A 58,306-nucleotide genomic window follows, 5' to 3' on the forward strand; every position below is an offset into this window, starting at 1 on the left:
ACGACCATTTCGTAATGTTTTGGCCAGATTTGGCAAGCTGTCATTACAGTAAAGTCGTTCAAGAATGGTATGCAGAGAAAGGGTCCAGTTTGTTCCGAAAAACCTTAACCCACCCAACTGCCTTAATTCCGCTCTATTGAGAAATACTGAGCAATCATGAAGAGGAGACTCAAAGCAAAGGTTGTCAAAGACATCAATCAGATGGCGACCTGGTGGAATAAGATAACTAAAACGATGGACGAAGAAGGCGTGCGCCGCATAGTGAGCCGTGTTACAGGAAAAATTCGAGAATTCCTTTGAAACCGTGACGAATAATTTTATCCGTATTTTTTCTTAAAAGTATGAAGAAAACGCTACAGTTAACGAATTCCTCTGTGCGAAAATTCAAACTGCACCGAACGATGCGGTATTTTTACATGCATAACGTAAAACCTCCTCAAACCGACCGAAGCAGAACTGCTACTGAATGAAATGCCTGGTGTGAAGCAACGATCGAAACCGTCGGCCGTGTGAGAGATAAGATTAATAAACAGATGTTTATGCAAAAAAGTGTCATTTCTGTTGTCAGGAGGTGAGTTAAGCTTCGACTCAGGGATGAAGGATCGCTCATCGCTTACGTTCATAAACAATTGCTAAACCGAAGCTGAAAAAGAAAGGAAAAAACGACGCTGTAATGCGTTTGAAATGGAGGAATAAAATTACCAGCTAACGATGCTAACTCTTTGAAGAAACTTTTTCATATTCCTTTGAAAGTAGGGGCTATCGTTTTCAATTGAAACACAATTTTTAAACTGTCATTATAGGTACATTTTTATTTTCAATCAATGGAATATATTACACTCACTTGACAAATTATATAAAAAAGGGTGGTAATCACAAAAAAACGGTGCGATTTGTACAAAATCTTGACCTAGCAATTTAGGCAACCACCAATCGCAACGATGCTGAACATAAATGTTAGGATTGCTTGCATTGTGATTTTTTTTTTTTGGGTGAATAATCACTGACCAGAAGTACGTTTCTCATCAATTCGATTTTACTAACATACCAGGAATAAATTCATTATTGTTTTTTCATCGTTTGCTACTCTACAACAGCCGATCTTCTTTTTATCTTCGTAGAGGGTTCGTAGTCTATAGCATTACAGACAGAGGTGAGGCCCACGATATGTCCGAGGATCGGGGCGAGTTTCAGCTTAGAAAAAAAAGAGGGTGGTGGGGACATTACAAATTCCGATGGAAAGGGATTAGCTCTCTAAATTAAATGCCACCGTGTCATGTGGGGTCGTCAGTGTACAACTTTTACCGAGCGTGTGGAAAAAAAGTTACTGACGCCAAAATGTCGTAGAATGTCGAAAAACGGATAACTCGTTCGCACGGATGATGTGTAATTTCTGCCCTTCGGATGATGTGTAACTTATGTCGTTTTCGTTTTTAAATTGCACTACACTGGTGTAGCGAAAGCTGCACTGAAACCGTTCGTTTTTGCCAATTGCACTACACCAGTGCTACACTTTTTCTGCACCGATACCACTGGTGTAGCACTCATCAAAAGTTTGGTGTAGCTCTGTGCAATGTAATCATGTATTGTAGTCAATGGTTACTGTTTATGTTTTCGTCATTTTTGTTCGTTTATTCAAGCCTCAGTGTAGCACTGCACCGGTGTAGTGCAAGTTAAAAACGAAAACGCCATTAGATTGTTTGACAAATAAGCTCGCTAAAACAAACTACATTCCCGTTGTACACTTCTAACACATATCAATCATCGTAAATGTTAGTTAAAATTTCATTATTTTCAAGACTACACATAAATACAGAAAATTAATTTTTTTTAGGAGTCGGATTTTTTTCCTAGGATCCAGTTGATTAGTACGGATGAGGCGCTCTGTTGATTTTGCTGCTGCGGGGACGATTCCGACGTTTGAGCTGAGGGGAAATAAAGTTAGTTGATTGTCACACGAAAAATCGTTCAAAGCCCACACTTACAGATACTAGTTCCGGCAATTTTGGCGGCCGCCTCCAACGGCATATTGGCAAGATCTCGCTGGATCAATGTCAGCTGACGGTAGCGCTGGTCTCGTTCCTCCTGCAGCCGCTTATCCTTAGCATGACCGATGGAATGCAACTCCGACAGCTTGTTGGATAGTTCGGTGGCGTCGGACGGCACGGTGCCACCACTGATACCCGATTCCTGGACAATCTGCTGCAACGTTTTCTCCGGAGTGGTGGTTTTCGAAATGTCACTCGAATCACCAGATGCTTCTGTGGAAGGGATAAAAATTTATACTTGAGTCGGTAGCATCAGTCGGTGTTGAACAGTCGTTCGCACCGCACGCGTATAGCTCTTGGTTCCTGGATATTTTTTCTGGCTACCTAAAGTTTCATTGATTCAAGGCTTCAGTCTTTTTCAAGGCTACCTGAATCACTAACAGTCTTTTCAAAGCCTAAGAAATTAATCAGCCTTGTTTAAGCTATTCAAAGAACTATTCTTCGAACTAATCAGTCTTTATCAAGACTTTTCCAAACTAGGAGTCTAATCGAAGACTAATTTAGCTTAGTTAATTTAATTTCAAATTTCATTCATTTCAAAAGTGCCTGCGTCCAACCGAAAAGGCAACAAGCCTAAGGCTAAAATAATTTAATACGGAATAAATACGGAAACATTTTTCGACTAACATTCACGATCTTATAGAATCTGAATGTAAAAATAAAAGACAACGGACGGAATTCCCTTCCGTTGATTCTATGCCGTCTAACAATATTTACAAGATTCTACCTGAATCCGATTGTAGCGACATAGAAGAAAATTCTTCAAAAATTCCCAAAATGGACGCTTGTCGTTCTGGGAAGAAACATCAATCTATGCCACCAGTGACGGTGATGATTTCCGACTTCAAAGCATTCCGTATTGAGCTTTCTACTTTTCTCCCGGAAGTAAAAGTCTCATTTCAAATCGGACGAAGAGGAGAATGTCGAGTCTTGGTTGATGGATTGGAAGATTACGAACGTCTTATTCGATATTTGTCCGAGAAACCTCATAAATTTCATTCATATGATATAAAATCGGACAGACCCTTCAAGGCTGTCTTGAAAGGCTTATCAAATGATCAAAGTATTGATGAAATTAAAAATGAAATCAAAGAATTGCTTGGTTTTGCCCCTTCCCAAGTAATAAAGGGTGATTTTTTAAGAGCTTGAGAACTTTTTTAAACAATAAAACGCATAAAATTTGCAAAATCTCATCGGTTCTTTATTTTAAACGTTAGATTGGTACATGACATTTACTTTTTGAAGATAATTTCATTTAAATGTTGACCGCGGCTGCGTCTTAGGTGGTCCATTCGGAAAATCCGCTTTTTTATCGACAAATTTTGTTCAGCGATGAGGCTCATTTCTGGTTGAATGGCTACGTAAATAAGCAAAATTGCCGCATTTGGAGTGAAGAGCAACCAGAAGCCGTTCAAGAACTGCCCATGCATCCCGAAAAATGCACTGTTTGGTGTGGTTTGTACGCTGGTGGAATCATTGGACCGTATTTTTTCAAAGATGCTGTTGGACGCAACGTTACAGTGAATGGCGATCGCTATCGTTCGATGCTAACAAACTTTTTGTTGCCAAAAATGGAAGAACTGAACTTGGTTGACATGTGGTTTCAACAAGATGGCGCTACATTCCACACAGCTCGCGATTCTATGGCCATTTTGAGGGAAAACTTCGGAGAACAATTCATCTCAAGAAATGGACCGGTAAGTTGGCCACCAAGATCATGCGATTTGACGCCTTTAGACTATTTTTTGTGGGGCTACGTCAAGTCTAAAGTCTACAGAAATAAGCCAGTAACTATTCCAGCTTTGGAAGACAACATTTCCGAAGAAATTCGGGCTATTCCGGCCGAAATGCTCGAAAAAGTTGCCCAAAATTGGACTTTCCGAATGGACCACCTAAGACGCAGCCGCGGTCAACATTTAAATGAAATTATCTTCAAAAAGTAAATGTCATGTACCAATCTAACGTTTAAAATAAAGAACCGATGAGATTTTGCAAATTTTATGCGTTTTATTGTTTAAAAAAGTTCTCAAGCTCTTAAAAAATCACCCTTTACTTATGAGAAAAAGAGCGAATGGTACATCTAAACCACGCTCTGGAATTTCCCATGAACTTTACCTAATACACTTCAATCGAAGTGATGTAAACAATTTGAAAACTTTAGAAAAAGTACGTTTCATTTCCCACATTAAAATTCATTGGGAACATTATAAACGGCATAATCGTATTGTAAATTTAACGCAATGTCGTCGTTGCCAAGGCTTGAATTATGGTAAATCGCATTCGAAAGACGTTTGTCCAATGATAAATTTTCATGTTCAAATTGCGATGGAAATCATAAATCCAATTATTTGAAATGTCCTGTTTTAAACGCTCGGACGCTTAGACAACAACAAGTCAAATCAACGACCTTAAATTTACAGAACATACCTGAAAATTAAAAAAAAAAAAAAACGTTACAAATGCCTGCATAATTCTTCTAAGGCACTTATTTCTTCGAATTTAAAACAAAAAACAGATACGCCTTCCAATTCGTCTTCTAACGAAAACAATTTATCGACAGGTAGATCGACCTCGTCATCATCTTCTTCTAATGTCAGTTATGCTAGTATAACAGGTAGAAATCTACCACTTAATTTTTCTAATGTAAATAATCAAAACACAGGACCGCCTTGCAGTTCATCTTCTAACGAAAACAATTTATCAATAGGTAGATCGGCCAAATCATCTTCTTCTAATGGCAGTTCTAATGGCTACCAATATTCCTTCAATGCCAGTCGCTTCTTTAAACGAAGTCGATTTAGGTGATATAACTGAAAATAAAATGATCTACCTACAAGATCAACTTTTTCAAATGATCATCCAAATGAATTTGACTTCATCACTTTTTGAAGCATTTCAAATCGGATGGCAATTTGCAAATAATATTATAATGAATTTAAAATTTAACAGTGATGTTAAATAATTATTTGAATATTTTAAATTGGAATGCTCGATCTTTGAAATCGAGTGAAGATGAATTTTATAATTTTCTCAAAGTTCACAAAATTCATATTGTCATTGTGACAGAAAATTTTCTTAAACCAAATGTCAAATTGAAAAGCAATCCACATTATGTGGTTCATCGATTTGACAGGTTTACTGGAATGGGTGGTGGAGTTGCCATTTTTGTCCAACGGCAAATTAAACATCGAATTTTACCTTCTTCCAATACTAAAGTTATTGAAAGCTTGGGAATCGAAGTTGAAACCATTCATGGAATTTATTTCATCGCTGGAGCATATTTGCCATTCCAATGCACCGCCGAACAATTAAATTTCTTTAAATGCGATTTGCAAAAACTCACAAGATATCGACCGAAATTTTTCGTAATAGGGGACTTAAATGCTAAGCATGTCCAGTGGAATTGTAGGCAAAATAACAGTAATGGTAAAATACTTCATAATCAACTCTCAGCTGGTTACTTCACAGTTCTTCATCTCAGTAATCCTACTTGTTTCTCTTCCGTGAAAAACCCGTCTACAATTGATCTGGTTCTAACGGACCAAAGTCACATTTGTAGTGATCCGATTACACATGCTGACTTTGACTCAGATCATCTTCCTGTAACATTCAGACTTTCCAACGAAGCTATAATTAATCCAATTAGTTCTATATTCAACTATCATAGAGCTAATTGGTTGGATTACAGATCTCACATTGAAAATCATGTGGATCAAGAAACTATTTTAGAAAATTCCGCGGACATCGACACAGCAATTGATAATTTGAATCATTACATTATCGAAGCAAGAAATCTTTCAGTTCCCAAAGCTCAAACTAAATTAAATTCTCCTATCATTGATGACAATCTTCAACTGCTCATTCGGTTGAAGAATGTTCGTCGACGACAATATCAACGTTCTCGTGATCCTGCTATGAGAAACATAGTTAAGGATTTACAAAAAGAAATTAAACATAGATGTACTCTTTTGCGAAATGAAAATTTCGCTAAAGAAGTTGAACAAATTAAACCTTATTCTAAACCTTTCTGGAAACTTTCTAAGGTTCTTAAGAAACCTCAGAAACCAATTGCTGCTCTCAAGGAAGGAAATCAAATACTTCTTACAAATGGCGAAAAAGCTCAAAAACTTGCTCAGCAGTTCGAGAGTGTCCACAATTTTAATTTAAACGTTGTGAGTCCTATTGAAAATGAAGTCTCACTGAAATATGATCATATTTCAACCCAAGTGTTATCACACGATGACATTATTGAGACGAATTTTGATGAAATTAAATCAATTATTAGGAAACTCAAAAACATGAAGGCTCCTGGTAATGATGGAATTTTTAATATTCTTATTAAAAATTTTCCCGATGTTGCCTTGAGACTCCTGGTTAAAATTTTCCACAAGTATTTTTCATTAGCTTACTTCCCAAAAAGATGGAAAAACGCTAAAGTAATTCCTATCCTCAAACCTGATAAAAACCCAGCAGAAACATCAAGTTATCGACCAATTAGCTTACTTTCTTCTATTAGAAAACTTTTTGAAAAAATTATCTTGTTGAGAATGATGACTCATATAAATGAGAATTCAATTTTTTTACCAGAGCAGTTTGGATTTCGTCATGAACATTCAACTACTCATCAGCTTGTCAGAGTAACGAACATGCTAAAATCAAATAAATCTTCTGGGTTATCCACTGGAGTTGCTCTTCTAGACATAGAAAAAGCATTCGACAGTGTTTGACACAAAGGTTTAATAGCAAAAATGTCTGATTTACAGTTTCCTATTTATTTGATCAAAATGATTCAAAATTATTTAACTGATCGTACTTTTCAGATTAGCTATCAGAATTGTAAATCTGATGTACGAGCCGGTGTTCCGCAGGGTTCGAGTGTAGCTCCAATCTTGTATAATATTTTCACTTCCGATCTTCCAAATCTACCCGTTGGTTGTCAGAAATCGTTATTCTGTGACGACACAAGTCTGTTAGCCACAGGTAGAAATCTAAGAGTGATCTGCAGTCGCCTACAAAGAAGTTTAAATATTTTCAGTGATTATCTGTCAAAATGGAAAATTAAACCAAATGCAGCAAAAACGCAATTAATTATTTTTCCTCATAACAAAAAGAGCTTCTTTTCTTAAACCAAACAATAATCACATTCTCAAATTGAATGGCTTGGAATTGACATGGTCTGATCAAGCTAAATACTTAGGTTTAACGTATGACAAAAAACTTACTTTCAAGGATCCTATTGAAGGAATCCAGGCAAAGTGTAATAAATATAATAAATGTTTATATTCTCTTATAAACAGAAATTCTAAGCTCTGATGATGATGATGGTCCCACCTCATACCCCTACAAAGGTGTGAGCAGAACGAGTTATCTAAATGATAATTAATATTTTTGCACATATCTTAACCAGTAAACAAAGCAAAACGATCTGATTAATCTAGCAGGTATAGATTCTTCTTCAAAAGAACGACTGACCACAAAATAACATTCAAATATCTCGGATTTACTATCCAGGGTTAATCAAGAAAATTTCCAACCCGGGAAGATCCTTGATCACATCAGGAATCGAACCCGATATCTTTACCAGTATCAGACAGTAATTCACCTGGCCCTTCCCGCCGGACCAGTTCATCGCTACACACATCAGCTACGATGAAGTAACGAGACTGTCGATCCCAATTAGTTTCCCGAATCTATTCCTTAAATTATTATCCAACCTTGCGATCAAGGTCAAGAGCAAAGTTAACACACTGAATGCTAAGGCTTTTCGGCCAGTTCTGTTCGCTTTCCAAATAGTCACTACCTGCTTCGCGCGCGAGGCTCAAACGTTTGTAGACTGCTCATTATTTTTAACTCTCAAACAAACTAAAAATCCATCATCATCATACCGAACATAGTAACTTAATACGTCTCACAATAATATATGTAAACAAAAAAAAATACAATCTTCGTAATACGTAAAAAAATAAAAAATCTAAAAAAATTGAACTAACTAAATATTTGCTTACAAAGCGGACTTTATGTGTGAAATACATAACTTTTTGAACTCCACCAATGTCGCCGCGCGTTTGATCTCTCTTGGCATCGAATTGAAAAAAACTTATTCCCTTGTACAATAATGAGTTTTGCGATCTGGCTAACAAAAAGCTTGGTGTTCTAGCATCAGACGCGTTTCTAGTATTGTACCTATGCAAATCAGTTCCTCTTTCAACTCGATCACACAAATATCGAGGCAGCATGCCATTTAATATCTTGAAAATAAATACCATGGTTAAGTAGTAAATTCTCTGTTTCACTGAAAGCCATTGTAATGCGTTCAGTAGAAAATCTGAGGAGGTATATCTACTACATTTTAGAATTAATCGCATGATTTTATTTTGCAGTCGCTGTAATCTCAAGATTTGTGTGTTATTAGCAAGAAACATCTCCTTCTTCATATTACTAATGAGCGAAAGAACATCATCCTTTGGCATCATATTAGACACCGCGGCACCTTCCAAACAATCAGCACATTTAAACAAAAGCGCCGGTGTATCTGAAACCCAACCGGCCATGGCTCTCGTAAGCCCAGTACAGCGCTGGTGATAGCTATTCTCGCAAACTGAACATGTTATTCTAATATCTGATATGGTTATTTTTTCCTTACACTTCACACATTCACCCATCATTCATGCACAAACCAAACCGGCCCGACACACAGCTGGGGGAGAAATTAAAGCAAAGTGAACCATGCAAAAACAATAGACAATGCATTCAATATACCACGGTACGACGCCGCTTTGTTTGAGCGATCGCCGCACGGCGATTACTGACACAATTTACAGCACAAAATAGAAGTATTTACAAAACACTTTCTACTTATCTGTTTAAAGCACAATTAGTCACTTGCTTAGTCGAAAAAATTTTCGAAAAAAGCCACCTATTTCACACAAAATTTATCACAATTTGACTCAGCACTAAAGACGCACAAGTTACCATGTTCGCCATTCAATACAGATTGTCTAAAAAACAAATTGTTAATTTATAAACAAATTTTCAGACCAGCCAGGCTTTATGCAGTACCAATTTGGTCAAGTTGTTGTTCCACCAGGAAGAAAACGCTTCAAAGGATTCAGAATAAAATTCTGAAAATGATTTTGAAGCGTCCTCCCTGGTTTAGTACAAATGAGTTACACAGGCTCACAAATATAGAACCATTAGATGTAATGTCACATAATATTATAAGCAAATTCCGACAAAAATCGATGCAATCTTCAATTGAATCGATTCGCTCTCTGTATTAGTTAGTAGGTTAGTATATAAGTTCCTTTTCCCCATTACACAATACAAGTAGGTTTAGAATTTTCCCTACACAAAAATCTCAGAATTGCTGAAGCAAATGATGTCCTCATGGTAATAATCAAATCATGTAGGTCTGAAAAGCCACCACTTGTGACTGAACACCCAATTTAAATCTTAATAATTTAATTTTAACTCAAATTCTAATAAATAGTTATTTAAAAAAAAACTTGAGTATTGCATGAATGGGAATGAAAAAAAAATACTGGCACTTACCATCCGGATGTGTGACGACTAGTTTCCGCTTGAACTCCTCCTGCTGTCGGAGAGCGTTGGACAGCCGTAACTGCAGAGCATCACGTTCTTCCAGTAAATTGCGCAATTCCAGCTCCAACTCGTCGCACCGCATGTCACGCTGATAGATCATGTACAGTGCCAGTTCCAGCTCGGAACGAGGAACTTTATCGTCATCGGTCGGTTGAGATCGTGGCTCACTGGTAACCATCGAGGCTGCATGCTTCACGGCAAACGGGTCCACCTGAGCGGCAAGCCGTGCATACTCGGCACTTCGGATAGCGAGCTGTTCTTTCAGGGTAACAATTTCCACCTCTTGGCTTTCGAGGGCTTGTTTCATTTTCTGAACCATCTGGGAATCTTCTTCTTCTTCGGTGGTGGTGGTGGCTGGCTTGCCTTCCTGTAATCGCTGAATTTCCTCACGCAAACTTTTTTCCACTATGGAAAATTCTGCTTCTCGCATGTCGACGTGTTGCTTCCAACTTTCCGCAACCTGTGAACCACGTTCATCCACAACCTCCGCCCAGTGGGCGTCCCGCTGTTCCAGAGTGATGCGATAGTTTGCTTCCAAGTCGGCTCGTTCTCTGCTCAATGTTTCTATTTGCTTCCTGAGATCGACGTCGACGTCGACGTCGGTTTGAACCTTCTCCGGTGTGTTTTGACCGGCACCGGCGGCATTCGTTTGCTTCATCTGTTCCAGTGATGCTTTCAGGGCTTGTATTTCGATGTTCTTGGCATCCAAATCCAGAACGGTACTCTTCATACGATCTTCGAACTCGAGACTTCGAATTACCTGATCGTTCAGTATTTCCAATTCCTGTTCCATTTGTTTCCGCTCGTCCAGCAGATCTTTGTTGGCTCGCTCCAGTTCAGCTAAGCGAACGCACTGCTTGTCTTCCGGTCGAGTCGAGGCTAGCTCCTGGCTTATTTGAAGCGTAAGATTGTGTTCCAGTTCCTGTCGTTCGCCATCGAGTTGCTGAATGCGTGATTTGAGTGCTGTTATTTCCTGATTCTTACCGAGAATCTCCTGCACCAGTGATTCCGTTTGATCCTCAAGCGCCTGCTGCTGTATCCGTTCATTCAAATGAACTATTTCCGCCTCCTTGTACTGAAGCTGTGCGCTAAGCTGTTGTAACTGCTGTTGCAATTGTGCTTCCTGCTCGGACGAATGGAACATGCTTTCGGTGCGCATTTTCTCGATCTGATGCGTCAGATCGGTGTTTTTACTCATCAACTCGTTAAGCCGTTGACTTAAATCTACGGTTTCCTGTGACTTTTGCTGATTCAGACTTTCCAAGCTGGATTTGATCGTCCGAGAGTCCTGCGACAGACCGTCGATTTGATCCATTAGGGTTTGAATCTCGCTGTCTTTTTGCTGCACACGTTTCTCCAGTATCGCTACGTTGGCTTTCTCTTCGTCCAACAGGGCTTGCAGCTCTTCATTGTCTACCTTTAGATCGTTCAGTTCTCCGGTTAGTTCGTCTAACTGAGCCTTCAACTGACCGGTATCTTCCCCGGCGGAAGCACTTTCCAATGGTTGCTTCACCACTCGCTGTTCACTGGTTTCATCCCAATCCTCCAGCCGCTGCACTTTGGCATTCAACTCCCTTATCTTGGCCTGTTGCATTTCGAGCTGTACATCCTGGCGATCCTTCATCTCGGTGAAACGCTCGCTGGCAGCAACCAGCATATCATTTCGCTTCACCAACGAATCCTTTTCGGTCAGCATTTTCTCACGTTCCACCTGCATCTCACCCAGTTTAGTCTCCAGTGTTTTGATCCGCCCATTCAATTCTTCCTGAATTGCCAGATCCAGCTCGCTGGTTTCGACCGATGCTGACCGCCGCTCCAGACTGTCGCACTTCATCTTGTACTCTTTTGTCTTTTTCAGCAACTTTCCGGACTTCACTTTCAGTTCGATGATTTCCTGTTGCAGTCGTTCCTTCTCCAGTTCCAGCTGCCGTATGTAGTCATCCTTTTCGCTGACCTGTTGATGTTTCGCTTCCAGCATCGCTTCCTCCGTACCCCAGCAGCAGTCCTCGTCGATGTCCACCGTTGCCGGAGGAGGCGGTTGCATCACAAACGCTCGCTTAGACTGAACGATTTCCTCGAACACCGGTTCTCGCGGCTGTTCGGATGATCCAAACAAACTGCTTGCCACTTGCCGTGGTTTCTCCTCGGCGGCCACGGCTAACTGTTCCTCTAGTTGGACAATTTTCGTTTCCGCTTCCGTTAAGGTGTGACGGAATCGTTGAATTTTGTCGGATTTCTCCTGCACCTCGGCCAACAGTGAAGCATTGTTTATTCTCGAGATTTCCAATTCATCCACCAACAGCCGATAGGACTCATCGCTTTCTCGGAGCTCGGTTTGATTTTTTTGCGACTGGATCCGTAGTAGATCGAGTTCGGTTTGTTTTTCCGCCTGGATGACCGCAAGCTGCTGTTGATGTTCGGTTCGCAGATTATTCAACAGTTCCTGCTGTTGACTTTCTCGTTCCTCCATCGTCCGTTTCTGTTGTCGAATTTCGTCGAGCTGTTGTTGCAGTGAAGCACTTTGCTGTCGAACGGAGTTCAGCTCTTGTTCCAACTGCTCGACAGTCGCTGATTGTAGGTCCAGCTGCAACTTGAGTTGTTGATTCTGAGCGGATAATTCTAAGGTTCCATCGGCGGTTGTTGTAGGAACTGCAGCTTGCAGGGAGATATTGGACGACGCTACAACCGGCTCCGCAATCATTTCGTGATCCTGCGATTGACTTGGCGTGCAAAGATAAGTTCGCTTGGGAACGATGATGTCTTCGAAAACTGGCGGATTCAGTGCAGAAGAGGAATCATCGGTGTCGGTGAAGAATGATGCTACCGAAGATACGACGGCTGGAGCTTGCTGCCGTTTAATCTGTTCCTCCAGTTGGTCTACCTTCATCTGATCGCTTTGCAATTGCTGTGACACGTCTTTCAGTTTGGACGATTTCACTTCCAGTTCGTAGCTTAGGGAAGCATTTTGCGCTCGCAGAATGTCAATTTCATCCTTCAACTGATGTAGCTCATCATCACGATCGATAAATGCATTCAGTTGCGCGCGTAGTTGCTCGATTTCCCGAGTGGCAGTTTCGTTTTGCGTTTTCAGCTGAATGATTTCTTCGCGAAGACGATTTTCATCGTCATCATCAACATTTGGCTTTGTCGATTGCTGCATCGCGAAAGGTTCCGTCCAATCTCCGACAGCATCAAACAACGAAGCGGAACCGGATTGCGATGGAGATGCGAAGAGATGCGCGGTAGACGCAATGTGCTGTGGTTGCGAAACCGTTCCGAAAAGCTGTTTACTCATCGCTTCAAGCTGGGAGCTTTTTTCCGCGAGCTGAGCCTCCACGACTTCGTCTCGTTCGATGCGTGCCTGTAGCAAATGCAGTTGCTTTCGAAGTTCGTCCACACTGCCTTCCGCCAAATCTTTCTCGATCTGTAACTCCTGTATGCGGGAATCTTTCCACACTGCATCGTTCTCTAGCTCACGGATCTTTTCCTCCATGGCGATGGCCGATCGTTCCGACGATTCCTGTAGATTTCGGAACGGATCTCGTATTGCCGAAACTCCACCACTAGCAGCCGACATCTGCAGCTGCAAATTGGCCTGCACCAGCTTGCCAATTTCCGCTTCTTTCTGCTCCAAAAGATCCTTCAGTTTAATGATCTCATTCTGCACAAACACCTGATCGTCCGTTTGGTTCTGGCTCAGCTGTGTCCGGATGGCCTCCATGTCTGCAATCTGCTGACGCAACGCGTTGATTTCGCACTGATGGTTTTGTGCCAAAGTTTCATTCTGCGCTCGTAGATTTTCCAGTTCCGTCTGATCTTGCACGATTTGCATTCGAAGCTCCTGCAGTTCACTGCTGTCCTGCTGCAAACTTTCGTTTTGCATCTTCAGCCAGGTCACCTCTTTTTCCAGATCGGACCGGAACTGTTCCAACGAGTTTACACTTTCCTGCAGTCGAACGAGTTCATCCTGAAGATCGGTGTTTTTGTCGTGCGATCGTTCCAAGTTCTCCTGCAACTGTTTGCGTTCGTTTTCAATTTTCGCCAGTTGATTGGTGAGCTCGACTTCCAATTGATCGATTTCGGTGTCCTTCTCCGTCAGTTTCACCTCCAGATCGGAAACGGCACGTTTCAGATCGACTTGGAGACTGGTTAACGTCAGATTGAGATTGTAGTTTTCATTTTCCAATTCCGACGAACGTTGCGACGCTTGCTCATGAGCCACCATCTGGATCTCCAACTGTTCGGTCTTCCGTTGCAGTTGATCCCGCTGATGTTCAACTTCTCGCAGTTTACCACCCAAATCTACCAGCTCTTCCTCTCTCTCCCGTAGTTTCGCCTCAACTACCTCATCATGCTGTGAAAGATTGACCAATCGCTGCATAAGCTCATCCTCATGCTGACTAAACTCCTGGGACTTCTCCGTCAGTTCTTCGCCCAGCAGTTTCTTCTGTCGTTCCAAAGAATTTCTTCTCTGTTCCACCAGGGACAGGCCTTCTTCCAGTTTGGCAATTTGACCTCGTAACTTTCTGTTCTCTTCGTCCGTCAGCTCCAAATCTATCTCCAGCTTTCGGATCTTCTCCGACGTATCGATGGCTTCCCGTTCCAGTGACTTGTTACGATCCGATTCGGCCCTCAGCACACCATTCATCTCTTCCTTGTCCGTTTTCAATTTACCAATCAGCAGCGTCTGATTGTGAAAGTCTTCCAGTTTACTCTGAGACATTCGCAGTTCATCTTCCAGATAGGCCGTCTTCCGTTCGTACTCCTGCAGCCGCTGAATTTCCTTAATCTTCTCCTTGATAATTGCTTTACATTTTTCGATCTTCACATGCTTGGATCCAACATCCTCCTGCAGCGTGCCGAGTTCTTCGCCCATTTGTGCCAGTTTGCCTTCTACTGATTGTAGTTTCTGTTCCGCTACGCTCGCTCGTTCTACTTGAGCCGTAAGCTCATGTGCTATCGATTGCTTTTCCGATTCCAAAGTGTACTTTTGCTGCAGCAACTTGTGCAGTTCATTATTTAGGTGGTGTAATTTCTGAGCTAGCTCTTCGTTCTCCGATTTGAGCTCTTCTTCGCTGGACATCGCAGACGCAGACGAAGCTGCTGAACTACGCAACTCTTCCAGTTCTTGTTGATTGACGGTAAGCTTATCTTCCAACTCTTGACATTGGGCGTGTTTTTTCTTAAGATTTGCAGCAAATTTTCTCAACTTTTCCATTAGATCTTTATTCTTTCCGTCAAGTTCGCGATTGGATGCTTCCAGTTCTTCCAACCGGGAAACGTCAATCGCTGGTGGAATCGGAACGGCCAACGCTTCCTGCAGCTGTTTGTGCACGGCATCGAGAGAGGTCTGATTGGTGGTTAGTTTCGTCTGCAACATTTGAATTTCATCGTTTTTGGCATCCAACAGTTCCTGTAGGAATTGCACTTCATCTTCCTTCTCGATGATCCTAGTGGCGTTGTCTTCCATTGTCTTGTACAATTCTACGATTTGACCGTTCAAAGTATCAATCGTTTCCTGTTTGAGGTCAGCCTCGTTCTTCTGCTGCGTCACCAACGAATTCAACTCGGCCAGTTGCTCTTTGAGGTTATCCGAATAGCGTTCTGCATCCTGATTGGCATGCTGAATCATCCTATCGATTTCCTCCTGCATTTGCTTGACTCGATTTTCGTAGTTATGTATTTCTTTCATTTTACCTGCCAACTCATTTTCATGCTCCTGATACGAATCGATCAGCTGCTGTTTTTGTTCTGCCACCAATTCTTTCAGAATATCAATTTCCTTACTAGCCGCTCCCAGCCGAGATTGCAGGTCCTCAACCTCACAGGTTTTCTTCACGGCTAGCGTATCTAGTTCCTTCTTCAGTTCACGTATTTCGTCATTCCGGCTGTTCAGTTCAACCTTCAGCAGTTCCGGTTCCTCATCCGAAGACTTTTCCGCGTCTCTCAGTATTTCCATTTCATGCTTCAACTGTGAAATCAGCTCATTCTTCCTATCTATCTCATCTCTCAACTCGTCTATCTGTTCCACTTTGTCGATCTGCGCCCGTGTGATATCCATAATTTGAGCTTTCAGTGCTGCTACCTCTTCGAATTCCGGTTGCTCCTTAGCCTCCGGCAGCAAATGACACAACTTTTGCTTCAACTGTTCTATCTCGCCTCGCATCTCCTCGCAATCTTCCACACTCTTGCAGTACTCATCCAGTAAACCGTTGGCCATCTTTTGCAAATTTTTCGCATCCTGTGAGAGTTTCTTGGAGATTTGTAACTTTTTATTTTTATCTTTGTTCTTATTGTAGTTGCTAACTTCGTTGTCGACCGAACGGAGAGCCTGCTCGAACAAGCTTCGGTCTATTGGAATCCTGGCCGGTGAACTTTGGCTCGAGCTAGACTCGCTGGCCTCGACCTCCAGTTTCACCTTCAACTGCTTCGCTTCCCGAAGTTCTTCGACCAAAGCAGTCTTTTCATTCAACAGCTCGGTCATTTTTTGACGCAGATCTGCTTCACTTGCCATCAGCTCCCTGTGACGATCAGTCAACAGCCGATGTTCTTCGCGTAACTGTTCCAACTCATCCAGATGAGCTTGATTTTCGATTGTCACCGCTTCCAGTTTGCCCAGCACCTCTCGCCGCTCGTTGGTAAACAGTTCGATTCGGTGCATAAGTTCCGAGCTTTCTTCCCGCAGTTTCACCAGACTGTCATTCAAATCTTCTCCTTCTTCTTCTTCTTCGGCACCCTCGCCACCGTCGTCACCAGCTCGTAATTCCTGTGCCGTTTCACCGTCGTGTCGTCGCTTGGATCTGTGAAATAGAAAACACACACCAGGTAAGTATCGAAGGGTTACAAAGTTTGCAAACAATGTGAAAATGAAAATTCCCCAAAAGTACCCAAAGAGTTGCGCCGAAATGATGTGATGAACATCCTGAAAGTAGGGGGTACAGTTTAGCCACGATCCGACAGATAGTTCAGGGGGTGTTGGTTGCAGTAGATTTTGAAAATGTGGAAAATGGATTGATGTACGATTGAACTATACCTGTTTTATTTTGTTTAGCATATATTTGAATTACTGATAATTGCAACAACGAGATTGTAGAAATTAGTAAAATAACGATGATTTAAAGGTAATGCATGCTTCATTTGGAATTAGGGCAGTGCGCTGAAACGGCGAATAAAAACATGTGATATACTTAGTATTGCTGTGCCAGATCAGGTATTATAACAATGAATAACGCTATGATTTATGATTTTTGTTGATTTGACGTAAAATCGCCATAACTAGGTTCAAGTTTTAAATGACTGAGTGTAAACATATATTGGAGAAGCCAAATGAATGAGGAACTCAAAAGAGAGATGATTTTTTAGGAAAAAGATACGCTCAGAGACAGGATTTGAACCTGCGTTCTTATGCAATCCGTGCATACGCGTTTATCATTTTCGCTACCCTGAGCTGTGGTAGACTATTCTGACTTTAAATGTGAAGACAGAAATCTGTATCAGGCAATAGTTTCCACTGAATGTAACATAAACTTCCGAAAATTTATTCACATAATACTATTTAGACTCTTCACTATACGGGGCCGGGTGTCAATTAAAAGTTTCCAAACTAGTCCGTAACCTTTTTCTGTCATGATTTTGAAAATTGGTTTGAATCGACCTATTTTTTCACAAGCCAATCACAACATGCCATCACGATGTCATCCGTTTGATTTCTCTCGCACGGCCGATGGTTTCGATCGTTGCTTTACACCTTAAATTTCATTTAGTAGCAATTCTGCTTGGATCAATGTAGGGTGGATTTACGTCATGCAAGAAAAAGTATTGCATTGTATGTACCTTCACACCAAAAGAGAATCTATAAATATAAGCAATTTTACAATTTTAACTTTAGTCGGTGTTGATGAATTTGTCACATTTAACTTGTTTCGAAAACTTCAATATTGCACACTTCAAAATGGATTGGTTTGTCGACGGGCCGTAAGCAAACTGAAATGTCCACTGACAAATTTAATTTAAATATAGCGGTTTCGAAAGCACCTAAAGAAGCGGTCGAAAATTTTGAAAATAAAATATCACATCGATTTCTTAGAGACAGCTAAACCGGTTTTAAAAATTAGTTCCGTTAAATATATTATGGAGGAATATCACGAGATGATAAACAGCATTAGAAGACATTCATTTGCTCTAAACAAAGAAGTTAGTTTTTATGAAGCAAGAATCAACGAGTTGTATGCAATAATTAAGCAGCTCGAAGAAAAGTTTTCCATTGAAGGTATGACAAGGGCTGAACAATTTCAATTCTTAACTGTACTGCCTAAGTCATGGACAGCCGAGAAAATAAAGAAAACATTTAGTACGACAATATATACGGCAACGGAGGCAAAAAGTTTACTGAATGAGAGTGGTGTGCATTCTACTATTGGATCGAGGGCAGCCATAGCAGGTTATACAATTTTACGAGGATGATGTAATCAGCCGACCAATGTCTGGTCACCGTGATTGTGTAACAATTAGGAAGAACGGAAAACGCTGTTCAAAAAAGGCTAATGATCACTACATTGCGAAACTCTCTTAATATTCTCAAAGACGGCTGACTCGGTTTTCTAAAATTTAAACTCAAATACAAGGGTCTACGTCTATGAAACAACAGGGTGAGAGAGCAAACGAAAAATTCCTGTTAACTTGGGTTAAAACTGTTAAAAAATGAAAAGGTTATGCTAGTGTAAGGAGTGTATCGAAAAGTAGTTAGCAACATTGATTATTGAATAAAAAAGCAAAAAAAAACATATTTTGACATCAGTTTTCGATATATTGTAGAAAAATTACATTTTTATGCATTTCACTGATTATATTGAAGAAAATCCTAGTTTCTGTGAAACGCTCGCACTTTGGACTTGACATTCTTCATTAAATTCTGCACAGTTACTTTTGTGACTTTCCTGGTGGCAGCTGTCCAGTTTTTTTTGCACTCCTGCATGTTTTGGGACACTGTACCTTCCTTCCGAAAGTCCCGCTTGACAATTGCCCAATACCTTTCAATTGGCCGAAGATCCGGGCAGTTCAGTGGGTTGATGTCCTTTCCCACGAATTGTACATTATTTTTTGACAACCACTGTAGAACGGAGTTGGCGTAGTGGGCTGAAGCAAAATCCTGCCAGAAGAAAGGAGGAGCCTTATGCTTTCTGTACAGTGGCAGCATTCTCTTCTTCAAACATGCTTCCTCGTACACCTTGGCGTTAATTGTGCCCTTCGTGAAGAAAATCGACGACCGCAAACCACAGGTACAAATTGCTTGCCAGACCAACACCTTCTGTCCAAACTTTTCCATCGCCACCGTCGTCCAGGTTCTGGTACACCGATTTCGTATAATATTGCGGTCCGTGCAGCGCTCGAGAGTCTTCCTTGGCGTAGGTTTCGTCGTCGATCAGGATGCATCCGTCTTTATTCTGTAGAATCCGGTTATACAGTTTTCGCGCTCTTGTTTTGGCCTGAACTTGCTGTACCAGGGACTTTTTCGGCACCTTCTGTTTCTTGTACGTTTTCAGGGAGTTCCGAACTTTGATCCGTTAAATCATCCCGATGCTGGTGTTGAACTGCTTGGCCAAATCCCGCGTCGACGCCGATGGGTTTTTTCTGATGTACTCAACCACTTTTAAGTCCCGACCGGACTGGCTGGGACCCGTTTTCCTACCGGATCGGGGCAAATCCTTCATGGAAAGGGTCTTACCGAACTTCTCGATAATATTTTTGACACTGGTGTGGTGCACTTTCATTCGTTTTGCAATTTCGTTGTAATTTCTGAGCACCAAGTGTGCAGAATTTTCTTTCGCGTTTCCTGATCAATTCGACTCATCATTGAAACGATAAACCGTACCGAAACCAATCGATTGCGCATCTGTTATTGACATGTAAACAAACATGTCACCGCAAAACACACTGCAAAAAATTAAGCCATTTCAGAGTAATAACTGTTTGAATGTTGCTAAGTATTTATCGATACACTCCTTACGACCAGACAAACTTTGTTGTTTTTATTCAATATTCAAAGAATACTCTAAAGAATCTTCTAGTAATACTAATGAAATAATGAGTGTTGCAGCCAACCAAACGGCAATATTGGGTACACTGCTATTATGCTCTCGAGTGACAGTTATGCTGCCACTGCGTTGACGCATATGTTGCTGTCATTGGATTTCCACCAGTCCAGCTAGAGAGAGATTCAGAACGGTTGTCTAATAGAACAGACAACTTCTTTTATTGTGTCTTGTGTAGTATGTCTTTATTAAGTATTAAAGTATAGTAGTTCAGTTATAAAATGTGTCTGTTTATTACTTGTCTGTAAGGACACGCAAATACTGTTCTCTGCTGTCCAACCACACACCACACACACAAGATACAACAGTGGCGACGAGTCCAGTGGAAAAGTGATAAAAGCTAACCTCACTTTCCAATCACCCACGTGCAACAAAACAAAAGGATGAGTATCCCGAATGGACACACTTACGAAGGCAGAGCAGAACTACAGTCAACCGGATCGTGAAGGTCTAGCTATCATCTTTGCCGTCACCAAGTTTCACTAAAATGATCTTCGGACGGCGCTTCTTGCTGCAGACTGAACACGCTCCGCTGCTCCGAATCTTCGGGTCCAAGAAGGGCATACCGGTATACACAGCCAACCGGTTACAGCGCTTTGCCCTCACTCTACTGCTGTACGATTTCACCATCGAGTACGTTCCCACTGATAAGTTCGGTAACGCCGACGTGCTGTCCCGGTTGATAAACCGACACGCGCGACCAGATGAAGACTACGTCATCGCCAGCATAATTCTCGAGCAGGATGTTAGGTCAGTAGCAGTTGATACAGTAGATGCGTTGCCTCTTACTTTCAGAAACGTCGCTCGAAGTACCCAAGCTGATCCAGTTCTCCGGAAGGTCTATCGTTTTATAACCGATGGTTGGCCTCAAACGAAAGCAATCGATCCGGAGGTAAAACGATTCCATGGCAGACAGGAATCCCTCACTACCGTTGATGGATGCATACTGTTCGCTGATCGGCTCGTCATCCCAGCTCAGTACCGCAAGCGTTGCTTAGATCAGCTTCACAATGGTCATCCTGGTACACAGCGTATGAAGGCCATCGCCAGGTGCTACGTCTATTGGCCATCCATCGACGAAGACATCGCCGGTTATGTGAAAACATGTCGGCATTGTGCAGCGACTGCCAAGTCACCGCCTCACGCCGTCCCAGTGCCATGGCCGAAGGCATCGGGACCTTGGCAGCGTGTTCACGTAGACTTCGCCGGTCCCATCGACGGTGAGTACTATTTGCTAGCGGTCGACTCCTTCTCCAAGTGGCCGGAGATTGTGCAAACCCGACGAATCACTGCAGTAGCAACCATCAGTATTCTTCGAAGTCTATTTGCAAGGCTCGGTATGCCTGTAATGCTAGTATCGGATAACGGTACTCAGTTTACGAGTGTGGAATTAGCCAACTTCTGTGCTCTCAACGGTATCGAGCATGTCACAACGGCCCCGTTCCATCCCCAGTCTAACGGCCAAGTTGAAAGGTTCGTTGACACCTTCAAGCGGGCCGTAAAAAAAATTCAAGAGGGGAGAGGATCCATTGCTGAAGCTCTAGACACCTTCCTGCTAACCTACAGAAGCACGCCCAACCGCACTGCGCCTGAAGGTAAATCACCATCTGAGGTTATGTTTGGTCGTCGTATACGGACTTGTCTGGAGCTACTTCGCCCATCATCAGCAATTTCACCAATGACACCGCATGTTCAGCAAGATCAACAGCGAAGATCGTTCAATCGAAACTAACTGGTTTCCGCAAAGGTTAATCACAGAAACACTTGGAAGTGGGCTCCTGGTGTTATTCTGGAGAAGATAGGTGATGTGATGTACAACGTTTTGGTTGATCGTCGAGTTCTGCGTTCCCATATCAACCAGTTACGATGCCGTACTGAGACTGTTTCACCCAACACCGGTTCTTTATCGTCAGCCAGCAGTAGTACTAAATTGTTGCCGCTCGACGTCCTTCTTGGTGCCTGGGATCTACCGAAGCTTTCAGACAGTACACCCGCAGTATCATCCGTTGGCTCACCGCAACGGTTACGCATAGCTCACAATCGCCGACGTTACAGCCGATGACACCGACACGTTTGTCTTCTACTCCCACAAGTGTTCCACTACCTCAGCTAGTGGCAAGTCCGTCGTCCTCGTCATTATCTTCATCTACAGCAGCATCAACGGAGTTCGAGTCAGCGACCGAAGCAGACCTGGTGGAGACTTTACCGCGTCGTTCCACCCGGACCAGAAGTCGGCCACAATGGTTCGACCCGTACCACCTTTATTAAGAGGGGAGATGTTGCAGCCAACCAAACGGCAATACTGGCTACACTGCCATTATGCTCTCGAGTGACAGTTACGCTGCCACTGCGTTGACGCATATGTTGCTGTCATTGGATTTCCACCAGTCCAGCTAGAGAGAGATTCAGAACGGTTGTCTAATAGAACAGACAACTTCTTTTATTGTGTCTTGTGTAGTATGTCTTTATTAAGTATTAAAGTATAGTAGTTCAGTTATAAAATGTGTCTATTTATTACTTGTCTGTAAGGACACGCAAATACTGTTCTCTGCTGTCCAACCACACACCACACACACAAGATACAACAATGAGTTATATGAGAAAGGCATCATAACACCACTAGATCAGTTTTATTCGTATTCACGTCTTTCTGTTGTGTCTCTGAAATCACCCATCGGCCTTTTTTTCTAACGAAGTTTTCATTCATTTGACTTTTCAATCTGTTTTGACGCAAAGTCAGCACAATCATTCGTTTCAAAAGTCATCGTTATATTCAATAATTACATGTGACTTGGAAAGAATATATTCACTTTTCGATTTAGGTACTGTGAATCAAGAAATTTGCTTATTTGCAGCTCTGCGTCAAACCAACTAAAACGTGAAAACCTCAAATTCAAGTTATTCAACAAATATTTCTCATTACCATTTCAGGAGAGCTGCATTTCCACAATAACCTATCGAGTTTTACGGTCAGTACAAGAAATTACCTGTACCATTATGTCGTTTTCGTCTGATGCCAAACCTACCCCAGTTTTCACCCTAACTGCTGTCGAACCTAGTTTCAACGTTGTTGGAACTGAAAATCGAGTCAGTTTCGAACCTGGTTTTTACATCAGATTTGCTCAAACCCCCGTTGCTAAGTGCGAACCCAATACAGTGTTTGTTCGAAAAAACTACCCCGGGTCAGTTTCAGTTTTCTCAAGCGAAAACGACATTATAAATTGCTGTACTACAAAAACGTTCTCCACGTACATTGTCTGTCCGAGGGACATTTCTGCTAATAAAAAGCACCCATCCGATGTTGCAAAAAAGTGCAGTATAGTTTTTCGAATGAATATTACAATTGCCCAAACACACACACCATAGCGTTTTGCTAAAGGTAACCGAAGAAAAGCATTCTCAATGAAGGAATTCAATCCAACAGCTTCATATTCGTAAATGACTGCATCAAAAAAAAACAAACAAAGAGCGACGACGCATTTGCGTCTCTCATTGAAACAAAAGAAAGTATCAATGCCAACGTCACTCGTTCCTCTATGACAAGATGAAACCAAACTAACGTCTGTAAGGAGAATCAGCAGAATTTCAATTCTAACTCTTTCACTAAAATAATGAATATAAGAAGGTTTTGCTATGAAAAGAGTCTAAAATATAATAAACCGAATTAGTTACACCCCAGAACTATAGATTCGAGCACCAACAGGTAAAATTCATTGTGAATCGTTCTCTTACGTTATCGATTTTTGATGTTTTGGCTGAATATCGAGTTTCGATTGAGTTTCCATTTGTTACACGTTTGACAACAGCCAGGAAGGCCGGAAGCGGACCAAAAAAGGACTTCAGGAACCATCAGAAGAGTGCAAAGGTCAAGCAATTATTGCAGAAGAGACCTGATCGTTTGCGACAGACTGTGGCATACTTCCAAGTACCGGAAAGGTATGAACTCGGTCAAGGTAAAAGCTGTACCTTAATAATAAATAGAATGCGATAGTTTAAACTCACAAGTTGTTTTGCGAATATTTGACGAAGTTTTCCTGCGTGATGATGGACGAGGAAACTTAGGTGGTGGAAGACTTTAGGCAGCTCTCCAGAATGTCTTTTTACAGTGTCATGCAACGGAATGACGTCAATGAGCATTCCAGGATGAATAAAAATGCCAAGTATTCCAAAAAATATTTGGTTTGGCAGGCAATATACAGCTGTGGTCGAGCAAACCAAAGCTTTATCCATACCAAAACAGTAAATAAGGAAATATACCATGAAGAATGCCTGAGGAAATGATTGTTACCATTCATACGCAGCTAAAACGTTTCCTCTCTATTCACTAGGTTAAAAAATTGCGTATTGAGCTCTCTTAATCTAAATAACAAGCTACAGCTCTGAAAATTTCGTGAATTTTTGACGAAAGCAACTAAATCGGTTGCAGAGAAATCTGTACAGACCCTAATGGCTGGAGTAAACTCAAAAGTTCGTAGTTTCTTCATGCAGCTTAACTATAGTTAGGCATACTATTAGTTTCACGATGACTAATAATGCACAATTAAATGAATAAAAAATTGCTCTAGGACTGAACTCACAGCAAATTTGTTTTATTCCGAATTTATCCCAAATCATCCCTGGCAAACACTTGGAAAACAACCATTTCTGGTTACCTAAATATGCATCCTAACGAAAAACCGTAATCCTTAAATTATCCATCAACTACTTACCGATCCACTTCATCCGTACCACCGTCCGGATCACCGATCGCCCTGCTTGCCTCGTAGCTCTCGATTTCCTGTTTTTCCTTCGGTGTTAAACCTTCCACAATTTCAATCGATTCCGCCGAACTGACCTTCTCCAGGCTTAGCTTTTCGATTTTATCCAGCAACTCAATATTCTCCACCATGTAGCGGTCCAGTCTCTGCTGGAGGTCCAACTTTTCCGCTTCCAGTCGCTTCAGCTGGGCAGTCATCTCTTCCCGGTCGGCTACGCACTGTTCCAGCTTTTCCTCGATTTCGATCGACGATATCTGACATGAAATACGTCCCGTGTGCTCATCGTCACTTCGCTGCTGTTCCCGTACCTGACCGCGCACCGTTTCTAGCTGCTGACGGGTACTGTTCAAATCATCACTCATATCGATCTTCTGTTCTTCCAACAATTGAATGGCAGTAGTTTGGTTCTGACAGGTGGCTTCGAGAATTTTAATCCGCTTCTCGAGTTCCGAACCCGGCAGTGAGCCATCGTAGTTGACCAGATGCAGCTGCAGGTTACCTTTTTCTTCTTCAACTTCGGCTAAACGTTGCGTAAGTGACTGAACTTCGTTTGTTAACCGGACGACTTCCTCGTGAACGCTGGATGTTTTTTTGAAAGAATCGACCTGCTTCTGCAGTTGTTTGATCTTCAGCTTAGACTTGATGGCACTTTTGTTGGCTTCATCCAACTGTTGCTTGAGTTTACTGTTTTCTACTTCCGCTTCCTCTTCGGCCGATTTCGGGAACAGTGGTTTCGGTCCGGCTGTTTTTAATTTCTCCTGCAGTACCGAAAAGTTGGCATTCAGCACGTTCAATTCCACGGTTTTCTCCTGGAGGCACTCCTGCAGTTCGGCTTGCTGCTGCTGGAGTGACTCGATTTGTTGGGCTTGAGCGGCGATTGTCGCTTCCGATGAGCGAATCTTTTCCAGCAAATCATCTTCGGGAGCGGATTTTTTCGATAGCTCTTCCTCCAGCTCATGAATGCGGTCCAGTAGCTCGCGGTACTTCTCATCACTTTCACCAAACTTTGCCTGTTCGGCTTCAGCATCCGTGATGAAATCGTACTTTTGATTTTCCAGTTCAGTTATGCGATGCTGCAGGCTTTGATTCAGCTTGTTCAGTTCGCTTATCTTCGTGCTGAAGTCCTGCACGTCTTCTAGTTTTTGCTTAAGACTGGAGTTTTCAACGGTCAAATCAAACCGAGCCGTTTCCAAGATGTTATTCATTTCTTCTAAATTTGATATTTTGCTATTCCTTTCGTCCAGCTCGACCTGGAGGCGATCCAATTCTCCTTTCAAGTTCGACTCAGCCTGAACAAAATTAGTTTGCATTCGGTACATTTCCTGCTTAGTATCCTCCAGCAGATCAACGGTGTTCTTTCCCTTCAAGGTTAAATTTTCCGTCATCAGTGAAACTGCTTGCGTTCTGGCTTCAATAATACATTCTTTCTCTTTCAGAGCCTCTTCCAAATCTAGGATCTTTCTTTCCAGTATTCCCACTTGTTCGTCCTTAGCGAAAATGCTGTCCTTGTTAGCCAACTGCTGTTCCAGAACTTTAACGCGCCCTTCCAGATAGCGCAACCGTTCGACATCGAAATTGGAAGCTCCGTAACCATAATCTGCCAGTTGTGTCAAATCGGACGTTGACTTGTTAAACTCGAGTCGACTTATTTTCATTGGAGTTATCAACGTTAAATCACCCGTTGATCTTCCGTACTCCACCGAGCGTTCCAACGTTTGTTGAGTCGTTTCAAGTTTGTGCTTCAGTTCACTAACCCGTTCCTCCATCTCTCGTTTGTGGCTCTCACGTTCGGCCATTTTCAAACGATTTTGTTCCATCTGCTGTCGAAGTAAATTGAACTTTTCACTTCCTGGCGTTTCGGAACGGGCTCGTGTCAACTGCGAAGGACCACCAACGAACGGCATCACCGGCAGTGACATATGCTGCTGTTCTTCATAGTCGATAGTCTGATAGCTATCGAAACTGCCATCGGCTCCCTCTTCGTTGATGCGAGTTGCAATCAAATCCGGATGCACTTCTGAACTCGATGCTCGGCTCAGCCTTGACTTGGTGGCTTTAGTTTTGTATTGTGTTAGCCGTTGGGCAATATTTTTCACCTTCTCCTGAGCCGAAGCGGTTTTCTTAACGTGAGCTGTTTCCGTTTGACGGACCAGTTCCCGCAGTGCTGTTATTTTAGCCTTTAAAACATAATAAAAAATCATTCATTATTGGACGCAAATAAAAACATAATCAGCTAACACTAACCTGCTGTTGACTAAAATTCTCCTGCAATGTGTTTAAATCAGGTGTAGTTCTTCCAGAAGCATGGTCTCCCACCGCCGGTGGTGGTCCACCTTCCGGGTCTGGTGCAGACATGTTTTTTGTTCAACTTTACTTAACAAACTTTCGTCACATTAGTTCACACATATTCCTGAAACAAGAAACACGGTTCAAATTTAAACCCATCATTGGCAGTATGTAGGTCAAAGTCAACGCAAGAAAAAAAACAGCACTTTCACTTTGGATTGTGCAAAAGCTTGCCGTAATAAACTATTGCACAAGAAAGTAATACGATCCAGACGGAGCTTCTCAAGCGGAACAGAGCAAAAAAATTGTTGCAAAATTCCAACTGTTAGTGAAATCAATCTTTTCCATTTCCCCCACCTTGAACTGTTCGAGTCTTACGAGTGACGTCAACTAATTTTACGCTCTGATCATGAATCGGAATGTGACTGAACTTTGCTTACACAATAATCGACTTGCGAACACAGTTTTATGCAAACAAGTTAGCGCACAAGCTGCCCCATACCGAAAGCTACCATATCAACACTTTATCATCCAAAAATACAAACCTTTTACACTGAATATTTGCAATTTTATAAGCTAAATCAATGCAACAAACAAAAAATTACACATCATCACTCGCACTTCGATGATATTAATGACAGTTCTATGGCAGAGCTGTCAGCGCGCTCTCTGTTTTGAACAACATTTGACAATCAGATGGTTTTGCATGGGCGGCGAAAATTACGTTTCAACGATGGGAGCACACACACTATTCGAGAGGTTTTTCCATTGGAACGAATCGTAACTCATCGAAAGTACACACGGTGGAAAAAGTCTGATCGATCTGCCACTCGCTGTTAAAACTGTATCGTAAATTTAACTAGCCCTCAGTAACTCGTAATGCCAAAATGAAATCCTTAGAAATATATTTGCAACTGGCAACCCAGGTTGATAAACTGAAAAATGTAAATAGATCAAAACATACCAATATGTAATGAGCAACGGTTCTATCGTAGGTCGCAAAGGTAGAAGATGAAATTTCAAATGTAGATGTATTATAGGTATAATTAAAATGGTTAGCTCATATAACATCTAACGATTTTTAAAGGCTTCGAAATTATGTGCAATTGCTGATCATTTTTATTATGAATTAAGATGTATTTATTTAAGTTTTACCCCCAGATGTTGCTGAGATTGTCGCTGACTCTAATACAAATGCTGGAGAATCTAAGTGAATGATGAACCAGCCTTTAAGATAGAAAAATTAACACAAGGAGATGAACAGTAAGTTAGTCTGACCAAAACAACAAATTATTCTTTTAAAACAGACCATCACTTCTGCTAAACAAGTTGAGCATCTCAATTCCGACAAAAATCGATGCAATCTTCAATTGAATCGATTCGCTCTCTGTATTAGTTAGTAAGTTAGTATATAAGTTCCTTTTCCCCATTACACAATACAAGTAGGTTTAGAATTTTCCCTATACAGAAATCTCAGAATTGCAGAAGCAAATGATGTCCTCATGGTAACAACCAAATCATATATATAATAGGGCTGAAAAGTTACCACTTGTGGTTGAACACTCAATTTAAATCTTAATAATTTAATTTCAACTCATATTCCAATAAATAGTTATTTAAAAAAGAAAAAGTTGAGCATCTCAATTCGTACCACTGGCAAATTTTGATCAAGTAATGAAAAATGAGGTTCGATTAAACAGAAAATGTATACAAAAAAAATGTTGATGCCTTCCAAAATCAGCCATTGAGATCACAAAACCAGAAATGAATAAATTTGAGAAGTATCGAACGGGGAAAGATTTGAAAAATGACATATGAATGCAACTATGTGATGAAACAAGGCAAAAACAAATCATCATAATTGATACTGTCGAATATGGTTAACGATTCGACAAAATATTAAAATCTCGTACGAGAAAAATAAGAGGAAAAACAAAAACGATTAAGGCAACTTAAGTAAACTTCACTATGATAGATTCTTAGTGAGAAAGTATTGTAGATATAATAAGGTCTTTCTTAAGTCATATGTATATTTCTACAAATAAATATCATACTCCTTCTTGTCTTCGTATAATAACTTCACAGCTGTATATGAGTTTTGCGAGTCATACTTGAGAAAATCCATCCATATCTTAACACATTTATATTCAGAGCATTCAGGAACAGGATGTCAAGCGAAATATCATATCGATGGCGATTGCTGTAATTATTATTTTTTCATTGAGAAAAAAATGAAACGGGCATTGTACCACGGTCACTCGAACCATGGTAGGATCGGAATTTACCTTATGGACAGATAAAATTTTGGTTGACCTACTGGCCATATTCCTGGGCTGTTCTATCCACACTTTTCTCATTTCTCACCAGGAAACAATTAAAGGCTATTCGCATTAGGCCGATCCGACCGATCCGAGCTGTCCGGCGTTAACTTTTTTTCTGCTTCGTCTATGGTTGAGCTGCACATGCACACAGCTGCATGTGCATCTTAGCCGTAGCCGAAGCAGAAAAAAAGTAGACGCCGGAGAGTTCTTTGTCAAGTTTTCGAATAGATTGGTAGTAAAGATCGCAGTCATATTTTATGTAGAGCTCCATAGTGAAACCTGGCATACAAACAGCTAGGTTTCCTGGATAGAAAAAATTTGAAAGCTTACCAAATTAAAGAACTCCGAACATATGTTGTTACTCATCATAAAAGATTTGCTTTTAACTCCCCAGAAGTAATCTAGAGATAGACAAACTATCTCAATTTGTTTGTTTATTTATATATCTATGGTACCTCGGTAACTATTTAGTAGCAACCAAAACAGTGGAATTTTATTTTTATCATTAATAAGGGGTCGCTATATTTGTGGTAACTGCCGGTAAATCGCTCACGGACATTTTTTATTCCGATTTTACTTTGGAGTGCCTGGTCGTGTCGTCGGTCTGATTCAATATCTAATTTTGTCGGATTCCTTCACTCAGGCCAAATGAGTAGTGAAAATCTTATGATGCATCAAAAATTACCATAATCACCATAATCACCATTTCAAAAGATGATTCTGCCATATACATGTTTATGACTCTGCAATATGCACACTTATATTTTTTTCCCGAATTTAGCCGAGATTTGAACAGCCAAGTGCTCGGTAAACATGAAAACAACTGAGATTCTCGGTATCATCCATTTGACAGGTAATTTGCATTTACCGAGATTTCCGATTTGGGGTATAAATTACCGAGATCTTCGTTGCTTTTGGAAAGAAATTACCGAGGTTATCGGTATTCATGCATGCTAATTATTGCCGAAAGTTTATGCAATTTATTTAAATGCAATATAATATAAACATTTCAGTTAACACTCAAATCATACACACTTAAAACCGAAGTTTTTTATATTTTGTGACGAGATAAGTGAACTAAAATAATTTAATTATTAATATCTGCTTATTTCCAGGTAGAAGCGTTGAGGAGCACTAGAATTTGACTTTAGGCGTGATGTTTCATTTTTATTTTATGGCACTTGATGTTCAATACTTCTAAATTTTTTGCACATCAATTGATAATCACATCGATTGTTTCAATTCTTATTTTTTTACCTAGTAGCTTCAAATGAACATAATACAACATCCTCTTTCTCTAACCTTCGCTGCTGTGACTTATTTTTCATGCAATAATACAGAAAAATCCATTCCACGTTCGATTACTGATGACTCGGCAATTCATAATTCAATCATAATCATTTTTGCCGAACTAACAGTAAAATTTCTGCTGACAAATTCGGCACTAATTGACAATTATTAAATTTAGGATCGCCGAGATTATCAGTAATTATATTACCGATTACCGAGTAATCAGCTGTGCAAATCTCGGCAAAAACCCCTTAACGCTCAAGGTATATATGTTTCCTTTCTATAAAAATCGTTATAGATTCTTCAATTACTATTAAATCGATGTTTTTACTGAATGTTAAAAATAAAACTTATTTCCAAGGCGACAAATGTGTTTCTGAACGAATAAGTAAAAAGATCTATCAATTTTTATTGCACTAAAAAAGTTTGTGAAAAATGACGTCTAGAAAATAGAACACATAATAAATGTGTTATGTGCAACGTCCACAAGTACATGAAATCGTTTCTTAGAATACCATAACTAACAATTTATTCTACTATTCTGATAATTAAAGCAATTAAAGCAATAAGTTAAATTACGATATAACAAACCCAACTCTTCTTTTATTTATTTCTAAGAATCATAGGGAAATCTTAATTTACACCCCCAATAGCTAAAATATTGTCTTGTACTGACATTTTTCATCCTGCACATCTTATGGTCGTCAAGGGGATAAAGCAATAAAATTTCAGGCTTGGAAATGGAACGTTTTCTTTAAATATTGTCTAAATTTCAAATTTGCTATACGTTGGAAACACTACACTCAGGCAAAAAATATATGGAATTTCATAAAAATTTCGGATGGTTTTTAGCCACAAGAATATCGTATGCGAATCGTAAGATCGCCTTATGAAGTTACGAAATTTGGAATTCCAATTAAAAACCTTATGTAATTTATACGAAATTTTTAGGAACATTATGCGAAATTTCTATGATAAATATAGTTCTCTCTTATATTGTGGAATTCATAATTGTTCGTATGGAAACTATAATAGTGATAGATGAGATGTACATTGCAGAGGTATATTTTTCATAATAATAGTATTTGAAATAATAAATAAATAAATAAATAATCATCATTCAGTTTGCAGGATCAGTTTGTTGGTTTTTTACTTCTATAAAAATAATGTGAAAATTTGGTGTTATCTTCATATAGAACGAAAATTTGTTGTTATTCTACATAGAGTAGAAGTATTCTACAGGAATCTAGCTCATTTTAATAAATAAGTGGATAAAAACTTTCAAAATTCTCTAGTAAAACTAGTCCAACGGTTCTCCAATTCCTCATATTAAAAATGGTTCAACAATGGCCCTCTGTCTGCCAGATTTGTTGGACGAAAAAAAAAATGGTGCTCGGTTCAATGGTTTGTTTCAAAATCGGCAAGCAAAGGTCTCGTGTTTGCCTTCCGTTGAACTAACGAAAGCCCACCGTTGCACATTTTTTTCTAAGAGGGATGCAAAGTGGTTTATTGGTGACAAAGTTTTCATTTACAGCAAGTTTCATTAAAATTTGTCCCGGTTGGAGGTTCAATGCAATGGTCTTACAAGCCAGTTGTCGTATGTTCGAGCCCCGGCCTGGAAGGATTCTTAGTGTCCATAGTACTAGCCATGCAATGATTCTGTATCAATAAGAATCGGCTGCGAAGTCTGTTGAATCAGAAAGGCCAAATTCCACAAAAGGAATGTAATGCCAAGACTTTGCTTTTTCATTAAAATCTAAGAGGGTGCTGCCAACTCTGAATACGATTTAGCGCGAAATTCGTCCGTTTCGATTGTAGTCCATTTTATTTGCCGGGAATTGATACCACTTTGAAATCATCGCACTGCGTCTAACATAAATGTTCATGCGGTGGAATCATTTTCACCACAGTAAAGAAAAGCAGAGAGAGCTTTCGAGAGCCGTATCAATAGTCTCGAGAACTCTCAAAAAGTTCGATTGCGAACACGTGTCGCTGGTTGCGCATTTGGGTTTGCGCCTTCACTCATTCCCCTCAATCTGTTAAAGCCGCCCGTTAATTTTCTGAGAGAGCGACTTAAGCCAGAGAAATCAAATTCGACTCGCAAACCCAACTCTCCCTCGCATTTCGTTCGGCTCTTCGCTGCGATGACGACTGTCGGACTCTCACTCTCTTCGGGATTCGGGGCTTCGGAAACCAATACACCACCGGCTGGAAACAAAAGCCGATCGAAAGTGAAAAAGCCTGCTCTGATCGGTCACACATGCCAGAGCGCGACACAAAATATTACGTGATTGCCCGACAGGAGACCGGTCGTGCTTGTTGATGTTGGCGCTAGTAGTCTGCAAGGCGCGAAAATTCGCGAACGGCAACGAGTGACCGCGCGCGCGATACCGCGAGGTGAGAGTAATTTCGGCGAGATTATGTTTTCTTTTTCCATTGTTGCTGGTGTGGCTCCCGGATGGCCCCTGTTTGGGTGGGTCTGTCGGTTCGGAGCTCTGACGGCGGCTGAAAAGTGCATTTTTTGTGTGTTTTGTTTATGTTGTTTGGTGGCAAATATCAAGTGTAGTTGCACTGTTATTTATGTGCACGAAGTGGATGCCATCGAAGATAGCGGTGCAAAATATTGGCGCGAAGTGGTGCATGATGCATTGGTAGCATAATGAAGGTGATTCGAATATCAATATCAATGTATTGGAAATGAGTTGGAAAGGATGCCTTTGTTTACTAACCGTGAGGAAGGATGCAAGCCGACATCGATGAGCGGTCCGGACGTTTGGATTCCGCGGTGCCCAATTTTGGGTGCATATTCGGCTTGGATTACACTAATGTCGAACCGTATGAGGATAGTAGGAGGCAAGCGGCGTTCGGCGGGGCAGTGGATTGCGCTGCTGGACTTCACTGGAGGCGGTAACTGAACGATGTCCGCGGCGGCGGCGTCACGGCCACTGACCGGAACCCGTATACTGAGTGAGAATGAGGTAATATTTGCTAATTTTATATTTTTGCGAGGTTTTTGTGCGTTTTTCGACGCTGGCCTGTGTTTTATATTCACATCTGCCCCGCTAGCAGAGGAAATAAAAAACGGACAGTATGCATCAAGTGGCCTAGTACGGGTTTGTTAGTCAATTCGATTCAAGTCGGAATCCAATTAGCGAAAAAGTTGAAATCAAATTAATTAGGTGAATAAAAATAAGTAAAATAGAAGGACATGCAAAACTAGCGGCTTTTTTAAGCTTTAAATCACTCAGTTCCAAACATATAATGAATAAAGATTAGAATTAATGATTTTCATAGCATGCACAATTTTCTTCATACTGGAACTACGAATCCGTAGTACACTACGAGAAACTTTATCGGTTCTTAGACTGACTTATTTATCTTTTTTTATAGTTTTGTTAAGCGTGAACAAACGTAACAAAACAAAACACGCCATGAAAGAAATTCATGTCGATTACGTGTCTAACTCAAGGGGCAGATGCACATTTATATTAGAATCCAATTCGTAAAAATGACAGTTGCTTCTCGTTTTCTAAATGACCTTCCTTTGTGAAAAAAGACAACTGTAATGCTTTTTAATCGTATCACAATACCCGGATCTAGGGGATCAGAGCTCATGTCACTAAATTTTGTTAATGTACTAAATATACGAGAGATGATCTGTCTCTTGGTTTAGCGGCTCTCATTTTCTGTTTTTTTAAAGTGATTTTAATTTGATTATTAGTGAGGTCTGAATCTTATAAATTGTCCTGTAGTCGAAGAACAAATTAGATGAAATTTCAGTTGCTTATATAAATAAGCTTTAATTTGGAGCTCCTGGTAGGGGACGCATCTACTCTCAGCGGAGAACGAGAAAAACAAATACAAATATACACTGGCAAATATAACACATGAAATTGGGGGACGGGTATAGCGTGATGGGTTAGTCGATGCCTTTCACGCAGCCCAGCTTGGGTTTCGATTCCCAAACCCGCCAGAAAATTTTTCTGACCCGAAGAGACGAATGGCCTTAAGGTTAAAACCTCAATAATTGAAACAAAAAAAACATGAAATTCAAATTTAATTTTGATACAAAGTCATCCGTGCTTTGATCTCAAAATTCATTATTAACATAAAGTGGAGTCCCAGTGGAAAAAAATTCTTTTAAGGGATCCACAATTTAATTACTACGCTATGTTGGAAGAGAAGTACAAATATATTAGGAAATTAGTTATTGAAATGAAATACTGTTGACGATAAATACATTATAAAACAAAAAACTACATTAGCTATCTCGTTCAGTCTGTGCTTAAAATGGTAATTTAGTCTATTTATTCCCTGTATATCAGGTGGAAGTGCATTAATATTTAGTTACAAAAAAATCTGTATTTTTGTTTATTTGGAGCAGGGAAAGCCCGGTGGAGTTAGTTTCTGTCAAACTTGGTCTCCAACAGGCATAAAACCTCATCATCTTTTGCATCAACAGAATACAATCATCCATATGATACATTGCACTTAAACATAATATTTCTAAACTAACTAAAACTAAAACTAATTAGATAATAACCCTAGGAAAACTTTCTTGACAACGTTTCGTGATAGATTAAAGTCGAATGAATTGGAACAGTGGTTGAATATTCGGTACATGCTGGCAAAAGGCTCGTTATACCCATAATCAGTCCTAGCATAGGGAATCCTAAGAAAAGAATAGTTTCTAAGATTACGGCGATGGATATCTATTTGTAAAAGCTGTAAGACCAAGGCTTGTATCTGCTCGAACGCAAAACAAATTGTTACTACGGCGTGTTGTTCGAGAATGGGATATAGTTGGGAACTGTAGATTATGGTGAACTGTGGAGTTATGCAGATTATCATGGACGAATAGTAAAGTTTGGACATCACATAAGTATGTTATTGGTAAAATATTATGATCACTATCAGAGTCTAACAATAGGATCGAAAATAGTAAGGGTTTATTGAAAATGATTTTAGGCATCTGTTTTGTAGGGTTTGGAGTTTTTTCAAATATGGATGTGAGCTAAATAAAAATTTAACAGGACACGCTGGAGAATAAAGGACTTGACTCTCCATGAAATACTACAGTAGGACGCCACGAGCTTTGCAACAAACTTTATGTGATGAGCCCAGGTTAATGTGGGGTCGAAATATAGGTACTTGAAACAGTCAACTTTTTTAATAATATTGTGTTCGAACTGGGGATGATTATGCGTTGGTATGGAACGGAAAATCATATACTTAGTCTTTGTGGCATTTAATGATAATAAGTTCGCTAAGTGATAATTATTCTTAAATCACTTTCCATTGAGTTAATAATAGCATTGATGTCACTGTCAGGATAGAACAGAGCTGTGTCATTGGCGAATAGTCGAATAGTTCCTTTAAGCTGTAAATTACCTATGTCATTCATATATATAAGAAACAATAGTGGTTCAATATTATTTCCTTCTGGGACATTGGAGCAAGGTTGCTGGTGTCACTTTCGAAGGATACAAATTTTTTTCTATTAGTCAGTAACTACGGATAATTGAATTGGCAATGCCCTTGATATCATAGCAATCAAGTTTGTCCAAAAGTATACTATGATCTAATGTGTCAAAAGCTTTTTTAAGGTCTAAAAATAATGCACCAACTATATCATTACTATCGATCTCGCTTATAATTTCGTCAACTAATTCAATTATTGCGGTATGTGTGCTAGAAGCTTGTCTGAAGCCATATTGGAATTTAAAGAGGATATTATGCTTACTTAGGAATTCGATAAGTCTTGTGACTAGAAGTTTTTTCAAATATTTTGTTAAATACGGACAGTGTAGATATAGGACGATAATTATTACAATCACAGCGGTCACCAGATTTGAACACAGGAATGACTTTAGCCACATTGAGGCAGTAACCGGTCTGAATAATTACGTTGAAGCACTGCGAGAGTATTTTAGAGAATGCATATGAATTATTTTTAGTACACTGACAGAGACATCAGGGCCGTTCTTTTCGTCTTGGCATTACATTCCTTTTGTGGAATTTGGTCTTTCTGTTTCAATTGGCTTCGCAGCCAATTCATAGCGTACAGGATCATTGCATATGGCTGGTACTACGATCCTACTGACACTAAGAATTCTTCCAGGTCGGGACTCGAACACACGATAACTGGCTTGTAAGACCAACTCCCTATGCCAATCAGGGCCGTTACTATTCTTATTATCCAAACTTTGTATTAACAGAATCACTTCATTTATAGATGAAAGACGTAAAAAAATAAATTCACAAGCACGACGAACATTACTTATGGGACAAAAACAATAAGTTTACATAAATACCAATAATAAACATGGAAAAATTGTGTTTTAACTGACGATAGTTCATGATTTTTTTCGTTAACAACTCAGGTTCTTTATCAGCTAGTATTTTGGAAGTTGTTAAGATTTGAGAGTGGTCACTTAGAACATTAAATATTGTGTCGTTGCGAATCCGATTAACGTCGTCAAGTTTACATATGATTTGGTCAAATATATTGTCGCTTATTGGTATTGTAGTAAAACAATTTGTACACGAAAAGTCATAGGATTCTTACATAGCCTTATATCTTTGCACAATGTTGCTATAAATGAGATTTTTAGAAACATTTATATCACCTACAATAAAACACGTATGCTTCGGTTGGATTGAACACATCAAGCTTTCTAGGTAAACGGAAAATTCATTAAAATCAAATCATCCTCCTTGACACACCATGAATATTATAAAAATATCCTTTGAAACAAAGTTCGATGTTTATATGGTGAAATCCATCGGACCTATAGTACTTAATGAGTCAATGTTCAATATCTTGTTTGACATATATTGCTAGACCTCCACTAGAATGTTCTCTACAAGCAATAAAGGCTTTATTATGCGGTATTTCATAGAAAGAACCAATATCATTTTTCAATCATGTTTCTCCGATTACTATAACATCTATAGGAGTTTCAAAATTGTCAATATCAATCATTATATATCATAAAATTTTTAAAGATCGTTAATACCTCTTACATTCCATTTCAAAATCTTATGTGTTTTTTGTCGTTTAATGTATAGTTTTTTATTGAACATTAGTCCCTTAGTTGTTTTATTACTCTTTCGATGAACCGCTCATCGTGCGAATTAATTTCATGTTGATGCTGGTTTCAGGTTCAACTTTCATAACTCTTTGTTAAACATAGGTTCCAATATTGAAACGCTATAAACGCTTGACGACTGTCCCGAACTCCTGCAATTGATTAATCTCGACATTCGACGCCGTAGTCAGCGTTATCGCTTCCTTCTCTAAGATTACCTGAATAGACTTTGGCTTTATTGTACCACTCACCAGTATGTGTCGTGTATTCGATAACTCTAGTCAAGTGTCCTCGGATGAACTTTGAAATGTACTCAAACGATTGTTACTTTGTATGTTATATTGATACCTGCGTAGTAATTGGAACTTTTCAAGTTGCACAATTATTATACAATGAATTTTTTGTTAGATACGTTAGAAAAGTTATATATCACGTGTGTTCTTATCTCTTGTGCAACCCACCATTCCGTATTTACACATTAACATTAAGAAATTTAATAAATGTTTATCTAATTATATTCGATTTAGTTCAGGTTACTGTTTCTGAAACCTTCATTTAATATGTTCTATAATCTGTTTTCCCAACTGGTTCAGAAATGTCTGCCAACACAGCTGACTTAAGTGGTGTCATATTAGATTTCCAACCAAACGTGTATAAGAGTTTGTTAAACTAACCGAGATCTTCGATAATTTGCCGAATGAAAAATAATTACGTATTGAATTTTAAGGTTGACTACTACATTTCGAATTATCATTTTTCATTTTTCGGGTCGATTTTATGTATTTTCTCAGTTACCACCAGCTAAATGACGTAATCATTTCAGGCTTTTAGAAGGTGGTACTTTCTACGATATTGATATGTCGTATTATTATTATGATATCGTTTATTTATCCCCGGTTTTAACCTAATTCTGGTCGTTCGCCGGGTTTGTAACAGTTTGGGGTCGGGATTTGGTGGTGGTTGGGAAGTATAAGGTGAGGGATTTATAGGGAAGGAGGAGTTTTTACATCGAGTCAGTACATTACACTTTAATTGATATGTCGTATGCTGATTATATTTGCATTCGTTTGATGCGAATTTCGCACAGCGAAAAGTGCACAACCTATCAAATTATTTTAGATTTGTACTAAACTGATGATTTTAACCTTCGATTTGCAAGGAAAGTAATATTAATAGTTCTTTAGATAACGTTTAGAGCCATTAGAATGGTTAATTTTGTATAATGTTCCCCATCGTTTTCCTCTTTTCGGTTTTCTTTTCCTCCAATGCAAACGCTTTCGCTCTTATTTGAAGCGAAACTCACACTGCGAATGTCCAGCAACCAATATGCTCACAGAAGAACAGTTGTTGTTTTTCTGCGTTTAGGCTTGATGAACGGAGCCTCAAATTCGCCATATTGACTGAAGCACCAGTTGAATAATGCCGGGTGTAGTTCCACCAAATACAAATAATGATACGCCTAAGCAGAGCTGCTATATGTCAATGTCAAACAAGCAACTTTGTACGATGAACAGAGATGCCAGGTGAAAATTTCAAATATCTGCAGACAGGGTTTAAAAAGTCTGTTAATGTGAAAAAAAAAATCTGCAGTTAGCAAGCATGCCTTGCTGGCAGCAATTTCTTTATTAAGTATGACATGCAAAACTGATTTGGTGAGCAAAAAAAAAAAGGTCACAGAATCTGCAGATTTACAGATAAATCTGCGGATCTGGCATCTCTGACGATGAAAATTGGAAAGATTATGTCACTGGACTGCTGCCAACCAGGTTCTACCAATCATCATATATTGAGTGTCTGAGAGCCGATCTGTCAGAACTTAACTTCTCTTGATATTACACTCACCAGGACGCCCATTGATTGCCAATGCGATTGATATTATCTTCATTTCTCCTGTCACTGCTTGATTACGATGTGACTAAATATTAATCAAACAGCATAAACATTGAATTATATTCACTTACACCAATAAACTTCGAAGTCCGATGACTTTTGGCAAAGAACGGGAGCGGGTCATATCGCCGAAAGCCATTTCGCCGAAAGTCGTTTCGCCGAATAGGTCATTTCGCCGAAAGTCGTTTCGCCGAAAGGGTCCTTTTGCCGAAAGGGTCATATCTCCTACATGTTATGTCTCTTGTATAACTGATGTGGCGCAGCCACATAACCGAAGCCAAGATGGAAGCGGCGGCCTCTTGCATACAAACCTGTAACCGCCTCGTTTGCCCGGTCTACTCAAAGCTAGGTTTCTTTGCTTTAGTTAGGGTAAAGGTAGCGAGGTCGGACAGCACATGAACCAAAACGATGTGGCGTAGCCGCATTAGATATTTTTTTCATTTTCACTTAATAAACGAAAAATACCACCTACATTTGCCTGGTAAATACACCTATGCAATTGCTTTGATGCTTAGTAGCTAATAGTGAACAAGTTTTCTTGGGAACTACTTTCTGAGGTTCGTGAATCAATCTTTATTCAAGATTACAACAATCAATCATTATTCAAGAAGTACAATGGTAGGTCAACAAAACGGGCGTTAGCGCTATCATCTTTCGTTTGTCTTTAATTTAAATCAATTCTAATTACGATTTCAAGACGTTTTCAGGATTCGGCAAAATGACCCATTCGGCGAAATGGCATTCGGTGAAGCGACCCATTCGGCGAAATGTCACTCGGCGAAATAACCCTTTCGGCGAAATGGCTTTCGGCGAAATGGACCTGATCCGCAAAGAACAATGAACTTTATCATTTTATGTTTATATTAGGGCATGTTCAGGAGTGTTTTAGTTCTAGATGCATAATTTATGTCAGTTACAAAATTTAAATCTGAATTTTATAACAAGAAAAACTGGCAGCCTCAGCAGTGTTTTACTCGTGTTTCAAATATACAAAAAATAGAACGGCATCGTAGACCAGTTTTAAATTTGACAGAAGAACTGGTCGAATAAATAAAACTAGAACGGCTTGCTGGGGATACATTTGTTCCAGTTTCTGCTCTATTATAGATCTTCCATATAGAACTTCTAGCTGCTGAATCTGCTCTTAGTACTCTCATTGTTTTATTTCACTTCAACAGGGAATAGGAGAATAAGAGAGAAAACAAAAAAAAGTCGTCTGTCTTTGACTGAGCATACTTCTAGTATCTCATTCGACAGTCACTTTCACCGTACCGATTGCAGTTGACGATGATTTTAGTCAGTCTGTCAAGGTCATTTGACATGACTGACAAATTGCAACACTGCGCCCAAGCAAATACAAATAATAATACCCCTAAGTCCCATACAAACGAACCGCCAATGTTTGGTTCACAGCCTGAACAAGTAATCCTAGCAAATTACTCCCTTTCATTGCGATAGTTTGAAAATGTGGAAGGAGATCGTTTCTGGCAACACTTTATGCTAGTTGCTACGGTGCAAAACAAACTTGTTTGTTTATGTTTATCGTTGCTGTATTAAACTGCAACAATCAGTCTAAATATCACCGACACTAGCACAAAAGATGAAAAATGAACACAAACACCCACGAATCTACAAATATCAATACAGCTAGTAGTATATTCATGGTGGCTTAACCATTCTAGATTATTGTTTAACTTACTTTTCGCTTGTGATCTTGATTATCAGATAAAAACTGTTTGTTTATTTATTTTTCACTATAATAAACAGTAACTATGGTGAACTTGTTCTTACCCTTCAATGTTGCTAGTTTTATAGAAAACTCGTTAAAGTACATTGTCACTCTGACAGTGTATCATGACAGTGTACCGCACGATGCAAAATGTGTCCTTGAAAATTTGTCGAAGTATTCCGTATCATAATTTGTATTTGATCCAAAGCCAGGTCTCATGCTCATTTCTTCCATATACTCGTCAACCGTAGATTTTGATTTTTTAACATTTATGCAATCTACTCTTACTTGTTCGTAGTACATAATGGAACGTCGGAAATCTACTGTGTTAGCATTTGGAATTCCGAGCTTTCCGAGCTACCTTTACTTCCAACACGAAAAGTATGCAATGTAACTCCCATTTAACTGCTATAATTCATATCTGCTGTAAACTGTCCTCTCGCTATTAATTTAAATACACGAGAGATCATGGTGTTAGCTGATTACATCAAAACAAACAAAATATTAAGTGTCCCATAAAATCTCAATATATGCAAATGAGCTAACGAATCGGTTTGACACTTGTGTTATAAATGTGATGATGGGAACTCAACAGTGCAACCAGTTTATCACCATTGTTTCCAGTTTCATGGGAGACCGTAGATGTGCGCCAAAAAAAGATCGTGACTGTCATGTCTGGAAATTCGTTTGTGATAGAACCAAATACATTACTCTTCAATCAAAGAGATCATAAAAGTAAATAACGATAAAATTCGTGTTGTGGTAAATAATTTGAAACACGCGAATGATATTGTCTCTTCGGAACATTTCAATAAAGAGTATAAAGTTTACATACCCTCCAAAGATGTCGAAATTGACGGTGTTGTTACCGAAGCGAGTCTTTCGGTAGATGATTTACTCAAGCATGGTGTTGGTCGTTTCAAGAACTCTATGCTTGAGGGTGTGAAAATACTGGAGTGCAAACAACTGTACTCAGTAGTTCATGAAGAGGAAAAAAAAGTTTATCGCCCATCAGACTCGTTTCGAGTGACATTTGCCGGGTCTGCGTTGCCGTCCCATGTCTATGTCGATAAAATTCGCCTCCCTGTTCGGCTTTTTGTTCCAAATGTAATGAATTGTACGAACTGCAAAAAATTCGGCCACACAGCTACTTACTGTAGTAATAAACCAAAATGTATTAAGTGTGAAGGGCCTCATAAAGATAATGATTGCAACAAGGAAATTGAAAAATGTATTTATTGTGGGAATAGTCCTCATGATGATATTTCAGTATGCACTGCATTTAAAGTGCACAAAGACAAAATTAAGCTTTCTTTAAAAGCACGGTCTAAGCGCACATATGCAGAAATGCTTAAAACGGTCATTGATGTCCCCCCTTTGGAAACCGAAAACGGGTTTTCAAATCTAGAGGAACCAGAGGACTCTGACTCTGACGAAAATAGTGAAGGTAATTTGTTTATCACTACCCAAGGGTCAGTTAAGAGAAAGAAGTCTTCCTCCAAATTACCAAAAAAGACACCTAAAATTTCATCTTCAAAAAAAGATCCCCGTGTTAAACAAAAAAAGTCAAAACCAAAGACTGTGCCTCCTGGTTTGTCAAATTCACAAACCAATCCAGGATCTAGTACAGAAAAAGATAATAATCCAGTGGGCTCCATTTCACAGCCACCAACAGGATTACTGAAGTTTTCGGAAATTGTTGAATGGATTTTCTCAGCATTCAATATATCTGAACCCTTAAAGACCCTCATAATGGCATTCCTTCCAATAGCTAGAACCTTTTTGAAGCAGTTATCAGCTCAATGGCCAATTGTCTCAGGTTTTGTATCTTTTGATGGATAATTTATCACCCGTCGCAAATGATACAATCACTGTCCTGCAGTGGAATTGTCGAAGCATCATGCCAAAACTTGATTCATTTAAAATATTATTGCATAGTCAAAAATGTGATGTATTTGCTTTATGCGAAACATGGCTTACTTCAAACATAGCTTTAAATTTTAATGATTTTAACATTATACGTCTCGATAGAGACTCTCCGTATGGTGGAGTGCTTTTGGGAATTAAGAAATGCTATTCCTTTTATAGATTAAACATCCCTTCAATTTCTAGTATAGAAGTTGTTGCTTGCCAAATAAACATTAAAGGCAAAGATATTTGCATAGCTTCGGTTTATATTCCTCCAAAAGCACAAGTTGGACAGCAACAGCTTAATGAAATGGTTGAAGCCCTTCCTGCACCACGATTGATTCTGGGGGATTTAAATTCGCACGGTATTATGTGGGGTTCCGTTTACAATGATAGCAGATCATCTTTAATACAAAACATTTGTGACAATTTTAGCATGACGGTATTAAATATGGGTAGCATGACACGAATCCCAAGACCTCCGGCACGCCCAAGTGCATTAGATCTATCTCTTTGCTCAACATCAATTCGACTAGATTGCACCTGGAAAATACTGCCTGATTTACACGGTAGCGATCATTTACCAATCATCATCTCAATTAGCAGTAGCAATTGCATTGCTACTTCCGCTAGTATTCCATATGATTTGACAAAAAATATCGACTGGATTAAATACCAAAGTAGTATCTCTAGTATTTTGAATTCAATGGAAGAGCTCCCTCCACTTGAAGAATATGACTTCCTCATTTGTTCGATTCTGGAGGCAGCAGAACAATCCCAAACTAAACGCTTTCCTGGGCCAACGACTAACAGAAGGCCTCCCAACCCCTGGTGGGACAAAGAGTGCTCAGAGGCTAAACTCGCAAAACAAAATGCTTGCAAGACGTTTCTAAAACGGGGAGGAGGAACTCCTCAGAATTTTGAAAAACTTATGGTTTTAGAAACCAAGTACAAGAGCATACTTCGAGCCAAAAAATGTAGCTATTGGAGACATTTTGTCGAAGGTTTGTCAAGAGATACCTCAATGAGCACTCTTTGGAACACGGCCAGACGAATGATGAATCGTAACGTGGGCAATGAGAGTGATGAATACTCGAACCGATGGATATTTGACTTTGCTAGGAAAGTTTGCCCAGATTCTGTTCCTACGCAGAGCATTATACGGGAATCTCCTCCAAATAATGGTTTTATTAATAACCCATTTTCAATGATGGAATTTTCTATAGCACTCTTGTCTTGTAACAATAACGCTCCAGGGTTGGACAGAATTAAATTCAACTTGGTGAAGAATCTGCCCAACCTCGCAAAAAGACGTTTGTTGGAATTGTTCAACAAGTTTCTTGAGCAAAATATTGTTCCACCTGACTGGAGACAAGTGAAAGTTATCGCCATTCAAAAACCGGGGAAACCAGCTTCCAATCACAACTCATATAGACCCATTGCGATGTTGTCCTGCATCAGAAAATTGTTCGAAAAAATTATTCTACGACGTCTCGACACTTGGGTCGAGACGAACGGTTTGTTGTCAGATACTCAGTTTGGCTTCCGTAGAAATAAAGGGACGAATGATTGCCTTGCATTACTTTCGTCTGACATCCAAATTGCCTTCGCTCAAAAGCAACAAATGGCATCTGTATTTTTAGACATTAAAGGAGCATTTGATTCAGTTTCCATTGATGTTCTTTCAGACAAGCTTCACCAAAATGGACTCCCAGCGGTTATAAATAATTATTTGCACAACCTTTTGTCAGAGAAACACATGCATTTTTCACATGGCGATTTGGCAACACTCAGAAATAGTTACATGGGTCTCCCGCAAGGCTCATGCCTCAGTCCGCTCCTCTATAATTTTTACGTAAATGACATTGACAGCTGTCTAGTAACCCCATGTACACTAAGACAATTGGCAGATGATGGCGTGGTTTCAGTTACTGGACCCAAAGCTATTGATCTGCATAAACCATTGCAAGATACCTTAGATAACTTGTCCGATTGGGCTGTTCATCTTGGTATCGAATTCTCTGCGGAGAAAACAGAGTTAGTCGTCTTTTCAAGAAAGCATGATCCCGCGCAGCTTCAGCTCCATATGATGGGAAGAATGATCCAACAGGTTTTAACTTTTAAATACCTCGGGGTGTGGTTCGATTCCAAATGCACGTGGGGAGGACACATTAGGTTTCTGATAACAAAATGCCAACAAAGAGTAAATTTTCTTCGAACAATAACAGGATCTTGGTGGGGTGCTCATCCGGAAGATCTAATAAAATTGTATCAGACAACGATACTTTCAGTGATGGAATATGGATGCGTTTGCTTTCGTTCCGCTGCAAACTCTCATATTATCAAACTGGAGCGAATTCAGTATCGTTGTTTGCGAATTGCTTTAGGGTGCATGCATTCGACACATACAATGAGTCTTGAAGTTCTGGCGGGAGTTCTTCCATTAAAAGATCGATTTTGGGAGCTTTCATCACGCCTGCTAATAAGATGTGAGGTGCTGAATCCCATGGTAATTAATAATTTCGAACGACTAGTCGAGCTTCGATCTCAAACAAAATTCATGACAGTATATTTTAACCATATGTCACAGGAAATCAACCCTTCAAGATATATTCCTATCCGTGTCAGCCTCCTAAATGTCCCTGACTCAACTTTATTTTTCGATACATCCATGCAGCGCGAAGTGCGTGGAATCCCGGATCATCTACGTTCGACGGAAATCCCAAAAATATTTTCAAGTAAGTTCAGGCATATTGACTCTGAGAAAATGTTTTACACGGACGGATCGCGAATTGAAGAAGCGACAGGGTTTGGTATGTTCAACAATAATGTTTCGGCCTCATTTAGGCTTCAAGAACCTGCATCTGTTTATATAGCAGAGCTAGCAGCAGTTCAATATAGTTTGAGTGTAATCGTCACATTAATTCCAAACCATTATTTCCTCTTCACAGATAGTCTGAGTGCAATTGAAGCCATTCGCTCAAACATGACTGGCAAGACTGAACCGTTTTTCCTGGGCAAAATAAAACAGTGCCTGAACGACATATTGAACAATAATTATCTAATCACTATAGTCTGGGTCCCGGCTCATTGCTCCATTCCTGGCAATGAAAGAGCCGATATTTTAGCCAAACGTGGTGCTATTGAGGGTGAAATTTATGAGAGACCAATTGCTTTCAACGAATTCTATAGCTCGTCTCGCCAAAGAACACTTGCCAGCTGGCAAGCTTCTTGGGATAAAGATGATCTGGGTCGGTGGATGCACTCAATTATTCCGAAAATATCGACAAAGGCATGGTTCAGGGGACTGGATGTGAGTAGAGATTTCATTCGTGTGATGTCTAGACTCATGTCCAATCACTACACGTTAGATGCACATCTCCTTCGAATTGAGCTCTCCGAGACTAATCATTGTGCTTGTGGCGAAGGTTATCGAGATATTGATCATGTCGTTTGGACATGCGTGGAGTATCGTGATGTCAGATCTCAACTAATAAATTCTTTGCGTACCCAAGGTAGACTATCCAATATCCCAGTTCGAGACATTCTTGCTTGTCGTGACCTTTCATACATGAAACTTATTTATCATTTCATAAAGAAAACTGGAGTTTCAATTTAATAAAGGCCCCTTTCAAGACTTAGTTCTGATCCCAGCTGCGTCCATGAGTTCAACCAATAGCTAAATTAGAATAAAAATAATGTAATGATACAAACAAACTCGAAACAGTTTATGAAATTATTAACAAAATGTCTGAAAATAACAGCTTATTTTATAATTTATAGAAGTTAATCGTTTGGTTCAAATAATATTTCCGAGTAGATTTCATAATTAATGACGAGTTACCTAAGATGATATTTAAGTAATAAGAGAATATGTTTTAATAAATGCAAAACGTTGTGACTATGTTAGAATTAAATTAGGATAAGAATATTATGTAAAAGTGATGCTACGGCGAAGAAAAACTTATGTAAACTGCCTTAAGAAATAAACGTATTTATGGGAAAAAAAAGAACCAAATACAAATAATAATACCCCTAAGTCCCATACAAACGAACCGCCAATGTTTGGTTCACAGCCTGAACAAGCAAGCCTAGCAAATTACTCCCTTTTGTTGTGATAGTTTGAAAATGTGGAAGGAGATCGTTTCTGGCAACGCTTTATGCTAGTTGCTACGGCGCAAAATAAGTTTGTTTGTTTATGTTTTCCGTTGCTGTATTGCAACAAATTCAAAGGTACACTCCAGCTAATCGATGGATGAAGAATTGCGATATATTTTGGCAGTGATGGGACTTTATTTCATAAACGGGCCTTGCGTGGAACATGGGTACGATTCGTATACGTATCACGGAAACAGCGAATAGCGCTCTACACGATAAAATAAAAGTTAAAAGAGAAACAAATGCAAGCTGTGTATGCGTTTTCCCAATAGTCACTCATCTATGCGTGACCCAGACAAATTGATTATAGCCCGAACGGTGGCAGACACAGCAGTTTTTCTCTCACGATGGATAAACTTATTAATTGAATTATTTTCTATTAGTATTATGACGTAAAGGTTCCTCGCATTTAGCAGATGTTGGAAAAATTCCTACTCCTCTGATGGGAGTGATTTGCAATGAGAAGAACGGGGGTGGCTACCATAACTATTCGGTGAACAGTGCCGAGACATTCTAACATATAATACTGAGTAATTTCCGAAAAGCCAAGGAGGACAAAAACAAAATCCGATATGGAATAACCATATCTCATACACAACAACATAGTTCAAGTTTATTTTTCACTACAATAAACAGTAACCATGGTGAATTTGTTCTTACCCTTCAGTGTTGCTAGTTTTATAGAAAACTCGTTAAAGTACATTGTCACTCTGACAGTGTATCATGACAGTGTACCGCACGATGCAAAATGTGTCCTTGAAAATTTGTCGAAGTATTCCGTATTATAATTTGTATTTGATAGAACTATCGAGTATCTCATTTGACAGTCACTTTCACAGTACCGATTGCAGTTGACGAAGATTTTAGTCAGTCTGTCAAGGTCATTTGACATGACTGACAAATTGCAACTCTCCCACACGAATGATTTGCACATGTTTGACTCACAAAATGATCAATTTAGCGTAGCTTATTCTTCATTCATAGATTGACGAGAGAGCATAACAGAAAATGTTTGTTGTTGTTGTTGTTGAAACAGTTTTTATGTTGCTATGGTTATTTTTGCGTATTAATTAGGTTTTGCACGAACATGACTTAGTGTCAGTAGGATCCATAGTACTAGCCATGCAATGATTCTGTACACTAAGAATCGGCTGCGAAGTCTGTTGAAACAGAAAGGCCAAATTCCACAAAAGGAATGTAATGCCAAGACTTTGCTTTGGTCTAAAGTTTTCTTAACTTAGTGGATTATAATTGGTTATGAACACTATTTGAACCGCCATAATAATCGAATCAAACTCATCATCGCCATTTTCAGAACTACCATTATTATAAATAATTATTTTTATTATTCCCTATTATTTCGCTGTCTTTAATCAAAGTTGATTTTGTACGTTATTGTTATTATGTTTTTTTATTTAGCCCCTTTTTTAAAACCTGTATTTATCGTTTACCATAGTCGATATCATGCTTTATAAGAGCACAGTTTCAGCTTCAGCGAGTCAATGTTATTCGAATTCACTTCAATCCGGTTATGTCTCTGACATTACCCACCCGCTTTTTTTTCATACTCAACATGATTTCGAAAACGTGAACGTGAATACCGGCTGTCAAAGCTAAAAGCAAATGGGTTGAACGTGCTTGAATGTGGCATGTTGACCTAAATATAAAAATAAATTTCCCGCACAATGAACTTCCCACTGGAATAGTTTCCAGTTGGACATTCGAGCATTATACAAATCTGTTTTTATGATATATATGCAAACAACAAATACCTTTAATTGTCGAAGCTATCATTCCTCATCAATCGTCATATGAATGAAGAAAGTGACAAGAGACGAGGACGAACTCAGCTCACTAGCTTTACCACCAGCTTGACTTCATCAGTCTTAGCTATGCAGATCAAAACGGTTAGGTATAGGCACTGAAAATGAAGGTTTGAGCTCCGCCGGGGGCGGGCCCCCGGGGATGTTGTCCGCGGCCGACAGTTGGAACAACCCGTTGAAACAAGCCATACCAATCCAAACGATGTTCGGAATAACACAGCGAACTAGATCCGGACGGACTTAGCCTGCGGCCATCCACGAGGATGTTCCTCCGCGGCCACCAACACTCTAGAACCTTTGATAAATATTAATTGTAAAATAACATATTGTAACTTACAAATACCTTCTCTCCCCCTCTTCCCATGATTTCATCCCCCCCTCCCTTTTGGATACAAACCCGGCGAACGACCAAAATTAGGTTAAAGCCGGGTATAAATAAACGATATAAAAAAAAAAAAAGGTTTGAGCTCAAATATACAGTTTATTCGTTTAATTGCCTGGATGGTCTTTCGATAGGAACATTTTTGGACGTAGTTCGATCCGAGTAAGATAGAAAATCCTGTATGAACCGCTAGAATTATAACTGTTATTTGAAGCGAGCAGCTATTGCTTGAAAACTAAAACATAGGAGGCCCAGAATTCTGCCGTGTTTTTGTCGTTCGATGCGTACAGAAGGCTCGAAAGTCAATTGTTCGCACACGAGCTTCGAAAGGCGCTTATCAACAAGGCAAGGTAGGTATTTATAAACATTTATCGCAAAACTGGTACAAAATGTGCCAATATTTGCAGCGAGTAATGTGCATTCCGGTGGGACCCGCGATAACGACTCTGCAGAACAGCGCATACATCGGCGGACATCGTATAGTTTGGCACGTTGTTGGAAAATAAATCTTCCCGTTCCCGCTAATGTAAGTGTGGCACTAATAGCCTTAAATATGAAGCAGCACATTTTTATTTTTTCACTGGACATTTAATCTTTAAAAACCACCTCGGGATCTAATTAACTCCACGCCAATTCTATTTTTCGCGATGCAAGTTCACCTTCGTCGTCGTCGTCGTCGTCGTCGTGGCGCAAGCAAACAGGTGGCTCGCGTATCTGCGCTCACGAACGATAGGTTTTCGCGGCGTCGGTATTGTACCTTATAGAGTGCGAAACGGGCAATCACCATCGAGGAGAGTTCAGTGGCAAAACCACGTGTGTGTAACCACATCGCACCACTATAGTCAGTCAGTGGCTGATTATTATTATTATTTTTATGACTGAATCGAATTAAACTTTAATCAGTGATACTTCTGCGTTCTGTTTTTTTGTTTGTTTTGTTTCACTTACAATATGTAGCTGCTGCCTTTCGATGGCAAGGAAGGAAGTGACCTTCCTTTTCGGGTTTGTCCGGTTGATGATTGCCAATGCGGCTTGTTTTTCCTTTTCTCAAGACATGCTCACTGTAGTATGTCGGTACATGGTAGAAATTTTGATTATAAAATCAGACTTTTGTTACTGAGATACCATTCGAACTTGTGGCGGTAAGATGATTATTGGAAAAGTATATACTATAAAACGTATATACTCTGAAATGATTTTCGCGCCGCACTTTGCTGAATTTACATTGTCGAAAAAAGTTTTTTTTTTTCGTGCAAAAGTTATATCCCACGACCTGAAAAGAAGCCACAATAGTTTTGGCTAGTAAGTATGCTAAACGAATTCTGATTTGGCAAGCAATTTGTAACTGCGGACGAAAAATTCTACAAAGAAACGTACGTGAAAAAACGCATTGCACGATTCTTCAAAGAGTCTTGTAAGTTTTTAGCGAGACAGTCCGAAGACATTTCAGTTGTACCATGGCAATAAGTTTCGATTCAATCGAAAAGTCCACAACACAGTCAGTCGCCCTAAATTTGATCCTATCGAGAAATTTTGGGACACATGTTAGGCGAAAGCTGAGGAAACCTGTAAAAGATTAAAAGATATTCGAAACAGCAGAGATCGTCAAAATCAAGACTTTTATCGATTTATCTATTTTTAGTTGATTTCACGTAAAGTCGCACCAACTATATTCAGTTTTCGCGATAACTAAGCGGAAAAACGTATTGAGAATTAAGGTTATCATGTTGTTTGTACTAAATGCGCATAACCGTTTCGCCTTTCTCTATAGAAAGGTATTAGAATTGCTGGAAAAACCGACTTTCGAACGGAGCTTCGGAGACCCATAGTGTTATATACCATTCGACTCAGTTCTACGAGATCGGAAAATGTCTCTGTGTGTGTATGTGTGTGTGCACTTTTCGAAGATATTTAAACGCGCTCAATTTTCTCAGAGATGGCTGAACCGCTTTTAACAAACATATGCTCGTTTGAAAGCTACTGTCGGGCCATTGATCAAGTTCGAAGATCAAATGGCTGTGACTTTCGGTTCCGGAGATATGATTGTATAAGTGACGTAACCGACAAAACACGTTGATTGCCAATATTTTGGGATCATCTCTAATTTCGTAAAGCGCTAAAAGTTTAAGCACCTCGAAAAATGTCCTCATGCAAAATTTGAGCTAAATCGGACATGCGTAAGGGGTGCTGCCCGGCGGTTAAGGTTTGAAAATTTTCGATCTTGAAAAAGCACCATAGGGGGAGTACATGAAATTTCCAAAATCGAACATTTTATTTGATGCCGAAACTCTTAAAACTGCATGAAACGTCGAGATTTAATGTCATCTAAAAAAAAAAATTCTGAAAAAATCAACTTTTTTCGAGATGACACTAAATCTCGACGTTTTATGCAGCTTTTTGGCATAAAAATTATTTTTTCGATTTCGAAAATTTAACATATAACCCCCCCCCCCCCCTCCCCCCTCCCCTGGACTAAGAAGGGTTTTATCTTCTATAAATTTTATTTTTTTTATAAATATAAAAAATAGGTATACAATTCGCTCAAACTTTAGAAAAATTTTCCGAGGCCGAATTTTATATACCAATCGATTCAGCTCGACGAACTAAGAAAATGTCCGTGTGTGTATGTGTGTGTGTATTGTGAACTAAGAGGTCGAGATCTCAGAGATGGCTGGACTGATTTTGATCAAACTAGTCGCAAATGTTTAAGTTTTATGTCAAAATTTTCAGTTTTATGACAGTATCTGTCACAATTGACCTTGAAAACAGAATATATTTTCAGACTTAGATTCCGCACGGTAATACCTACCCAACAAGCCATAGATTGTTAAAATCCGTCCATTTTTAACGGAGATATCGAAATTTTGATGTAAGCGACTTTTTCCCCTATTCCAGCAGTAGAAATTTTGAGCGCTGTCTGGCAAAGAAATGCTTGGAAGCAACATAAAAAAACGATTTTCTATACTGTTACATACATTTGTTTCTAAGTACCCAAAAGACTGTGTACAGCATGATATTTTGCCTCGAACCGATTTTAGCACGGTTCGTTTTTGGCAACATAATCGTTCGAATATGGCATATGTAAACCAGATGATGGCAGAATTTTCGAGTTGAAAGCAATTCCATAATTATATTGTTTTAAACTACTTACAGCAATAAATGCTGGAAGAACATAACAGCCTTATACCATTCGAATCAATTCGTCAAGATCAGCAAATGCGTGTGTGCAAATAATTTCACTCAATTTTTTTCGGAGATGACTCAACCGTTTTCTACAAACTCAGATTCATATGAAAAGTCGTATACTCCCAAACAAGGTTTCTGAATTATGTTTGGTTCCGACCTCTGGTTCCGGAACTACAGGATGATATGTGAAACGAAATTAAAACTGTGTAACTCATTTTTCTCGTAGATGGCTGAACCGATCTAAGAGTCAAATGAAATCTAAGAATCGTCTAAGATTTAAATGAAAAGTTTTAAGATCCTATAAAATATATTGCTTTTCAATCAGATCCAACTTCTGGTTTAGGAGATACAGGGTGATTAGTATAAAAATGTCTATTTCACATAAATTAGTCAGGTTTATCGGGTTCGCAGGTTTGAATCGTTTCTCAAAGCTCAATCGGTTTCTAAAAAAAAAATAAATCGACAAAGACAAAACTAATTAGTTTTATTCAATTCTGGAATTACAGGATGATGAATTTTTTAAATTCAAACCGATATAGAAAACAATAAATTAAAGTTGGACTCAAAACTATTGCAATTTTTTCATCATATCCCCATACGAATCGGTTTGGGTTATGCTGGTTCCTGAATACCGGCTCTGGAAGTACCGTAGATAACCGTAAACTCTAAAGTGGAACTTTCTTCGACATCTCATGGAATGTTGAATCGATTGTCACACGTTTAGATTCAATTTCGATCTGATTTTCAGCTTCGACATTACAGGGTAATGAGTGATCAAAATCTCAAATAGCCGCTTAAAACGACAGCCTTTAAAATAATCTCATGAGAACTGAAACACCGAAGAAAATTTATGCAAAAAACACATGTGGATTGATAAAAAAAGGTATCATCTCACTGCTAGGTGGATTAAGCACGTTTTTTATAAACTGTCCGATTTATGAATTTACATTTTACTAAATAATAGCAAAACAAATAATAATAATAATTTTCTTTAACCCAATATTGCATCTGCATATGAAGCCGATATTTTGGAAGAGCAAAAACACATTTTGCCACCACCGATACAAGGCCATTGACCGTAACGCTCGAGTGTTTTCCTCTTTTTCGCCCATATAATCCATGAAAATATGATACCGAGAGCTAATTAGCAATTTACAAACGTTCGTAGGTACGCTTGCTGTGCGAACAATTTTATCAATAGTGTATAGCCGTAATGACATGTTGTTTGCAACATGTAATTAGGCCATCTCTTATCGAAACTATCAGTGAGTTTCGTTATCTACCCGATCTGTCATATTCATGGTCCATTCAATATGTCGTTAATTGGTTAGTTTTCACGGTTATGGGCCATGTGTTCTATAGTAAACAGATCTCTCATTGGATGGCTGCTGAATTCAATGACGGTAAATGACATATAGCAAAATAAGAGAAAAAAAAATCATCGATTGTACAATTTATTGCAATTCAAAGAGTTTCATAGCAGAAAATGATATGACTAAATGAATTTCTTCAGTTCTAATATTTGTATTGTAGGGAATTGTGGAATTGAATAGTCCAGGTTGGCCCCGCGGTTTCTGAAATGAAACGGATTTTGGGTTAGTCACTTCATCGCAACTTTGTACGAAAACTAATGCATATTTTCGATTTTTTTGGGAATCGAAGTTGAAAATTAAAAATATTCAACGGTATAAATAATTTGGGTAAACCCCTAGTTGTATTTTTTTTCCAATTTCAAAAACGTGTCTAGTTTGCGTCGACCTCCCCTATATATCCAATGTATCAAAATTTCAAGACAGTTTTGTACATGGATCGTCCAAGTACCATGTGCGCGGGTGGTTTTAGGAAATTTGCGATGGAAATTTTGAGCAAATTGCCTAAACCAAACCTTTGACAAACGTTTATATATCTGCAGGACAAAAATGGCTAAAATATTCGAAGGATTTATCGAATCTTATAAAAATAGCTTTGAAACATGAGTGCTTTTGTGTTATTTCACAATTATTACTCACATTCAAACTGAAGCGGATTTTCTTCAGTTCATTGAAAAATTGATCTTATCCTGTGGAAAACTTAGAAAACTTTACAAATCTAACATTATTCCGTTTATAAATTGAATTAGCATCGTTGCAAAATAATTTGTATATCATTTAGTACTTCCAAATCGTCAAAATACAACGACATCGGTTATATGAAATGAAAAAGTCTCTAAGCTAACAAATGATTTTTGTTATGTTAATTCGCAAGTCTCCTTGAATCAGTTTCAATTATTATCTGTACTCTACGTGAAAACAGACTGCAAAACAATTGATGAAGGAAAAAGCATAAATCAAAATTTGCGAGAAAATTACCACATAGACGGGATGCGGACTCCTTTTTTCTTTTTTCATCCGATGAAATCGGTTTTCGGTACCCCTATGCTCTATACTTCTTCTTCACGTCAACCGCACAGAGACTATGCAATCACTGTGAAAACCGACTGTACAACCGAGATCCGGGGGGCAGAATGTCATATATCATTCGACTCAGTTTGTCGAGATCACAAAATGTTAGTGTATGTTTGTTACGCAAAACTTGCACACAATTTTTTCACAGACACGAATTCTTCGAAGTTAGATTCGAACGTACTGAATAAGCTTGGTATAAGACATTTATAATAGTGATACGAAGCTAAATTTACCGAAATTATGATTTTTCATTGCGTTGCAATAAAAACGATAAGAAATGTTTCTAAAAGTATGTAGTCTTGTAAATTTTACCAGCTTCTTTTTGAAACGATCATTCAGTTTGAACTCATCTCTTTCGGACTAAACCTTTTGTTCATTTGTTTGAGATCTATTAATGTTCGTAACGATGGGAAATCCGCAATTTCATTATTACTCGTGTCATTACTAAACACGTACACGATCACTAGAAGCGACTTTACTTTTTTGTAATGATACTTTTAATGATCGTGTGAGGGCCACTATTCACTATCATCCTAATCGTTTTTTTGGTAGAAAACACAACACTTGCCCGAACGTTGTCAAGATGAAAATTTGCGCTTTCGTATCTGGCGTACAATTGGCCCCAGTCGAACTTTTCGTTATATTACAGAACAAAAACAGCGCTTTCCGCAAATGACGTTAACTCTACTGCAACTCATGTCATGATTTCCGTCTGAAAAATATGCGACTCCAATCGAAATGTTCAATGTAGAATGAATATTATTATAATAATTTTTTTTTATATTCTGGTTCTAGAGCTGTTCTCCGGGGGAATGATGCAATGTTGTTGACAGATGTTCAAACATCAAATATGACACAATGAATCTGATGTTTTCTCTGGCGCCATTTTTCGTCTCTTGTCAAATGCCGGAAACTTACTCCTTGTTCCTATATCAATAAATATGCAATTGTTTCTTTTAAGGGAAAAATTATAATGTCTTACCCTATTTTTGCCTTTCTCATTTAGAAAGGCTATGCAATCACTGTGGAAACTCACTTTTGAACAGAGGCCCGGAAATCGAGTGTTGACTGTACCAATTTCCACAAGATTAGGTTCAAGTGAAAGGACTTCATTTATGGAATTACAGGGTGATATGTACCAAAAACTTCTATATCAAAAGGGATTTTTTATAAGTAGCCATGCAAAAAGATGTGTGTTGCCCAAAAATTTTGCTTCAAATTGATATTCGAAATGAACTTCTTTCGACGATACCAGGAGTGCTGAAAATAATGATTGAAATCAATGGAAAAATAACTATTTCGATATTTCGGAGACTTTCACAAACTTAAATTCAAATAAAATACGTTGTGATCCCTCAGATTTCTATGAAAGTTCATCTCCATGTCGGCTTCCGGTTCCGGAATTATGAGATGAAGAATGTGGAAGATTTCCAATCGCCCTCTAGATGACGATACAGATAACGAAAAAACTCTGCGAAAATGAGCTATTCCAATGTGTAAAACATGTTAGTTGATGACCAAACCAAACGGTTTCTATTATACCGGTCCTCGATTTCCTGTTCTGTAGAATAATGGTAAAAATTCCATGAGAACGAATCTCACCTCCATTTCTCAGGTATAGATGAACCGATTCTCTCAAAGTTAATCTCAAATAAAAGGGTAATATGATCTAATAGATTGCTTTGAAACTTTATCGGACTTCCGATTTCGGGATTATAGGATGATAAGTGTTAAAAGTAGCGAACTGGAACGATGCGAAATGTAAAAACTCTTCGGGACTGTGCTGAAAACTTTTCCAATCTATTTAGCTTGTTAGTTGTTCTGATTCCGAAAGCACCGGATATACTGGTTAAAAACAAAACGGAACTCATCTCAGGAGAAGGTAAACCGGTTTTCGCAAACTAAGTACTAAATAAACAGTTTCAAAATCCAATAGGTTGCTATGAAATTTTGAAGGAATCCAACTTTCGGTTTCAGAATTACAGAAAGAAGAGTTTAAAAAAATTCAAGCAATTGGCAATGCGAAGCACGTAAAAAATCCTTGCACGGAAAGACCGAAATTAGCATTTTGGTGAAAAAATTAGTTGATTTTCTGATTTCAGTTAGTTATTTTTTGAGACAACTAAAAAAATCTTACTTTTGCTAATTTAGATTTTTTAATTCTAATTTTCTTAATAATAATAAAATATTTGTTGAAATGGCTATTTTTTTAGTTGAATTCACCAATTAAACGTGCTGTCATTTCTTAGCTAAGGCACGCTTCATATCTATTCAACTAATTTTTTAGTTGAATTAGAGAAATAAAACGTTGTTTTCAACCAACATAAATGGTTGAATTGGTTTCTGCAATTAGCAGCTATATGGCGCTCGTTAACACGTTAATGACTACTAGCCACTAGATGGCACACTACTACCGAAAAAAATTTCAGTCGCGGTTATCTTTTCTATATTTGCAGGTATAAATACGATGTTGTATTGGAGAAAAAGACATAAGCGAAACATAAACTTCTTTTTGAAAATTTTACTTCTAAATCGCAGTTTTCTTCATTCGACTTCGCGAAATCGACTCTCTTATTGAAAACTTTGAGCACCCGGAAAACAAAAACCGAATACAAGTAGTATACCGGACGGCGTAGCCCGGAATGAGAAGATACAAAAAAACATCATTTGACGTGTACAATTAGAGTGCAACATTTGAAACTCACTTCACTGTTTCGCGTAAAAACATTATTACCCACAATCGCTTTAACTGCGCACAAATTCTGAATAAATACACTTTCCACTAACAGTTTACGTCATTTTTACATATCGGTTTAAAAAATTATATAGGGATATATCGTAACACATGCGAAAAACATCTAAACAATTTGCGAGCAGTTTCAACAAGACTGTCCCTTTTAGCTTTTTAATGGATTGTTTTGCTTTGACACTGCTGTCCTTCAGTAATGACGGTGATAGATAAATAGAATCAAAGTTTCTGATTTTAATAACGAAATTAGTTGTCAATGAGAATTTCGTGTTGGATTGAAATATTGCTGGTTTGTGTCCAAAATATTCGCCAACTAAACACTTTCTCTCAAAATAAGAGTTTTTTTCAGCACAGTAAATTCTAAATTTTAACTAATTTTATAGTTATTTTGGAAATTTTGTTGTTAAAATCAACTAATTCAAAAACAGTAATACGAATTAGGCGCAGAGCTAATTTCGGTCGTTCCGTGTGAAACCACTAATAACGGGTATTTTTTTAGGTTTGATTTTTCAATAGGGATTATTCTATTGTCTGGAAGTTGATTTAACAGT

At 39.0% G+C, this 58,306-nt stretch overlaps 1 protein-coding gene across 1 annotated transcript; it reads right to left on the minus strand.

The window, feature by feature from the left end:
- Positions 1-783: 783 nt before the first annotated feature.
- On the minus strand, positions 784-27,421 carry LOC131425858 (protein lava lamp-like). Its single transcript, XM_058588103.1, has 6 exons — positions 27,330-27,421; positions 26,743-26,908; positions 24,451-26,675; positions 9,600-16,450; positions 1,986-2,261; positions 784-1,925 (listed from the first exon to the last, which is right to left on the minus strand). The coding sequence occupies exons 2-6, from the start codon at positions 26,851-26,853 to the stop codon at positions 1,831-1,833; spliced, it is 9,558 nt and encodes a 3,185-aa protein (XP_058444086.1). The 5' UTR covers positions 26,854-26,908; positions 27,330-27,421; the 3' UTR covers positions 784-1,830.
- Positions 27,422-58,306: the final 30,885 nt, after the last annotated feature.

The sequence above is a fragment of the Malaya genurostris genome, chromosome 1, assembly GCF_030247185.1.
Source record: "Malaya genurostris strain Urasoe2022 chromosome 1, Malgen_1.1, whole genome shotgun sequence".
Lineage (NCBI taxonomy): Eukaryota > Metazoa > Arthropoda > Insecta > Diptera > Culicidae > Malaya > Malaya genurostris.

Bases quoted from the DNA above. Each gene is read 5' to 3' on its own strand.
- LOC131425858 (XM_058588103.1), bottom strand. From the start codon at position 26,853: ATGTCTGCACCAGACCCGGAAGGTGGACCACCACCGGCGGTGGGAGAC. The intron at 16,451-24,450 runs GTAAGTAGTTGA...TCTATTTCACAG, and splicing joins GGTACGGATGAAGTGGATCG to ATCCAAGCGACGACACGACG. The intron at 1,926-1,985 runs GTAAGTGTGGGC...ATTTCCCCTCAG, and splicing joins AATTGCCGGAACTAGTATCT to CTCAAACGTCGGAATCGTCC.